The 72,089-nt window shown below is 42.2% G+C and overlaps 2 protein-coding genes across 2 annotated transcripts; one reads left to right on the top strand and one right to left on the bottom strand.

The window, feature by feature from the left end:
* Window positions 1–747: 747 nt before the first annotated feature.
* Window positions 748–21,063, bottom strand: LOC309385046 (vomeronasal type-2 receptor 26-like; the record flags this gene model as incomplete). The annotated part of the gene is made up of 8 exons (XM_081939118.1): window positions 748–1,652; window positions 2,241–2,370; window positions 2,874–3,092; window positions 5,336–5,627; window positions 8,613–8,719; window positions 14,580–14,798; window positions 19,734–20,019; window positions 20,831–21,063. 8 exons carry the CDS (start codon window positions 21,061–21,063, stop codon window positions 748–750), a joined length of 2,391 nt encoding a protein of 796 aa, XP_081795244.1.
* Window positions 21,064–22,933: 1,870 nt separating this feature from the next.
* Window positions 22,934–41,252, top strand: LOC309385049 (vomeronasal type-2 receptor 26-like; the record flags this gene model as incomplete). The annotated part of the gene is made up of 6 exons (XM_081939122.1): window positions 22,934–23,098; window positions 34,748–35,026; window positions 36,013–36,273; window positions 38,791–39,009; window positions 39,160–39,289; window positions 40,348–41,252. The coding sequence occupies 6 exons, from the start codon at window positions 22,934–22,936 to the stop codon at window positions 41,250–41,252; spliced, it is 1,959 nt and encodes a 652-aa protein (XP_081795248.1).
* Window positions 41,253–72,089: the final 30,837 nt, after the last annotated feature.

Genomic DNA, 72,089 nt, shown 5'->3' on the forward strand with positions numbered 1-72,089 from the left:
AAACGAGGAAGGTTTGTGAGGCCTTGTGAGGAAGAGGCTGAATAAACAGAGCCAAAGCTCAGGCATCAGAGAAAGAAGCAAACTAAAAGAAAGACTTCCTGATTAGAAGAAGCAACTGAAAAGGAGGCAGCAACCAAGTAAACCAAGGAGACAGAAACCAAGGAGACAGCAAATAACCATCAGGTCCTCTGTTCAGGTCAACAATGGAGGTTTTTTGAAAACCCTCTAATAGTCAATTGAAAGAAAATGTTAGTAGGGAATTCAGCAACACCTCAGGAATCAAGAAAGAGAGATGGAAAGAAATAGGCTTAAAACACTGATAGTGAAACAATGCCAACATATTCTTAAAAATCCCTTTGATTGAATAAAGTGGGAAACTGTGTTTTTGGAAACTAATATCTAAATATATAATATCAACATTTTTTTATCAAGTTGATCTTTGGATCTATGGGAGAGCTAGCATTAATTAAAAAAGTGAGTGATTATTGCAGATTAATAAATGTTCTGTGATTACTCATGCCACTTGGTTTCCAATTGGACAAGGCCATCTCTCATTTCTTAGTATTAAGATCAAATTGAAAAATGTTCCAAATCAAAATAAAACCTCTCAATACCTGCAAAAATGTGGGTGGAGTACGGCATTTTAATGGTTTTAATGTTGTGGTTTTTAATGTTGTAATCCAGTTGGAATTACCTGTGTATAAATTAGATGGTAATGGAAGTATTTCTCATAAACAAATAATATAATCAAAGATCCTTGGGCCTCATTATATTCCCTTTACAATTGAGATCAGGCCTCAGTAGAATAATGTAGCATTTGGGGAAAAAGATGCAAGCCAAGAGACCAGCCCCAGAGGCCAAAATAGAGAAGATCTCCACAGCCACCATGGACTTCCCTTTGGTGCTCAGGTAGGTGGGCAGGAAGGTGATCCAAACACTGCAAAAGACCAGCATGCTAAAAGTAATGAACTTGGCTTCATTAAAGCTGTCAGGCAATTTCCTAGCTAGAAATGCCACTGTGAAACTGATGAAGGCCAGGAAACCCAGGTAAGCGAGGACAGTGTAAAACATCGAAACTGATCCTTCATTACATTCCAAGATGGCCTCTCCTACCAAGGAGTGGAAGTCCAAGTTAGGAAATGGGGGAGAAGTCGCCAACCAAGTGGCACAAAGAACTGCTTGGACCATGGGGCAGGCTATGACAATGGAGTTGGTCATTGGTTTTCCTAAGAGTTTCCTTGTCCTGTTCCCTGGCTTAGTGGCCATGAAGGCTAGAACCACCATGATAGTTTTTGCCAACACAGAGGAAACTGCAAGGGCAAAGAGAATGGAAAAGGCAGATTGTCGGAACAGACAGGTGAGCTTCCTGGGTTGACCAATGAAGAGGAAGGAGCAGAGGAAGCAGAGAAGGAGAGAGACCAGAAGGATGTAGCTCTGATCTCTGTTGTTGGCCTTGACAATTGGTGTATCATGATGTTTATGAAAAATCACCAGAATTGAAGATGTGGTCACACAGAGAAAAAGCGCTAGAGAAGCCAAAGTATATCCCAGGGTGTCCTGATAGGTAAGGAAGTGGATCTTCTTGGCAATGCATTGGTCCTGGTCCTTGTTGGGATATTGGTCTTCGGGGCAGGGTTCACAATGAGCAGCATCTGAAATCAAGACTCGTTGTGAATTTCATGGTGAAGTAACAAAGGCAAATCATCCCATCCATATTGACAATGCTGGGAATATGTTAGCGAGAAAAACGAATCTGTTCTCTGGCTCATTATCTCTACTTTCTGCTTCAAATCCAGTCATTCAATATTTTTTTTTGCAGGGAAGGATTAGCAGACATGGATAGATGGATCTCCTGTTTCTCCAACTAGCCTTTGAATATCCTGGGAGATTGATAGTTCTGAAAGAAGAACTATCCTTCATCCTCATTAGAAATTAAAGCTGGAATCATACATCCCATTCTTTCACAAAAAGATTGAGAGCTGGTTTTCCTGATGGGATGTACAAGTAGGAGTAGAGAGTCTAGTTGGGATCCCCCTTGAATTGTGCCCTCAAACTAACATGTATTAAATTTCTAAGAACAAGAAATGTGGCCTGTAGAGATAATAGTTTAGATTCATGAATAAGAGGATTTGCTGAAAAATATGAATATATTGAAGTAAATAAATTCTAACACAAATGATAATAAAATTAATCACTTTTTCCCACTGAATGGCTGGAAGGTCAACATTTGAATGCCCTACCTGTCTGATTAGAAATGGTTACTTCTGGACAAGAGTCACATTGGTAGCAGCAAACCTGCTCTCCCTCTGGAACTCTTCTCCTCTCTCCTGCCTGGCACCTCTTCATGCCACACCTGGCAAAGGGCACCTTCTAAAAAAAAGAGAAGAGAAATACAGTAGGTGGCCCAAGCATCGAATGTGCTTAATTTATCTACTTCTACATTTCTGTTTTCATCTTTAGAATGTCTTCAAAAGAAATGGTTTACCAGGGCCTACCAGAGTGATAGGCTCCAGGGGAGATTCAGGCCACTGGCCATCCTGACCCATGAATGGATGTGGAGATCATGAGACCTCAAAATGCAAAGTGATATGGAGCTTTTTTGAAAGAAAGAATTGTGAGTCTCCAACTGAATGGAAACTGTCCATGGGAATCATTCTTGCCTGCTTTAATGGCATCCTGGGTTTCAAGCAGGAGGTCTTCCCAATCTTACCCCATCTTGGATATTTCAGAAGTCAAATCTGAAATGTGTTAAACTCAAAAGAGGTTTTTCATCAAATCCCTGAATTAAACTGTTTCCCAATGAAAAGGGTGCTATGCATCCCCTGAAGTGAATGAATCCTTTGCTGAATTTACAATTTTTCCTTCCAGCTCACCTTTGTGGCCCAGATGATCACATCGGAGTTAATGGTGAAATCTTGTCCCGGGGAAGCCGTGGAATCCATTTGCCCAACTTTCATGGGGCCAAAAGATTGATTGGGGAGGAAAAGCCAGTTGAGAAGATCATAACCAGAAGAAACTAATCCACTTTCTGAGAAGGAGACTTCCTCTCCAGCACTGTTGTTGAACTGGATGTTCCTCAGATGAGAAAGAATCTGAAAGAAAAAGCACCGGATTACCATATTTTTGGAGTATAAGACACACCAAGGTTTTGAAGAGGCAAATTAAAAAAAAGTAGGTAGGTAGATAGAGGGATAGACAGGGAGAGAAAGAGAGAGAAATACAGTAGGTAAGTAGGGAAAGAGAGAAAGAGTAGTTAGGTAGGTAGGTAGATAAAGAGAGAGAGAGAGAGAGAGAGAGAGAGAGAGAGAGAGAGAGAGAGAGAGAGAGAGAGAGAGAGAGAGAAATATAGAGATAGAGAAATATAGTAGGTAGGTAGGTAGGGAGAGTGTGTAGGTAGGTAGGTAGGTAGGTAGGTAGGTAGGTAGGTAGGTAGGTAGGTAGGTAGGTAGAAGGATAGAGAGATGGAAATAGAAAGAGAGAGAGAAGGGAGGGAGAGAGAAAGAGAGTAGGTAGGATGGTAGGTAGAGGGAGAGAGAGAGAGAGAGAAATACAGTAGATAGGGAGGGAGAGAGAGAGTAGTTATGTAGGTTGGTAAGTAGGTAGGTAGATAAAAGAATAGAGAGAGAGATAAATAGAGAGAGATAGAGAAATACAGTAGGCAGGTAGGTATGGAGAGAGAGAGAGAGAGAGAGAGAGAGACTGACTCAGATTAGGACTGTGTTGGGCTCTTTTGCATATGCTGAGGTTGACAGAAGCTTTACCCAACAAACAAAGCAGTACAAGAAATGGCATCTTCTCAGGCAACCATTTACATCCTTCCAGGAACTTCTAGGAAGATCTTTGCTCTTAGGAGCAATCAGTTTGGTTTAATTCTCTTTTTCCTCCATCTGTCCCTTTTCAACAAAAACCTCTCACTTAATTCAAATGACAGTTTTCAATAATTGCTATCTTAGATACACTTTACATATAGATATTTAATCAGTCAAACAAGAAATGCATTGTTTTTACCTAGACAACTACCTGCCATTAATCTGATCTGTGGATCAAATAAAAAGACCGAGATTACCTGCCATGACTGAATATTTGAGATCCTCTTTCCAAGCCTCATCCTGGCTGGTTGTGCTCCAGATCCATATATTGTTTGTAATGCATGTGCCACAGCATAAATGGCATTGTAGATATTGTAACTCTCACTTTCCATCCTTGTTTCAAAAATGTAAGAAGGTAGATTTTGTAAATTCTCCTTTCCTGTACATTTTTTCTCCCCCTTTGGAATGATCCTGCCTGGTTTGTCCATCATGCAGCCAAACAACCTTTCCCAACATAGCAGGAGAAAGACGTCCCCTTGTGGCTTCATGGGGTCTAAAGACAGGAGGAAATGACTGAATCCTGAGACATCCCCTATGTGGTGCCTAAAATGCAAAGCCCCATGGAAGGGCTTTACTACTTTCAAGATGTCTTGATTGCTCATCACCCTAAGTTTCCAATGAGAAGTTAAGACCCAGACTCTTTGAAAAGTTGTCTTTCTCAAATGTTCATGGACACACATTGCTGCCTGTACATTTGTAACACTATTGGGGTCTCCAAATAGAACAATCACTTCAGTTTTAGACCATGTCTCCAAAATATGTAGTATTTTCAACATTGGAGTAGTAAGAAAATTTGATTTCAACTTATCAGTGAAGGCCAGGCAGATCTCCTTCTCCTTGAGCATTGGTGTCAGAGATGAGATGAAATGTTCTCCACTGTCACCTTCAGGGGCCACCAGCCCAACCCAGTTCCACTGGAAATACAGGAGCAGCTGGACTAAACGCACATACTGAGCAAATTCACTGGGATTAATCCAGAAGAAGGAAGGATAAACCATTCTGTCTCCCTGAGTGAAGTCAAAGCCAATGCCTAGCTGGAGAAAGTGAGATTCTTGATAGAGTAAATTTTAAGGGTCACTATCATGTAGATTATCGCGCCACCTATTTGGCTGGATCACTTTGAGTGCCAAGCTTAATTTTCTGACCTTCTTAGGAAGAACAATTAGATATTAGGAAGAAGAGGTTATGTATTTTGTCTAGTATTGATGTGTCAAAAGCCAAAGGAATGTCAAATTAATACAGAAAATATACTAACTACACTACTTTTATGAAAAATAGATTAGGAATGAATTCCTCTTGGCAAGTACCAGATTTCAAAATTATCTCATTATATATCACTTTTGGCTTCTATAAAAACACATCTTGACACAAACAATCTAAATCTATCCCCCCCCCAACACCTTTGTTTCCCACCTTTGGCTTCTCTGTGTGCTTTGTTGTTACTCTATCCAAAGAGCCCCTCTTACCTGTGGGACCTTGTAGATGCTGAAGATGGAGGCCATCTGCCTTGAGGAACTGGGGTTGAGATCTCCAACGACAGAGAGCAGAGGGTGCTTTCTTTCACATTTGTAACCTGGAACCATTCGGCCTCGAGTGGAAAGCAGGGAGATGCTATTTGAAGAAATCTCCATCTCAGTCTGAGCATTGCTATAGATGTGGAAGCCAAGGGTGATGTTGGGGAGGAGAACCAGATCCATGTTGACCTCTGTGACTGCAAACACCAAGGCCATGAACTGCTGGTAATTCTTGGGTACGACTCTACAGTAAGAAAATCGTTCAGAAATTGTAAGGAAAGCTTGTGTGTGCTGGTGGAGTTTGTCATGTCTTTTTTAGAATGTCCTTTGTAGCAGAAAGTCCCAAATTCCATTGGGATTGTTTCATTGTAAAGCCTTATCCTTGATTAATGACCTTGACAGAAAGGAGAAAATCCTGTTTCTCCATATCACAAATCATTTTATCTCCCTCCATCATCCCTCCCTTCTTCATCTTGCTTCAGTAATCCTCCCCAATTGCTTCTCTTCTGCCCTAATTAATTTGTTTCCCTCTTGAAGAAGCCTCTTCGGGTCTGGAAGCCATTGTTGAGCACAAGACTACAATAAGGGGTGACGGCATACTTTTCCTGAAGCCCTTTATTGATTAGCAATTCTGATTCCAAAGCAGGTGGATATTTTACAACTCCTCCACACTGTAAATGGATTGACCTCATCTTTGAGTTTTGCATCAGGAGTTACTGTCCAAATTAATATTGTAAGCCAACTTCTTCACTAGGCCAGCATAGTTTCTAAGGTGTTGTCCTTCCTCACTTTTTTGCTGGTGTATTAGCTTCCTGATCAAGAGTTCTGGAAACATTGAGAATTCTACCATATTTTATGAGTTTGGTTCTTTACTGAGAAAAGCACAAAGAAATGAACTATGCTAGGGCATTGCAAGCATCACTAGAACAAATATTTCTGAAAAGAGTCCTTGAACAAATCAAATAATTATTTACTATGTTTCCCCTTTAGGTTGAAACTTACAAAATATTATCCAGAAATAAAGATGGGTCTTTTTTAAAGGATTTGAAGTGTAATCTATGTATAGTTCCCAGGGGAAAATTCGCACCAATAATGAAATCACCAGGCCTGTAAAAGTCTCTCGCAGTGTGTCCAGTCTTTGTCAACACACACCCAGTTTGCATCCTCTTAGCAGATGTTGGAGGCAAGAGCCAGAAAAGCAGCAGCAGCAGGAGAGGCAGCCCAGTCATTCTTCTTACCTTTCCTCCTGGATCAAAAATCAAAAGGCTCTTTTGTGTGTGCAGAAGATGAATGGCAGGGAGCCCTTGAAATCTCAGCAGAGCTTTAGCAAAAGAGAGATAGTATGTGCCCACCTGGATGGCCCCAAGGCAAATTCCTCTCACCTGGGTTTGGTTTATGATCAAAGAGGATACTAATGGCAGACAAGTCTCACCCAACCCTGAAGTTGGCTCTGCACAACACAAGGCAAGGTGACATGTCCTACCTCTACTGGGAGAACTCTGAGCATATTGCAAGTTTTATCTCCGAATAAGTTTATGGGTAGAAATCCATAGGGATATGTTTAAAATTACGGTTCTTCTGATAATTGCAAGGAAAAGCAATTTTCCTATTTACTGAGCAATACACCAGATAGAGAAAAATGAGTTTGTGTCTCTTATGATTATTCCACGGATGAGATGCACTTGATAATCAAGGTGAAGTTGGGTATTTCAGTTATGTGAAACTGAACATGTACACACAAGGTGAAGTTTGGCCTCTTCCATAGTTTCTTTGGATAGTGTAAGTTTTCATGGGACACGGTGACACTTGACAATCGGTTGTGCCATAGTAAATCTGGGCAATCATTCCAACGCTTGGATGTAATAAGTGGTTTACAGATACCAACATGGTGGGTGATGAAATTAGACACTAACTCTTCCCATAGAACTTAAAAGTTGGCACAAGAATCTCTCACTGTATTAGGCAAATTTAAACTCTATAGGAGAGCTTCCAAAATGAGTTGGAATCATAAAAGTTTGTCTCCTGTGTTTGTCTTGGGAAGCAGGTCTTCAGAATTGTGAACTGATGTGGGAAAGACACCATCACCAAATGACAAACCTCTCGATTGGCTGAGGTAATAGGAATGTGTACATGATGTTATGTGGTTCTACCCGTTCTCTGTAGCTCTTTCCGTTCAGTGTTAGTTGGAGGAGAGGCACTGACCCAAACCTCTGATTCTCAAGGTATCTCAGTGAGGACTTCTCATTTCAAGGTCAAGTGTCATCCTTACCCTCACATTATTCAACTATACAATAATTGGTTGACCAAGCAATGCTGTCAATCAATGCTGTCCTAGCATCTGAAGCCTATTGAATGGGGAGGAACAGTCACCATTTTAATCATTGGACCTTGGTGGGAACGCATACTTATAAATGAAACTTGAATGTGATGTGGGGGCCTGGACTGAATTATGCTCACACATCTGATAGAGGATCACCAGTAGATGACATAGCACAAAAGTTGATCAGAATACTGCACATGCTATTGCTGTTACTTGTTCATTCAACAATCCACATTGATGAGGGACAATAGCTGAATATCATGGGTAGAGGATTTAAACTCTTTCATTTCAAGAAAATTGAATAGTAGAGATTTCTACACAACCACAGGACTCTATGCTTATTTCAGGGCTCCCTCTGTCCATTTCCTAGGAAGGAAAAATTCTTCGCGCCATGGATTTAGAGTAAAGTACTTTTACTAGGAATAAAACTGAAAGCAAGCTCTGAGGCAAAGCATGGGAAAACAGCAACATGAAACAAACTGTACAGCCAAATCCCCCTTGTGGCACTGGTGGAATTCAGCAGGTTCTGACAGGTTCTGGAAAACTGGTAGCACAAATTTTGACTAGTTCAGAGAACTGGCAAATACCACCTCTGGCTGTCCCTAGAGTGGGGTGGGAATGGAGATTTTGCAATATCCTTCCCCTGCTGTGCCCACTAAGCCACGCCCACAGAACCAGTAGTACAAAAATTTGAATTTCACCACTGCCTAGGCAACCCAAGGCTATCATATACCAGAGCCAGCAAGAATGGCCTTGAAGAACAACATCCAGGCCGTAGTTATAAACCTGCAATTAAAAATTCCTCCCTGATCCCTTCCCTCTTTTCTACGGCAGCTAGCAGCAGGCTAGCTGACATTCCCCACCCCCCGCTAGCCATACAGAGGAAATCTATACAAAAACATACAGTACATCACATGAAGAACAGTGAGGGTTCTTCGGGGTTTGTAGGGGTATTTTCTTTGAAAAATCGGGAGGTCTTTAGGTGCCCGGACATATTTAGCATCCACCCATACAGACTGGGCAGGGGGAGAATGTTTCCAGGCAATGAGGTATTGGACTTTCCCTCTATGTTTCCTGGAATCTAAAATACCTTTAACTTCAAAATGCTGCTCCCTTTCAATCAGTGGGTATAGGAGGCGCATCATGTGCAGGGTGAAGGGATGACACAGTTTCCAATTTCAATAAACTGGTGAAACACGGGGTCACGGAAGGAAAATAAGAGGGTGTGGGCAGGAGGCTGCCCATGTTAGTAGTGAAGTTAGCTTCTTCGCATGAATGAGGTCATAATCAGGGGCTCTGCAGCATAGTAAGAAGCAACATGTAGTCTTTAAGGACAGATCACAGATGATAGTCTCTGGAAGAACAAGCTCCTGTGTAATTTGAATCTTTTTTAGATTTAGGGACTTTTTCTCTATGGATTTCATGATCTGACCGATAAACATGATAGACTCTTGTTGTGGTAATGGCGTCTGGGAAGGATGCATTCAACCACATCTCACACACAAATATAATGTCGAATGCAACCGTGTTTAGTAAGAGGAGGAATTTGTGCATTTTATTTGTGAGGCTTCTTGCATTAAGTAGTTTACGTTTAAGGTCTGGAGTAGTGGGTCTGGAGGAAGAAAGGGGCACACACACACACACACACACACACACTAGTTTCAGCACTCAATGCTGAAAAGGTTAGCCTTCACTGGACTATCACATACCAGAGCCAACAAGAATGGCCTAGAATCAGGGCCATAGTTGCAAACATGCAATGAAAAATCCCCCCTGATCCTTCCCCCCTTTTCTATGGCAGCTAGTAGCAGGCTAGCTGACAGGATATATACTCCAAACCCCTGAGAGTGAACCTAATGCTTTAAAACACTAACATGTTAAAAATTTCAATTAAAAGGAACAATATAATACAATACAATAGCAGAGTTGGAAGGGACCTTGGAGGTCTTCTAGTCCAACCCCCTGCCTAGGCAGGAAACCCTATACCGTTTCAGACAAATGTCTATCCAAGGTCTTCTTAAAGACTTCCAGTGTTTGGGGCATTCACAACTTCGGGAGGCAAGCTGTTCCACAAAATGAGAATATGTCCTCATTGAAATTATAAACATCTTTAACATCAGGCTTTATTTCCATAAAAGTCACTGAAACTTAGTGGGGATAACTGAGAGACATGGAAAACAAAAGGCTGGGTAACTGTTGCGGACAAGAGGTATATTGTGACTAGACAGAACATTTGATGGATAATTATAAAATGGAGAAAATCTTCCCTCATTTCACGATATTTTAGAAATGTTCTAAATATACACAAAAATATAAATGTGGCCTATGCGGCCCTGCATTAGTTTGAGATGTTTGTTTCTTAGAATATTTTCCCTACAATTAAGATGGGGCCGGAATAGGATAATATAGCATTTGGGAAAAAAGATGTAAGCCAAGAGACCAGCCCCAGAGGCTAAGATGGAGAAGATCTCCACGGCCACCATGGACTTCCCTTTGGTGCTCAGGTAGGTGGGGAGAAAGGTGATCCAAACACTGCAAAAGACCAGCATGCTAAAAGTAATGAATGTGGCTTCATTAATTTCAATTTCAATTTCAATTTATTTGATTTGTTAGCCGCTCCCTCTCCACAAGGGACTCGGGGCGGCGTTAAAGCTGTCAGGCAATTTCCTAGCCAAAAAATGCTTTAAAAATGGGGGGGGGGGAGGTCCGACAATAATTGCAAGGAAGAATAACATCCTACCCACTTAGCAATAGCATCTCTTCATACAACCAGAAGGAGAAAAACATGTTTGTTTCCTTTGTTGTTCACCAAAACAGAAGTTGGAGTTGGGGATCAGGGTGTAGTTAGTGTTCAGCCTACCTGAAAATGATCACCTGCACCCAAGATGGAGTCTTTACCATAGATTGTTCAACTAGAGGCAGGGGCAAGGTTCTAGTGATCAGTCGTAGCATCTAAGAGTGAGCAATAGTATAGGTGTTTGTGTGGAAGAACTGGTTCTGTCTAGCATGCAATGCTCAATGAAACACAAACTGAGATGGAGATTTTAAAAAGTTTTATTCTGCATGGGAGAAAAGACATAGAGGGATCATTCCCATTGGGCCTGTGCAAAGGGGTTCCTTCAACAGTACAGTGTTTATACATACTTCTCTGGAAGCCATCTTTTTGAGATCAACCTATGACTTTATCATTGTTTATTGATAATGCTTAGCTTGCATCTGCTTTGTCTAGCAGCAGTCAGCACATTTGCCTCTAAATTCCAGGAACAATTTGTACACTGTGCCATAATTACCTGTGTTTCCCCAAAAGTAAAACACGGTCTTGTATTAATTTTTTTCTCCAAAAGATGTATTAGGGCTTATTTTCTGATTAGGTCTTATTTTCAGAGAAATACAGTGCTAAATGCATCCATCTGGCTGAGGATCTTAACTGGGACTTATTTTGGGGGTAGGGCTTTTATTACAGGCATCCTGAAAAATCATGTTAAGGCTTATTTTCTGGTTGGGTCTTATTTGGGGGGAAACACAGTAATATAATGCCCCTAAAGTTCCTCTTTGGAGAGAGAGGACGGACCTGAGTGAAAACACTGTTGTATATAAATAGTAGTAGTAGTAGTAGTAGTAATAGTGGTGTAGTAGTAGTGATGGTGTAGCAATTATATACAAGTAATAGACATATTTTAACATAGAAATAATAGTAATATATATTATTCAATAGTGATAGAAATGTAAGAAAACATATTGACAATGTCTAAAGCATTTCCATGACTACTATCAACTTGAGAAGGGGGGAGGGGAATGCCATGCATACTTTTGGCCAGAGTAAAAAGTCTCATATTTCTGTAACTGGGATGTGAATGCACATGTCCAGAACCCTGCCGTAACATCCTGTTGGAGAATGTGATTGATGACTTCAGGCAGAGGGTAGGGGACACAGGGGTAAATTTCAGATGCCATTAAGTCGGATTTAGTTTCGGCTCCACAGAAGTATGTGCCAAGATGTTAGTCCTAATAAATGAATGTTTTGTTTTAACTTTGTCTCGAGGCTGGTAAATTAATTAGGTCAGCTCTTGGAAACTTCACACATACATAGAAAGAACTCACAGACTTAATCTTTCACTCTTGTATCTTAGATATTTTTTATCAAAATGAAACATCTCCCAACTCTTATACGAATTTATAAACGTCCACCAGTCCAGGGTCCAGTACTTTTGCTGATCACTTGAGTCCAGGACAATCTAATCAAATACAACTTAAAAGAGAGCTCATAACAAGCTCTACTGATGTTCTATCATAGGAAATAGTGTTTTATATTTAAATATTTTTATATACACTATTATATTTTACTGCAGACTTAATTTCTACACTACTTGAAGATATTCACAATTTACAATTACATTGACTCTTTTTTTAAAAATTAGCAATCAGTCCTTTTGTGATTAAAGTGGGAAACTTCCCTGCTGTAAATTGATGGGTTACGGGTTTTCTTTAATATCATGGATTTATTATATGATGGATTTTTACAAAATATTTTTTCAGCTGACCAGAGTCACCTGCATGTGAGTTGGGTGGCTAGACAAATTTGTTTAATTAATCAATATTCACATCTTTGATATCGATGTATATTACTCATATGATCATTGGGATCTTACTAGGGACAAGTGCAAAAATGCTCCAACAGAAGTAAAAATTTCCAATCCCAGGACAAATCAGAGATTCTTGTGCCTCATTATATTCTCTCTACAATTCAGATTGGGCCTCAGTAGGATAATGTAGCATTTGGGGAAAAAGATGCAAGCCAAGAGACCAGCCCCAGAGACCAAAATGGAGAAGATCTCCACAGCCACCATGGACTTTCCTTTGGTGCTTAGGTAGGTGGGGAGGAAGGTGATCCAAACACTGCAAAAGACCAGCATGCTAAATGTAATGAACTTGGCTTCATTAAAGCTATCAGGCAATTTCCTGGCCAGAAAGGCCACAGTGAAACTGATGAGGGCCAGGAAACCCAGATAGGCAAGAACAGCATAAAACATTGAAGCTGAACCTTCCTGACATTCCAAAATGATCTCTCCAGTCAAGGCTTGGAAGTCCAAGTTGGGGAAAGGAGGGGAGGTTACCAGCCAGGTAGCACAAAGAACTGCTTGAACCAGGGGACAGGAAGCAACAATGGAGTTGGCCAGGGGTTTTCCTAAGAATTTTCTTGCCCTGTTCCCTGGCTTGGTAGCCATGAAGGCTAGAACCACCATGACAGTTTTCGCCAACACAGAGGAAACCGCAAGGGAAAATAGAATGGCAAAGGCAGTTTGTCGGAAGAGACAGGTGAAGTTCCCAGGTCGTCCAATGAAAAGAAAGGAACAAAGGAAGCAGAGCAGGAGGGAGACCAGGAGGATGTAGGTGAGATCTCGGTTGTTGGCCTTGACAATCGGTGTATTGTGATGCTTAAGAAAAATTGCCAGAACTGCCAATGTGATCATGGAGAGAGAAAGTGTGAGAGAACATAAAGCATATCCCAGAGGGTCTTGATAGGCAAGGAAATGGAGCTTCTTGGCAATGCATTGGTCCTTGTCCATGTTGGGATATTGGTCTTCTGGGCAGGGATCACAGCTTGCAGAATCTGAAATCAAGAGTACTTTGCAATATTATGGAATATCAAAAAGAACAAATCATTCTTCAATATTGATTATTTTGGGAATACGTTAGTTTGAGACAAGGATGTTTCCACCTTTTTGGAATCAAGTTCTCTGTATTTTGCATCAACTCAGATATTTATTCATTTATTGCAGAGAAGGGCAGGAAGACTGAGTTAGATAGATCTCCCTCTTCCCCAACAGGTCTGTCGAGCTCTTGGGAGACTGATAGCCCTGATGGAAAAAACACCCTAAATAATGAAAATCAAAGGTTCAACCTCACATCCCACTGCTTCATGAAAAGTTTAGTATCTGGTTTTCCTGGATGTAGTTAGATGTAAGAGTAGGACTAGAAAATCTAGTAGGGAACTCATGAATTGTGTCCTGAAACTACCCTGCATTAAATTGCTGAGGAGCAGGAAAGGTGGCTTGACGATGGGAAAAGGCCAATTTAGATCCCTGAACAGAGGTTCTGTTGAAAAGCATGAATGTGTTGAAGAATGTTAATCTACTCAAAATGACCAAAATATGATATTTCTTTCTACTGAATGGCTTCCTCGATCCTGGAAGGTCTACAAAGAAAGTTTGCTCTACCTGTCTGATTAGAGATGGTCCCTTCTGGACAAGGGGCACATTGGTAGCAGCAAACCAGCTCTCCCTCTGGAACTCTTCTCCTCTCTCCTGGATGGCACCTCTTCATGCCACACCTAGCAAAGGGCACCTTCTAAAAAAGAAAAAAAAGAAATACTGTAGATGCCTTCATTAATACTTCACTTATTCATTCCTTTATATTTTTCTTTCCATCATTAGAATATCTTCAAAGGCAATGGTTAATCCAAGTGTAGCACAAACTAGGAAAAGCTCCCGGGGGATTAAGTCTAGTGCCATTCTTAACCACCAATGGATTCTGGAGATTGGAACTAGGGCTTGGCATGCAAAAGAAGGGTTGTGAATTGAGCTATAGCTTTTCTGAAGGAATCAATGATGGAGATCCAACTGAAGGGGAATGGTCCATGGAAACCACTCTTGGCTCATCCATCTGCATCCTGGGTTTCAAGCAGAATTTCCTCCTGATCTCCACCCTTTTTGATATGTCACAAATCATACCTCAAGTATGTTACAACCAAAATAGCTTTTCCATCAAATGGTTGCCAAATTTTTGATTCCGTAACCCATTCTCCAAAAGGGAGATGTTTTGAATCCCCAGAAGAGAATGACTGTTTTGCTGTATTTATTTTACCTTCCAGCTCACCTTTTTTGCCCAGACAATTGCATCCGAGTTAATGGTGAAATATTGTCCTGCAGGAGCCCTGGGATCTATTCGTCCAACTTTCACAGGGAAAAAAGATTCATTGGGGAAGAGAACCCAGTTGAAAAGATCATAACGAGAAGAACCCAGCCCATTTTCTGAGAAGTAGATTTCATCCCCAGCACTGTTGTTGAACTGAATGTTCCTCAAATAGGGAAGAAGCTGAATGAAAAGAAACTTTCAGAAATTGCTAATACTTTCCACACCTCTAAGAATTTGTTTTCCTTACAGTGCCTGCCCTGATTTGTGACTTCAGTGGTCATAGAGGTCCATTCTTTATGATTAGATGCAGAAAAAGAGACAATTTCATGATCTTTAGACCACATTTATTTGTATTAATTTATTCATGTCCATGTTTATATTTATACCTGCTATCTTGTACACATTTGACAAACTAACAAGTACAAATACATTGAGTCCTGTTCTGTGTGCTAAATTGACCAAGGCTGGTTTCACACAACAAGCAGTTCAGTGCAACAAATGGCAAACAAAACACGTGGGATGGGATCACACAGCATGCTAAGCCACAGTAACATAAATCAGGGTTTCAATCAATTCAGTCAAGTGTCTTTCTACAACTGGATTCAGGCTACAACACGAAGGAAATGGAGGTGGTTCTGCAAATATGTCTACTAGGACTTCAGTTGACCTGCTGAAGCATCTGGCAAAATTGTCATCTTGCTCTGGATCACTCTATGCAATGGCCACTCCATGAAAGTCACACAACCTTTGAATACTTCTGAAAACTTTTAGAAAGGTCATACATCCATGAATCTTAGCTACAATTAGTTTCTTTTATTTCTCCTTCCCCCTTCTACCCCTATTGAATCAAACACTATACTTAATCTGTGTTATTGTTGTTTTTAAAAATAGTTCTGCTTTAATCTTCTTTGAGATGCAGTGATAAAATGCCATACTGGTATTTAATCAGTAATTCAAGAGATACTTTTCCCTGAAAATACTTAGGGAAGAGAATAAATAAGAAACTATGGTCCACAGACCAAACAATCAACCTAGGCAGGTATGTTGTCTCCCTGGAGTAAAAATAAAGATACCACTGAGAACCTTGCTAAAATAATCAACCCCATGAACTACTACACAATTCTTCTCCTTCTTCTACATGCAGGGCACCAATAATACAACAATGAATCTAAAAACAATAATAGCTAGGGAAGCAAGTTAAGGAATCAGGAACACAAGTGGTGTTTTCATCTATACTTCCAACAAAAGACCAACATCCAATGAGGGAGCTAAGGTTTTTAGAAAGGATTAAAAACTTAAAACTGGTGTCATCAAGAAAATGGTTTCAGATACCATGGTCTGCATTACCTACATGAAAGGCTCCTGACAAGGGATGGACTGCACCTTATAAGAACTGGAAATAATATATCTGGAAAATGAGTGGTTCATTTTATCACAAGTGCTTTATACTAAAATTGAATGGGGAGTAGAGTGATTTTCACGACCTTTATAACTTAATTCCAAGCAAAACCCACTAGATATCCAATCATATAATGATGTAGGGAGTAAAGAGAAGAAAGAAAGAAAGAAAGAAAGAAAGAAAGAAAGAAAGAAAGAAAGAAAGAAAGAAAGAAAAAAAGAAAAGAAAAGAAAAACAGGGTGAACTTGAAATACTAGTACACAAGGTATACTTGGTGGGATGAAACTCATGACTGGAATATAGTGATGGAAGGATACAAACTATTCAAAAGAAACAGACCTAACAAAAGGAGAGTTGGAACTGCATTATACATATCTTAGAGATCACTTTCTCTGTTTCATCACAACCAAGGATGAAATCCTCCTAGAATGCTTATGGGTCAACATAAAAAAAAAAAGAATGACATTGTCATAGGCATATACTACAGGCCACCAAACACAACATTATCAAATCAATGTTTTAGACTTAAAAAGAGCTGATTTTAACAAACTCAAAGAGAGCATAGGAAGTATCCCATGGATGAAAGCCTTAAAGAGCAAATCAACTCACGAAGCCTGGGAAACTCTGAAAATTTCAGTTATAAATGCCCAATCTAGTTCAATACTACTAAAAAAGAAAACCAAGAAAAATCTAGCATGGTTGCACAAAGAACTCTCAGACTAACTGAAGTACAAAAAGGACAAATACAAAAAAAATGTAAAGAGGGAGACATAATTAAAGCAGAATACCCGAAATAGCTTGAACCAGCAAAGATGAAGTTAGGAAAGGTAAGGCTTTGAAAAAAGTATGACTTGCAACAAATGTCAAAAAAAGTATTTAAAAAGTTTATTTTATCACATAAAAAATAAGAAAAAAATTAAAGAAACAATTGGTCCACTAAAGGGAGAAGATGGCAAAGGGGTAACGAGCACAGGGAGAAAAAGAAGCATCCTCTTTACCAAAATATATATAATAATGTAACCTGACAGATGCTGTACGCTACTCACCTTACCAAAAACAGAACCATAAAGACAGATTAGGAATGCAAATTAAACTATGCAAAATAAGGTAACAGAACACCTGTCAGCTCTAAATTACATCCCAGAGTTCTGAAGGAACTGGCAGACATGACTTCAGAACTGTTGAAACTCATCTTTCAAGGTTCTTTGATCACCAGGGGGTGATCTCTCAGTCCTCGCTACCTGAGGATTGGAAAAGACTGATGAGGTCCCCATTTTTAGAAAAGCAGAGGGTCCCCCCCAACAGAACCTGGAAATTACAGACCAATCAGCCTGACATCAATACCTGAGAAGATCTTGGAAAAGATAATCAAGCAAGAAATCTGCGAACACCTAGAATGGACAAGGTTATAACCAGAAGCCAACATGGGTTTATAACAAAGAGATCATGGTGAACAAATTCTATTGCATTCTTTGACAAAGTGTTCAACTTAGTAGGTCAGCTAAATGCTGTAGATGTAGCATACTTTGATTTCAATAAAGCATTTGATAAATCAGAGCAAAGCCTATTTCTTGGAAAGCTAGCAATATGTGAGATAGACAGCACAACCACCAGGTAAGTTTTTATTGGCTGAGAAATCGTGTTCAACAAGTACTCCTCCACAGAACTACATCTACAGGGAGGGAACAACGTTGTGTGGCAGCAGCCAAAAAAAAAGTCAACTGAATCCTAGCCTGTATTAAAAGATGGATAGAATAAAAAACACTTGAAGTTCTAATACCACTTTACAAAACCTTAGTAAGGCTACATTTGGAATACTGCATCCAGTTCTGGTCATCACAATATTAAGAAGACTATAGAAAGATTGCAGAGAAGAGCAACAAAAATGATTAGGGGACTGGAGGCTAAGACATAAAAAGAATGGTTACAGGAATTTGGTATGTCTAGTCTAATGAAAAGCAGAACTATGGGTGACAAGATAGCAATGTTCCCATACTTGAAAGGTTCCTATAAAGATGAAGGGATCCAATTATTTTCCAAAGCTCCAAAAGGCAAGACAAGAAACAATGGTTGGAAATTAACCAAGGAGAGAAGGAACCTGGAAGTGAGGAGAATTTTCCTAACAGTGGGAGCAATCAACCAATGGAATGGCTTGCCTTCAGAAATTGTGAGTGTTCCATCACTGGAGACTTTCAAAAAGAGACTGGACAACCATTTGTCTGAAATGATATGGGGTCTCCTGGTTGAGCAAGAAGTTGGGTTAGAAGTCCTTCGAGGTCCCTTCCAACTATATTATTCTATGTTCTACACATGGGGAACTTCCTCTCTATGTTGGCTTTAAGGAACTGTGTACTAGATTAAAAAACAGAGATTACCTGCCATGAGTGGACATCTAAGATCCTCTTTCCAAGTCTCATCATATGTGGTCGTGCTCCTGATCCAGCATTTGTATGGAATGCATGTACCACAGCATAAATAGCATTGTAGATATTGTAACTTTCACCTGTCATGCTTGTTTCAAACAGGTAAGCTGGCAGACTCTGTAAATTCTCCTTTCCTGTACATGGTTTTTCATCCTTTCCAAGGATCTCTCCAGGTTTGAGAATCCTACAGGCAAAATTCATTCCCCACCATAGAGGGAGAAAGAAATTCCCTCGTGGGTTCAGAGGGTCTAAAGACAAGAGAAAATGGCTGAATTCTGGGACTTCTCTGGTGTGGTCCCTAAAATGCAAAGCCCCATGGTAGTGCTTTATAACAAGCAATATATATTCAGAGTTCATCACATTAAGTTTCCAATTGGATGTAAAGATCCAAACTTTCAGTAATGATGCAATTCTCTGTTTTTCATAAGCAAACAAAGCTAACTGTACATATGTAAAACTACTGTAGTCTCCAAAAAATATAATCACTTCACCTTTAGACAAAGTGTTGAAAATATGATATAAATTTGTATCTTCATCAGTGTAAAAATCAAATTTCATTATTTCAGTGAAGGCCAGACAGATCTCCTTCTCCTTGAGCACTGGCATCAGAGAAGAGACGAAATGTTCCCCACCATCATCTTTGTTGGCCACCAGCCCGACCCAGTTCCACTGGAAATATAGGAGCAGCTGGACTAGACCCTCATACTGAGCAGATTCCTTGGGATTAATCCGGAAGAAGGAAGGATAAACTCTTCTCTCTCCTTGAGTGAACTCAAAGCCAACACCAAGCTAGAGAAAGTGAGAATCTTCTTTCAAAAATAAAGTTAAGTTTTAGGATGACTTTAGCGTTCCCCATTGTGTAGTTAATGCCCCACCAGTCAGGCTGTCTCACAAGCTTCATCCTCCTCCCTTCTTAGGAAGAGTCACAAGTTACCTGTTTTGCCTGGTTGTCATAGATCAGACGTCAACGAAACCAAACATCTACCTGATATAGAGAATAAACTAGACTCAAAGGTGCAGAAAGATGATAAACTTTTATAAAAGTCAGGAAGTAATAAAGGCTCTTGGCAAATACAGATTTTAAAAATTACGTCAGTATCTTTTTGCAATTATATAAAATGTATCTTGATATACAACATAGAAAAATCAATTCAACTTTAGGATGGATTTCCTAAGTCATACACATACCCCTGGTGTATGCCTCCACCCCAACATCTTTGCTTACATCCTTGTCTTCAGTGTGTGCTTCTGCTGTTTGTGTACTCCCTACTGTATCTAGTGGAGTCCCCTTACCTGTGGGACTTTGGAGATGCTGAAGATGGAGGCCATCTGCCTTGAGAATTTAGAGTTGTGACCTCCAATGACAGAGAGCAGAGGTCTGTCACATTTGTAACCTGGGACCATTTGATTCCATGAGGAGAGCAGGGAGAGGCTGTATAAGAAAATCTTCTTCTCCATCTTCTGATTGTCATAGAGGTGGAAGCCACGTGTGATGTTGGGGAGGAGAACTAGATCCTTGTTCACCTCCATGACAGTAAACATGAAGGCCAGGAACTGATGGTAGTTTTTCTGTAGGGGTCTTCAGTGAGAAAAAGAGTGGAGAACATTATAAGAAAGATCTTGCGTGCTTGTGGAGTTGGCCTTGCCTTTTTGTGTGTGTTAAGTCACAAGTTCCATTGGGCTGCTTTGGCTTTTTAAAGGATGTTCCTTGGTTGTATTTGGATGGATTTCTGAGAAAGGAGAAAAGCCAGGCTGTCCATTTCCCACATCATTTTATACCCCTTATTCTCCCTCCTTCCTTCACTTTCCTCCCATGGCTGAAATCCTCCTCAATTGCTCCCCTTCCACCCTCATCACTTTGCTTTCCCCTTGGAGCAGCTCCTTCAGGTCTGAGCAAAAGACTCCAGAGAGGGTCCCAGTTCTGATTTACTCAGGGCCATTACTCATCAGCTCTGCTGATTCCAAAACTGAGGGATTTTGGGGGGGCAGTATCCACACTGGAGAAAGATTGACAAATTCTTTGAGTGTTTTTTTTCCCTGTGACTTTATGTCCAATCAATATCATGTCAACTTCTTCACTAAGTCCAGCACAGTTTGCATGGGGCTTCCCCTCCCTACTTTTTAATGGTTGATAATCATCCTGATGAAAACATCTGGAAAGACAGTCCTTCCCCTGCATACAATTTGTGTGTAAACTGTTGTTGTTCTCGGTCCTCAGGAACCGTTCTGGAAAGACAGGGAATTCTAGACCATTTCTTGAATTTTCCTCTTTATTAAGAAAAGGACAAAGATCTGAAGATCCCTAGAATGAGTATTTGTTTTTTTTTAAAGCCCTGAATTGAAAGGAAGAAAACAATCACCTACATTTTTCTCCTCCAAGTGAAACTTACGTGACGACATTCATAAGCTCCAATGGGACCCTTTGGAAATCTGGTGATTTGGACTCCACAGAAGTTGACAGGGGAAAATTCCCTCCAATGATCAGATCACCAGGCCTGTAAAATTCCCATTGATATTGATCCTCTACATGTTTTGGGAACTCACATACGGTTTGAATCTTCTTAGCAGTAACTGGGGGCAGGAGCCAGAAGAGCAGCAGCAGGAGGAGAGGCAGCCCAGCCATTCTTCTCACCTTCTCTCCTAGATGAGAAGTCAAGGTTTGTGCAGAAGCTGAATTGCAGGGAGTATTTGAAATACCATCCGAGCTTTAGCACAACAGGCAGCTTCTGTGCCTTCTGGATGGCCTCAGGGCAAATTTATCTGATGTCTCTTTGCATTTTGACAGGAACTGTCATTCCTGACAGTGGAACAGCTTGCCTCCAGAAGTTGTGAATGCCCCAACACTGGAAGTCTTTAAGAAGATGTTGGATAGCTATTTGTCTGAAACAGTATAGGGTTTCCTGCCTAGGCAGTGGGTTGGACTAGAAGTCCTCCAAGGTCCCTTCCAACTCTACTATTGTATTGTATTGTATTGTATTGTATTGACACATTTGAATGTTATTGCTTTATTTCTTCCTATCTGTCCTATTCTGAAATTAGACTATGTGATGTATTTTATTTTATAGAATAACAGAGTTCGAAGGGGCCTGGGAGGTCTTCTATTTAGGCAGGAAACTCTACACTACTTCAGTCAAATGTTTATCTAACATCTTCTTAAAAACTTCCAGTGTTGGAGCATTCACAACTTCTGGAGGCAACTTGTTCAAGTGATAAATTGTTCTAACTGTCTGGTATTTTCTCCTTAGTTCTAAGTTTCTTCTTTCCTTGATTAGTTTCCACCCATTGCTTCTTGTCCTGCCCTCAAGTGCTTTGGAGAATATCTTGACTCCCTCTTCTTTGTGGCAACCCCTGAGATAGTGGAACACTGTTATTGTGTCTCCCCTAGTCCTTTTCATCAGACTAGACATACTCAGTTCCTGCAACCGTTCTTTATATGAATTAAAAATTATTTCATTTTAATAAAGTCACACAACTAATCAATCAATAAACTACTACAATATCAATCATGCTTCTTCTTACCTGTATTTGGACTTTGACACAAAGGCCAGCAGAGTCTCATCAGATGTCACAGTTAGCTCTTTGGGAGACAAAGCAAAATCCTCCAACACTGGGAAAACTCAGAGAATATATTTTAAAGCAGGTTTAACCTAGGAAGATTTCTGCGGGTTGAAATCCACCAGGGATACTTTAAGAATTACTATTCTTCTAATAATTGGAGGGGAAAGCAATTGTCCTATCTGTTGGGCAATTGATGTTGTTTGCACACCAGATAGGGAAAAACATGTTTTGTGTCTCTTGTTGCTAATCCACAGAGCAGATGGATTTGGGAATAAAAGTGACGTTGACTTTTTGAACTACCTGAAAGTGAACACTTGCAGACAAGATGGAGTTTGGCCTGTGTCATAGTATGTTCAGATAGAATGGGTGCTAATGGGTAGTAGTAGTAGGCGTGGTAGTAGTGAGCTGTACCTTAGGAAGTATGAGCAATCATACCAATGTTTAGATGCAATAACTGCTTTAATTATTGTCGAGATTGTATTGCTACAATGCTTGTTAGCTTCAGCATCTTGCCAAAGAACAGGGGGGTGGGGGGAATCAAATGCCAAGAAGCCATTCACGGACCTCAGAAGCCTGCGCCAAAGCAAGGTCATTGATACAGGTGGTCGATGGAGAAGTGAACTGTTCCAAAACAAAAATAAATGTTACTGTTGGATAATGTGAACCCTCAGTGGGTGGGGGATTAAGAATCTAATATTTAACTAAGCAACTAAGCAGAATTGGTTTTGCTGGGACTTAATTGCCTTGAGGATTCCTTTTGTTGGGTTCACTATTCAGATTGTTGACATTAAACCAACTCTCCGTAACCTTCACATCATGAATGCAGACTATCTGGACACTTCTGAGAAAGTTTTAGCTTAGTGAGATGTCAGGAACCAAGAAAAAGTGGAGCCTGAAGGAGCAAAGTTGAGAAAGTGCAGTGGGTAAAGAAACCGATGAAGGTTGAACAGGTGACATCAGCTGGGAAAGTGAGAGTGGAGACAGTTAAAGCACTAGTGGAGATGGAGTTAGCCAAGCTGAGCATGCCAAAGGAATACCGAGATTTGGCAGAAGCATTTAGTGAGCTGGAGTTAGATGTGCTTCTCCCCTCACCGCCCCTTGTACTGTGCAATTGACTGCCTGGGGCAAAGCTTCCCAAATGAAACATATACTCCACAACCCCAAGGGAAATGGAAGAGCTCCAGAGGTTTGTGGATAAAAATTTGGCTAAGGGCTTTATTCAGCCAGCAAAGTCTAGGTGACAGTATCGGTGCTCTTCAAGGAGAAGAAAGATGAGTCTTTGAGATCGCATGTTGATTTTTGAGGGAATAATGGGATTTTCATGGGAAAACATGTGTGCAACTCTTACAAAACAGGGAATAAATGGATTGATTGATCAAATTTGTATGACCACCCATCTCATGCAAAGTAATTCTGGCCAGTGTACAACAAACCAATAAAAGCTGTAAATAAAGAAAACAATCCTGCTTTTAAAACTTTATGCAATAATTATTAAAAAGAATCAGAAATTATAACAGCAGAACCAAAACTGGAAAAGAGAAAAATATAGAAAAATATACAAAGGGATATGTGTCAGCCCTGGAGCCATTTCCCTTGGCACCTTGAGGGCTGCCACAGAAGAGATGAGTCAAGCTGTGAAGATGGGAAAGGGAGGCAGAGATAGTCAGGGGATTGTAGCTAAAAGAAAATTCCTTCCTCTGAGAACCAAGGACTCTCCCACAAGGTGCAAGCAGGTGGGGTCTGAAATCAAGTGACCCTTGGACTGTGACCTGTTTGGACCATGTGATGGATTGCATGGGCAGGGGAAATAAAACTTTACTTATAACTAGGGGAAAACCTGAGGGGGGAAGTTAGAGTTGGGTTTCCTCAGATGTGCCAATATGACATGCCTAATAAATCTATAACTTGAGGAAGATGCCTGCCTCCGAGTTTTGATTCTTATGGGTGTGTTACTTGGGACCCTGACAGAATGTTCATAATCATAAAGCCAACTCATGGGTTTACCTTGTTCCTGGGGTCCCCAGGTTTGCTTTCATAACAGTCTTGTGGGAACTTTAGAAGCTCAGGAGTGACGAGGCCAAACAATGCAGCTGGCAAAGCAGAGGGATAATATGCACTGTCACAAACCTCATAACTGCTCTTTCTACTGCCTGTTGCAACAGTTGAAGTTTCTATACACTCTTCAACTGAAACTATCAGCACTTTTCCAAGTGTGGTCTTACTAAGGATTTGTAAGGTGGTTAAAATAAAAAGGTTGGTGATTGTTGCTGATTAAAGTATAGTTTGTCATTGGTCGCTTCATTTGGTTTCCAATTATTTAATGGACAATCCCCTCTCATTTCATGAAATGTTAGAAATCAGATCAAATACAAAATGAAAGCCATAGTAGTCATGGAAATGCCCAATGACTGGAAAGGGGCTTTCTTTATACAGCAAACTGTCCCAGCAACATGTAGCTAAATCCATTTTAGTACCTAGCAAACCCACCCAGAGAGTCATCACGAATGAAGGATGATTTGCCATTTTTGACATCTGATTAAATGCTCTGTGAGTCATTGCATCATTGGACGCAGCAGAAAGAGCTTAGTCATGTTACTGCTGAGGGATGGATAATGCTCATGGCACATGACTATGGAAGACTTAACCAAATACTTTTATTTTCAGATGCAGCCCACTGTGATCCTTGCCCAGAAAACCAATTTCCCAACAAGGACAAGGACCTCTGCATTGCCAAGAAGGTTCACTTCCTTGCCTATCAAGACATCCTGGGATATGCTTTAACTTCTCTTACTCTTTCTCTCTCTGTGATAGCAATAGCAGTTCTGGCAATTTTCCTTAAGCATAGTGACACCCCAATTGTCAAGGCCAACAACCGAGATCTCACCTACATCCTCCTGGTCTCCCTCCTGCTTTGCTTCCTCTGCTCCTTCCTCTGCATTGGTCAACCTGGGAAGCTCACCTGTCTCTTACGACAAACTGCCTTTGCCATTCTCTTTTCCCTTGCAGTTTCCTCTGCCTTGGCAAAAACTGTCATGGCGTTTCTGGCCTTCATGGCTACCAAGCCAGGGAACAGGGCAAGGAAATACTTAGGAAAAGCACTGACCAACTCCATTATTGTATCCTGTCCCCTGGTCCAAGCAGTTCTTTGTGCCACCTGGCTGGCAACGTCTCCTCCATTTCTCAACATGGACTTCAACTCCTTAGTAGAAGAGACATCATAGAATGTAAGGAAGGATCAGTTTCAATGTTTTATGCTGTCCTTGCCTACCTTGGTTTCTTGGCCATTGTGAGTTTCACAATGGCATTTCTGACTAGGAAATCGCCTGATAGTTTTAATGAAGCCAAGTTCATTACTTTCAGCATGCTGGTCTTCTGCAGTGTTTGGATCACCTTCCTTCCTACCTACCTGAGCACCAAAGGGAAGTCCATGGTGGCTGTGGAGATCTTCTCCATCTTGGCCTCTGGGGACTGGTCTCCTGGCTTGTATCTTTTTCCCCAAATGCTTCATTATCCTGCTTAGGCCCCACCTTAATTGTAGAAATAATATAATAAGAAACAAGGATGTCTAACCAATGTAAGGATAGGCCATATTTACATTTGATAGTTCTTTATATGAATAACCTTTCTTAAAAATCTTTAAATAAATGAGGATCATTTAAAAATTGTTTATCGTGCAGTATCTAGTCACAATGTACCTCTTGTCAGCAACAAAGATCCACCCTTTTGTCTTCCATGTCCTCCAGTTATCCCTAGTTAGGTCCAATGCCTTACATGGAAACAAAGCCTGGTATTAAAGATCTCTATGTTGGTGTAAAATGGGTGAACCTACTAGTGTTGTCCCCAATTCAGGTCAGAGCCTGGTGCCAAAGCCAATGAGGGATGCTAGACATGAGGTGCAGGTTTTCTGATTGCTTTTTATTGGAGTATTCCAAGGAAAAAGGCTCCTGGCCAAAATGCCAACAACCAAGAACAAAGGATTAAGTAAGCTTTATACATTTTCACTAAAGGAGAAGGTAGGACAAGGCAAGATAATAAGAAATATCATCTAATAAAGATTTTAGTAATAAGTGTACAATTTGCTTTATTGTTTTATCTAGCTATCCCTATTCCTAAGCCTTGGCTAATGAATGCCCCAGGTGTTTTCTAATACACATTTCACTTGCTGCTGGCCATCTCCATTGCTAACTTTTAGCTGAGATCTGCAAGTTGTTTAACTCTTCTTACTTTTATCAGCTTTCTAACTACCCACAATTGCTACAAACTTTACACATGCATATTTCCTGTTGATAAGCATTCTGTGTTCTTGCCAGACAGACCCCACAATTATAGTCTTCCTGGTTTACTTTCAAGTGTGTGCCATGATTTATTTATTTATTTATTTATTATTAGCGTTTATATACCGTCCCCTCTCCCGAAAGGGACTCGGGGCGGTGTACAGTCCGTACCGAAATACAACAGATTAAAACGTAGAAATAACTATATAAATACATGTATAAGAGGAGGGTAAAATATGCCAAACTGTACAGCTAATAAATAAATCAATACAAAAGTTTAAAATATCAAGTTAAATTTAAAACAATACCCCTCTAAAAACCAGTAAGAATGTGTATGCTAGGAGGTAGACGTTAAAGTTATGCCAAACCAGCCAGTCGGAACAGGTGTGTTTTCAGTTTCTGTCGGAAGGAGCGGAGGTCAGTAGTGGTTCTAATATTGGGGGGGAGGTCATTCCAGAGGGTTGGGCCCATCACAGAGAAGGCCCTACTCCTTGGAGTCGCCCGTTGGCATTGCCTCGTGGACGGCACCAGGAGAAGGCCCTCCCTTTGAGAGCGGATTGGCCGCAGGGATGTATGTGGGAGGATGCGATCCCGCAGGTAACTAGGCCCTATGCCATGGAGCGCTTTAAAGATGGTGATCAAAACCTTGAAACGCACCCGAAAGACCACAGGCAGCCAGTGCAGCTCGCGCAGAAGAGGTGTTACGTGGGAGTACCTAGTACTCCCCATGACTACCTGCGCGGCTGCGTTCTGGACTAGCTGCAGTCTTCGGGCGCGTCCCAAGGGAAGCCCCATGTAGAGAGCGTTACAGTAGTCCAGGCGGGACGTCACCAGTGCATGAGTGACTGTGCGTAGGGCATCACGGTCCAGAAGGGGGTGCAATTGGCGCACCAGGCGAACCTGGTGGAACGCCCCCCTTGCCACGGCTGCCACATGATCATCCATTGACAGCCGGGCGTCTAGGAGGACGCCCAAATTGCGCGCCCGTTCCACAGGGGGCAATTGTTCGCCCCCTATGGCCAGTGATGGAATCAACTGGCTGAACCGAGGCGCCGGTAGCCACAGCCACTCAGTCTTGGAGGGGTTGAGTTTGAGTCTATTGTCCCCCATCCAGACCCCGACGGCTTCCAAACACCGGGACATCACTTCGACAGCCTCGTTGGGGTGGCTTGGGGTTGAGATGTACAACTGAGTATCATCAGCGTACAGATGGTACTCAACCCCAAAACCACGGATGATCTCACCCAGCGGCTTCACGTATGCGTTGAACAGAAGGGGCGAGAGGACCGACCCCTGCGGCACCCCACAAGAGAGTGGCCTCGGGGTTGACCTCTGCCCCCCAGTCAACACATATTGCATCCGGCCGGAGAGGTAGGAGCCGAACCACCGTAAAACGGTGCCTCCAACTCCCATCCCCTCCAGCCGGCGCAGTAGGATACCATGGTCGATGGTATCAAAAGCCGCTGAGAGATCTAATAGGACCAGGATAGAGGAGCAACCTCTATCTCTGGCCCTCCAGAGATCATCCACCAACGCGACCAAGGCTGTCTCGGTGCTGTGCCCGGGTCGGAAGCCGGACTGGCGTGGGTCTAGATATACGGATTCGTCGAGGAGACGTGGAAATTGCTGCGCCACCACATTCTCAACAACCTTTGCTAAAAAGGGGAGGTTGGAGACTGGACGATAATTAGCTAGCTCCGTTGGGTCAAGTGAAGGCCTATTGAGCAGGGGCCTCACCACCGCCTCTTTCAAGGCAGTCGGTAAGGAACCCTCGCTCAATGAGGCGTTCACCAGGCCCAGGAGCCAGCCTCGGGTCACCTCCCAGGATGCCAGTACCAACCAGGAGGGGCACGGGTCCATTGAACATGTGGTGGGTCGCAGCCGTCCACGCAACCCGTCTAAGTCCTCGGGGGCAACAGAGTCAAACTCCTCCCAGAATGGGCTCACAAGACTCACTGATGTCGGCTCGTCCGGTCCACTGAGGGGGGCCCATCCGCTCCGGATCTGAGCGACTTTGTCTTGCAGATATTCCCCAAATGATCTTGCTTTATCTTAGAAGACAGTCCATCACTAGTTCCCAACGCTTTGTGTGCCACTACATGTCAACCAATTACTACATTTGGACCAAATGTAGTTTCCGGGTGGTCTTCAAGAGCAGCTCATTGGGGAGAACAATACATTACTCCAAATGAGAAATGGCCAAGGCATGACTGACTCTGAGCCCAGACTGCAATGGATCCACAACATTGTGTGTCTCATCACACTTGGCAAAATCAAGTATTCCGTTCAGTTCAATTCCGTTCTATTCAAGTAGAGTCATGGCAACGGGACTTTTTTCTTTCTTTTCCTGTTTGTTCAAAATGTGTTGTTGCTTATCCAAGTATAGGATATAAATGTTCAAACTTTGGAGAACACACGTCTGAAGTGTTTTCCAAATATCTCTTTTAGCTTTTCCATGTATGGAATGACCAGGTTTTACTGTTGACTCTGAGTCTCAGTGTCAGGCCTGGAAGCCTGGAAACCAGAGGTGGTGAAGACTTTGATGTCAAAATAACATTCCTTTCTCTGATAGTCAAGGACATCTTGCCCTGCAGCTGTGATGGTATGACTGGGAGGCATCTCCAGTTTTGTATGGTGCCTGATTGGGCCATGTGATGGACATGTGGGTGCAGGGGAAGGAACTTGGGCTTTTCTTTGGGTGGGGAAAACCTGGAAGCTTTCAGATTTGGGTTTTCCCAGATGTGCCAATATGACATCTCTAATAAAATGGAACTTTGAGGAAACTCAAGCCTTGAAGTCTTCTTTCGTTGTGGCTCTTACTTGGAACCCTGCCACTCAGCTTTGTTTGCTGCTCCTTTGTTGGATCCAGATGCTGATTTGATAAAAGCCCAATTTCACAAGTTGACTGGGGGAGTTCACTTAATGACCCACCTAGGGGAAAGATTTAGGAATTGGAACATTTATACCCCAAATCTACTTAATCAACTAATGAGCCTATTCAGGATAAGTGCAAGGATCTGCCCCAGCTGGTCCCTCTTGACTCCATTGAATTGTATCAAAAGAACTTTTACTGATCAGAAGTGGTTGCAGTAAATTCAGGTGGAATCTGCAGGTCCCCTGCAAAGCACAGAGCAATTCTTCCAATTCCATAACACCCAACCCTCCTGACCAGTCCACAGGCAGCCAACGTGATGCCACAAGGACGTTTTGAGAATGATGAGGTGCTAGGCAGATAACAGGTCATTCTCAGGGGATGACAGCCTTGGAACCAGGCTGGAACTGACGGAGAGAGAATCTGCTCCATCTCTGAAGAAAATCCTCCTCCCTAGTTTCCAAGCAGTAACAGAAAAAGTGAAAGCATGCGAAAAATGCCAGCAAGCCTTCCTCCCCCACTCCAACGGAATGGCAGGACATGATGATGGACCTGACAGTAAAAGAGAAATGATACCATTCTGGAGGACATACAGTATATGGGATTCCCCTAACCTAGGGGTCCCCAACCTGAGGGCCACAGCCACTGCCATGTTGTAGCCTATTTGCAACAGGGCTGGGTGAGAGGTGGACTGGCATGCATGCAAGCATGAACAGCCCAACTCACACAAGTAGCGGGTGCAGCGTTTGCAGTCCCGCTGCAGAGATGGTCTTCTATTTGGTTCACTACCGGTTCAGTAGCGGGAATGCTGTACCTGTGCACTTTGTTTTTCTTGCCTAAGGTACTAGACTCTGGTGGGGAAGTAGAGAACTCATTGAAAAGGAAGGGTGATCAGTCTTGATGACTTAGTAGGAGTTGTGAAAGAGGGAAGAACAATAGTGAGTGAGGGGTGTGTTTCTTCCACTTGTAGTCAATGCAGAGACATCTGGTTGGGCATCCTGAAGGATCATGCTGAATTAAGATGCCTTGGCCATAACCAAGAGAGCTGTGATGGGTGCAAATTAAACATATTCATTCAAAAATGTCTTTTAATAGTTTAATTCAGTTTTATCAATGTCATCGTAGATTCTGATATCAAACAGAGAAGGCCTCACTGAGGCATCTTGAAAGTCAGGGGTTTTGGCTCAATCCATCTCCTTCAACCAACATTGACTGATGGTTGCTCAGTTTCATATAAGGTAAAGGTAAAGGTTCCCCTCGCACATATGTGCTAGTTGTTCCCAACTCTAGGGGGGGTGCTCTTCTCCGTTTCAAATCCACAGAGCTAGCGTTGTCAGAAGATGTGTCCATGGTCATGTCGAAGATGCATGGAACACGGTTACCTTCCCTCCAAAGGTGGTTCCTATTTTTCTACTTGCATTTTTAAAATGTTCTTTCAAACTGCTAGGTTGGCAAGAGCTGGGAAAAGTAATGGGAGCTCACTCTGTTATGCAGCACTAGGGATTCGAACCACTGAACTTCTGACCTTTCTGATCGACAAACTGAGCATCTCAGCCACTGAGTCACCGCATCCCCAATTTCATGTCCTATATGTCAAATACTCAACTCCACCTTAACTCTTAAGTCTATCTGCTCTGTGGGATACAAGAGATATAAACATGTTTCTCCCTTTCTGGTGCACAAACACAAGTTAATACTAAGTGGAACAGATGCTGCTTTTCCTTGCAATTATCAAAAGAACAGTAATTCTCAACGAATTCCCTCTGGATTTCAACCCACAAAAGTCTTACGAGATAAACCTGCTTTACAAAAAATATTCTTTGAGATTTCCTATTTGGGCAGGGATATTCCTGGGTTTGGAGAGCCTCAGTTTTCGCTTTGGTCAAAGATGAAACACAGGAAAGAGGAAACATGGTTGATATAAATCTGCCCCAAGACAATCAAGGTTGCATGACCTATCTTCATTGTTCTGAAGCTCTGCTGGGATTTCAACTGCTACCTGCAATTCACCCTCTGCACAAGCCTTGATTTCTGATCTAGGAGAGAAGGTGATAAGAATGGCTGGGCTGCCTCTCCTCCTCCTGCTGCTGCTCTTCTGGCTCCTGTCCCCAGCTCATGCTAAGAGGATGCCAAGCATAGGTGTGTTGGCAAACACTTTCCAGATTCAGCAAGAATATTTCAGGCCCGGTGATCTCATTATTGGTGGGAATTTTCTCCTGACAAGCATTCAATACTTCAACACCCCAGACTTTAGTAAAGACCCTTCCAAGATTTTTCATACACTGATGTAAGTTTCACCTGCAGCAGAAAGATGTAGATCAGCGGTTCTCAAATAGTGGGGCGCGCCCCCCTGGGGGGGTGCGAGGCTCCGTAAAGGGGGGCGCGAAGGCTCCCTTTCCATCTGGGTGCAACGGCGGCGGCGTAGGCGAGGCATAATATATCCCGGCTTGAAGTGGCAGCGCTGGGGACTGCTCAGAGACTCATCAGAGCCGCGGGCTGGATCTGTGCAAGAAGCCTGCTCGGGCGGGGGTGGGAGGGAGGGAAGCATGGCTGTCCCAGGCTTCCCTCCCTCCCCCCCCCAGCCCAAGCAGACTTTTTGCACAGCTCCAGCCCGCGGCTCTGATGAGTCTCTGAGCAGTCCCCAGCGCTGCCACTTCAAGCCGGGATATATTCTGCCATGCCCTCGGCGGCGTCTTTATGCAGGTAGCTCGCCTCCCCGCCAGCAGCTCCACCGCCAACATTCCGTCTGGAAGCGGAAGCGCAACAGCCGCTGTTGGGGAAGGGACAAAGGGGCGGCGGTCGCCCGATCTTGCCACCCCCACCCCTTCGTCCCTGGTAACGGCGACTGTTGTGCTGCTGCTTCCAGCTGGGATGCTGGAGGAGCTGCTGGCAGGGAGGGAGGGAAGAAAGGGAGGAGGGAGTAAGGATAGACAAGCAAGAGGGAAAGAGGAAAGAAGGCAAGTAGGCAGGAAGGAGGCAGAAGGAAGGAGGGAAGAATGGAACTGGAAGGGAGGCAGGGAAGGAGGGAGGGAGAAAGGAAGGATAGGAGGATAGGGAAAGAGGAAAGAAGGCAGGCAGGCAGGGGGAAAGAGGAAGGAGGGAACTGGAAGGGAGGCAGGAAGGAAGGGAAGGAGGAAGGGAGGGTGGAAGGAAGGATAGACAAGCAAGAGGGAAAGAGGAAAGAAGGCAAGCAGGCAGGAAGGAGGCAGAAGGAAGGAGGGAAGAATGGAACTGGAAGGGAGGCAGGGAAGGAGGGAGGGAGAAAGGAAGGATAGGAGGATAGGGAAAGAGGAAAGAAGGCAGGCAGGCAGGGGGAAAGAGGAAGGAGGGAACTGGAAGGGAGGCAGGAAGGAAGGGAAGGAGGAAGGGAGGGTGGAAGGAAGGATAGACAAGCAAGAGGGAAAGAGGAAAGAAGGCAAGCAGGCAGGAAGTAGGCAGAAGGAAGGAGGGAAGAATGGAACTGGAAGGGAGGCAGGGAAGGAGGGAGGGAGAAAGGAAGGATAGGAGGATAGGGAAAGAGGAAAGAAGGCAGGCAGGCAGGGGGAAAGAGGAAGGAGGGAACTGGAAGGGAGGCAGGAAGGAAGGGAAGGAGGAAGGGAGGGTGGAAGGAAGGATAGACAAGCAAGAGAGAAAGAGGAAAGAAGGCAAGCAGGCAGGAAGGAGGCAGAAGGAAGGAGGGAAGAATGGAACTGGAAGGGAGGCAGGGAAGGAGGGAGGGAGAAAGGAAGGATAGGAGGATAGGGAAAGAGGAAAGAAGGCAGGCAGGCAGGGGGAAAGAGGAAGGAGGGAACTGGAAGGGAGGCAGGAAGGAAGGGAAGGAGGAAGGGAGGGTGGAAGGAAGGATAGACAAGCAAGAGGGAAAGAGGAAAGAAGGCAAGCAGGCAGGAAGTAGGCAGAAGGAAGGAGGGAAGAATGGAACTGGAAGGGAGGCAGGGAAGGAGGGAGGGAGAAAGGAAGGATAGGAGGATAGGGAAAGAGGAAAGAAGGCAGGCAGGCAGGGGGAAAGAGGAAGGAGGGAACTGGAAGGGAGGCAGGAAGGAAGGGAAGGAGGAAGGGAGGATGGAAGGAAGGATAGACAAGTAAGAGGGAAAGAGGAAAGAAAGCATGTGACTACGGTGGGAGTCGAGGAAAGACCGGTGTGCTATGTTATGCAGAGGTGTACTTATAACAATTTTATAGACAAATTAGACTATTTACAGTCGCGCCGGGGGGGGGGCGCGAAATGTTTTCTTCTTCCTAGGGGGGGCATGACAGAAAATAATTGAGAAGCACTGATGTAGATGATTGTTTGCTTTGTTTTAGAGTCAAAGGCTCCTTTCAGAAACACTTGTCCTAGTACTCTTTGCACATCCTTGTGTAGCTCAAATCTTTGTACTTTTCTCAATGAAGCTCAAGCTCATAAAATATTATCTCTTAGATAGTCAATCAGAATAGAGATGGGAGGGACCTTGGAGGTCTTCTAGCCTAACCTCCTGCTCAAGCAGGAGACCCTATACAATTTGAAACAAGTGCCTAACTAGTCACTAGAGCCATGGTGGTGGTGCAGGGGTTAAAATGCAGTACTGCAGGCTAACTTACTCCTCACTCCAAGAGTTCGATTCTGAATGGCTCAAGGTTGACTCAGACTTTCATCCTTCCAAGGTTGGTAAAATAAGGACCCAGATTGTTGGGGGCAATATAGTAAATCTGTAAACCACTTAGACAGGGTTGTAAAGCACTATGAAGTGGTATATAAGTCTAAGTTTTTAAAGATCTCCAGTGATGAAGAACCTGCAAGCTGTCCAACTGGTTAATTGTCCTCACTCTTAGGAAGTTTCTACTTAGTTCCAGGTTGCTTCTTTCCTTGATTAGTTTCCATCCATTCTTTCTTCTTCTGCTATCTGGTGCTTTGGAAAATAAGTTTCCCCCCCTCCTCTTTGTGACAGTGAGGTGGACTTGAGTGAGATGGATGGCATGTTAATGTAGTCAATAAATAAAAAATGTTATAATTCTCAATCATTTTCAACTCATTGTCAGAAAGATGATAAACAACATAAAAGGTAAGGAGGGATAAGACATTAGAAATAGCCCTGGCCTGGGAAAGAAGTTGACTTATAATATTAATTTGGACCAAAAAATCATGGTGGAAAATTCAAACAAAAGCTCAGTCATTTTCCAATGTGGCATATTGAAAAAATAAATAAAACTCAGTTTTGGAATCAATGGTGCTCATCAATAATCTGGTGTAAATCTAAGGTGTGACCCTCAGTCTTGTGCTCAGCCATGATGACCAGACCGGAAGATGCTGCTCAAAGGGAGGACCAAATTGACTGGGGTTGTAGAAGAGCAATTGGGAAGGATTACAGCCACTGCAGGAAAGGGAAGAAGGGAGGGATGACAGAGCATAGAAAATAGTTCATTATATGGACAGATAGGCTTTTCTTCAATCTCACAAAGCCACCCAGGTTTAATCAAGGTCTTTCCTTTAAAAAACAAACACAAACACAATAAAACTTGGGACTTGCTACTCTGAGCAACACTAGTTTAAAGTCAATGCGAACTCCAAACAAAAGTTGCTATGCAATGTTTCTCAATGATTTTCTCATGATAGCCCTATCCCCAAGAACTACCAGCAGTTCCTGACCTTGAAGTTTGCAGTCTCAGAGGTGAACAGGAATCAGGTTCTCCTCCCCAACATCACCCTTGGCTTCCGCATCTATGACAATCATCAGATTGAGAGGAATAGCTCTTTAATCAGCCTCTCCCTGCTCTCCACACGAGGTCAAACGGTTCCAGGCTATAAATGTGGCAGGCAGGACCCTCTGCTCTCTGTCATTGGAAGTGGCAACCCCAAATCCTCAAGGCAGATGGCCTCCATCTTCAGCATCTTCAAGGTCCCACAGGTAAGGAGGCTCCACCGAAGAGAATAGGAGGCAAACAAAAGAATCACACAGAAGCCAAAGTCAAGTTATTTGGGGGGGGGGGGGGTGGATGGCATATCAAGGATATCTGAGCTAGAGAATCCATGCTTTAATTTTTTTAATATATTTTATGTGTCAAGATATATTTCTATATAGTCTAACTCCAAAGAGATAGGGAATGGGATAATTCACAAATGCTGTACTTGCCAAGAGGAATTCCTTCTTGACTTTCATAACAGTCCAGCCACTTTTTCAGTGCAATTTATTCTCTGTATCAGATTAATATGTTCTTTCCTTGTGTTCTGACCTGTCACAACCAGGCAAAATATGTAATAGCTGACTTATAACTTCCCTAAGAAGGGAAGGAGCTTTTGTTTGCAACTCAGTGAGAGCTACTCTAAGTGGTGGAGCAATAACCAAACAATTGTAATTATTTATTTATTATTATTTATTTGTCAAGAATATACAAGGTAACAGGTATAAATATAAATATGGACACGAACACAGGAAATGGGTATGAATAAATGGGGGCAGGAGGATAGGGACGGTAGGCATGCTTGGTGCATTTATGCATGCCCCTTACAGACCTCTTAGGAAAGGGTGACGTCCACGCAAAACAGTTTAAGGTTAAAGTTTTGGGGGTTTGAGGATGTAACAACACAGTCAGGTACTGCGTTCCAGGCATTGACCACTCTGATGCTATTTTCTGCGATAGAATTTGGAGCGGTTTACCTTGAGTTTGTATTTATTGTGTGCTTGTATTGCGGTTGAAGCTGAAGTAGTCATTGACAGGTAGGATGTTGTAGCAGACAATGTTATGCACTATGCTTAGGTCAGACCTTAGTCGACGTAGTTCTAGGTTTTCCAAGGTCTAGGTAGTCCAAGGTTGTCCAATCACAAGATTGTGGTCCCTAAAGTCTCCATAAAACTTTACTTTGTCTTTGAAAGAAGATTCTCACTTTCTCCAGCTCAGTGTTGGCTTTGACTTCTCTCAAGAAGACAGAAAAGATTACCCTTCCTTTTTCCGGATTAATCCCAATGAATTTTATCAATATGAGGGTTTAGTCCAGCTGCTCCTGTATTTCCAGTGGAACTGGATCGGGCTTATTCCCTCTGAAAGTGACAGTGGAAAATATTTCATCTCAACTCTGGTGCCAATGCTCAAGAAGAAGGAGATCTGCCTGGCCTTCCCTGAAATATTCAATTTTGATATTGTTGTTATTAAAGTGGTAGGACCACTTATTTTCAAGATGTTCCAGGAAACTGAAGTGATTACTCTGTTTGGAGACTCCATTATTATTTCTATGGTATTGCTCATCCTACTCGGTTATAGAGAATCCAAACCATTTCGGAAAGTTTGGCTCCTGCCTTCCTTTTGTGATTTTAGTGTGGTGGGATCTAAAGAAATACTGCAATTTAAAAAGTACTTCCATGGGGCTTTGCATTTTAGGGAACGCACCAGGGATTTCTCAGAATTCAACCATTTCCTCCTGTCTTTAGACCCTTTGAACCCAGAAGGAGATGACTTACTCCCACTGTGGTGGGAAGAAATGTTTGATTGTGTCATCCACAAACCAGGAGCAATCCCAAAAAAGTGGAAACAACAATGTACAGGAAAGGAGAATTTGCAGAATTTGCCATCTTATATATTTGAAACACGCATGACAAGTGAAAGTTACAATATCTACAATGCCGTTTATGCTGTGGCACATGCACTACATGTGATGTATGAATCCAGAGCCCGACCAACCATGATGGGTCTTGGAAAGAGGATCTCAAATGTCCAGTCATGGCAGGTAATCTATGTGACTTTTTACTCAGGCCACAAATGATTAGAGAGGGAGTTCCCATGTTCATTTCATCAATTACTGATTAAATAGCTACCGTATTTTTCAGGGTATAAGATACACTTTCCCCCCTTAAAAGAGGGTGAAAATTTGGGTGTCTTATACACCAAATGTAGCCAAAAATGTGAAGCATGGAGGAGGTCTGTGGCAATTCTTGCAGCCTGGAACAGGTGATTGGGGGTATTCCAGGAGGTCAATTCACCCACCAATCAGCTGCTTAGGCTGAATCAGGCTGCAATAATGTGCTGAAGCTCACCTGGCTGTTTGCTATTTGCTGCAAGGATGTGTCACAGTTTGCAGTAGCAATCACACACAAGTAACTGATTCAGCAGTATTCAATAACTTCTCTTTTATATATAATACAACACATTAAGAAAACAATAAATATACAATACCAAAAGCAGGTATTCCAACATGGTAGATCAGCAGAGGAGATAGGTTTCACTTTCAGTTTTAGTTTCAGATATCAGCACAGCATGCAGCTTTAGTCATGCTCAGGCTCCTTGCTGTCTCCTTCCTTGTTGCTCACACAGCAAATACTGTTTGTTTCCAAACATCCCTCAACTCTCTCACACACTGACAGGACGCTAGCCAGGTGAATACCATGGATGCTGGTAGGCAGAGGCAGAATATTTTTTTTCTTATTTTCCTCCCCAAAAGCTCAGGTGCGTTTTATACTCCAAAAATGTGGTATATGCTACTCTATCAATGAATGTCAAAGCATATTAAAACAGAAATAATTTAAAAACTGAATTAAATATAACAATTTCTTAAGAAGGGACAAAAGGGGGAAAGAGAAGTAAACCAAACTAGATGTCCATAAAATCCACAGAGGACAGACTTTCCTATAATGTTCTGAAATGTCTTCAGCTATTGCCAGAGTTTCAGAAAGTGACTATTTCAGGAAGAGCTTTCAGCCCAGAGCAAGATAGAAACCTGGATGTTTGTGAATGATGTTTCAATGATGGCATTTAACCAAGTCAGTTGAAATCCTAGTCAAAATTCATGCAGAAACAGCAAAGTTTCCCTTGGTAGGTACCCTAAATCCAACCTGGATGGAGACACTCAATTCATTTTAAGCTTGATTTGTGCTTCCTACGTGACCCCACTGCATCTGTTTAGTTTTTCATTTGTTGTATGGCTCAGGTTGTTGTGTGAAGGCAGCCTCTGTAATCTTCAGAACACACAGCAGTATGTCAAGTGATCCTAATGGGTTTTTGGTCTGAAATATATCAGAGTTTCAGCATCAGTGGCTAAATGTTGGACATTCAAGGAGAGTGGAGTGACAAACCAGGGCAGGTACTTCTTTACATATCATCATCATCATCTTTTAACGACCCCATAATTCCTTGCAAGGTGGAGTCTGGGCAACTTCCTGTTGCCAATGTGGAGTTTTGTTCAGCAGATATATTGTACCCAGAGAGAGAAATATCTGCTTCTACTTAGGATCGAACACACATCCTCCTGATTGTGAGGGAAGAGCTCCACCTCTAGGCCACCGCACCACTTGGCACTTCTTTCTATATGGCCCCATTTATTCTGACCCAGCTCCTGCATTCTATTCTCTTTGAATATCAGCCAGAGAAAGTGGAACTGGACACTATGGTGGTATGAATGATTTAATCATTCCTGAAATGCATATACAACACCTTGGGTCAAAGAGAACATTTAAAAATGTACATAGCCAGGTATCAAAGGAGCAAAACCAAACAATGAAATAGTCCAATATTTGGTGTTACTCTGCATTGCTCAGATCTCCACCTAGAAAACTCTTATAGCTTTTCATCCATATATTCTCTCTCTTAAGATGATGGTCATCGCGGTATGACAGAAGCCCTGATGTCTCATTTGCAGCTCTAAGTCAAGTATTCCAGTTTCTGAGTGTCTCTTTTATTTCAGCTTCTTGACTATTTGAGGAAGGTCCAGTTCAACAACAGTGCTGGAGAGGAAGTCTCCTTCTCAGAAGATGGACTGGGATCTGCTGGTTATGAACTTCTCAACTGGGTTCTCCTCCCCAATCGATCTTTTGTCCCCATGAAAGTTGGGCAGATAAATCCTGGGGCTCCCCAAGGCCAGGATTTCACCATTAATTCCACTGCAATCATCTGGGCCACAGAGGTGAGCTGGAAGGAAATTGTGTAAATTCGGGAAAAGATTCCTTCTCTCCTGGGATTTCTTTTGAAGACATTCTAAAGATCAAAATATGAATGGGGAAGTGAATAAATGAAACACTTAGGCCATCTCAATTATTTGTCTCTTCTCTTTCAGAAGGTGCCCTTTGCCAGGTGTGGCATGAAGAGGTGCCATGCAGGAGAGAGGAAAAGAGTTCCAGAGGGCGAGCAGATTTGCTGCTACCAATGTGACCCTTGTCCAGAAGGGACCATTTCTAATCAGACAGGTAGAACAAACCTGGGGAACCTCCTTTCATTGTAGATCTTCCTGGGATAAAGAAACTGTGACTATCAGACCTGGTAATCCCAGAGGATGTGTGAGGGCTCCCTTACTGTGGTGACCATCTTATTTATATTTATAGCTCATGGATGTCAAACTCATGGCCCGCAAGCCAGATTCATCCCAGGCTGGCCACTCCCACCATTTAGCGAAGGGGAGAAAAATCACAATATGTCACGTGATGATAATGTGATGCTGTGAGTTTGACACCCCTGTTATAACTTATTGTTTTTATAATTTTTAATAATAACAATCATTACTTAATATTATTGTATGTATTTATTTGTTTCTTTTTTAATTAAATGTTTGATGCACAGTACAATTGGATGGTATAGATGGGGCTATACAAATATGATAAAGAAAATAAAATAATAAAATAAAATAAAAAGGCTAAACTTCAGATCCTCCCTTACATTGTAAAACCTCTGAAGTAAAGGAAGCTGTCAGGGTTCCAAGTAACAACCCAGATGAAATAAAGACTCCAAGGCCCCAGGCTTCCTCAAAGTATAGATTTATTAGGTAAAGGTAAGGGTTCTCCTCTCACATATGTGCTAGTCGTTCCTGACTCTAGGGGGCAGTGCTCTTCTCTGTTTCAAATCCGAAGAGCTAGCATCATCTGAAGACATCTCCACAGTCATGTGAACCAGAAGCGAAGATAATAGGATTTCATGGCTTGCTGTTACCTTCCCACCAAAGGTGGTCCCTATTTTTCTACTTGAATTTTTACATGCTTTCAAACTGCTAGGTTGGCAGAAGTTAGGACAAGTTAGAACCTTAACAGCCAGCTTACAATGCCATTGAAACTCAATAGGTTCCTTTATATGAGCAACTTATCCCCTGGGTCATTTTGAACTAAGGAAGTTCTGCCCTTTCTGGTGGACCATGAGATATTATATTCTTTTCTTTTTGAGTTGTCCTGTAGACAGGAATCATATCTGTGGGAGACAGAGATCTTCATCATGGCAGGGGCAGCTGAAGAAACTAAACAAAGAATTTTGATTTCAGATGCAGCTCACTGTACTCCCTGCCCAGAAGACCAATATCCCAACATGGACAACAACCATTGCATTGCCAAGAAGATCCACTTCCTTTCCTATCAAGAGACCCTGGGATCCACTTTAGCATTTCTTGCTCTTTTTCTCTCTTTGATCACGTCTGCTGTCCTGGTGGTTTTTCTTAAACATCGTGACACACCAATAGTCAAGGCCAACAACCGAGATCTCACCTACATCCTCCTTGTCTCCCTCCTACTCTGCTTCTTCTGCTCCTTCCTCTTCATTGGTCGACCTAGGAAACTCACCTGTCTCTTCCGACGAACTGCCTTTGCCATTCTCTTTTCCCTTGCAGTGTCTTCTGTGTTGGCAAAAACTGTCATGGTGGTTCTGGCTTTCATGGCCACCAAACCAGGGAACAGGACAAGGAAACTCTTAGGAAAACCACTGACCAACTCCATTGTCTTAGCTTGTCCCCTGGTCCAAGCAGTTCTTTGTGCCACTTGGCTGATAACGTCTCCCCCATTTCCTAACTTGGATTTTCATTCACTGATTGGAGAGGCCATCTTGGAATGTAATGAAGGCTCAGCTTTAATGTTTTATGTTGTCCTTGCCTACCTAGGTTTCCTGGCTCTCATCAGTTTCACAGTGGCCTTCCTGGCTAGGAAATTGCCTGACAGCTTTAATGAAGCCAAGTTCATTACTTTTAGCATGCTGGTCTTTTGCAGTGTTTGGATCACCTTCCTTCCCACCTACCTGAGCACCAAAGGGAAGTCTATGGTAATTGTGGAGATTTTCTCCATCTTGACCTCTGGGACTGGTCTCTTGTTTTGTATCTTTTTCCCAAAATGCTACATTATCCTGCTTAGGCCCAATCTTAACTGTAGAGAAAATATGATAAGAAACAAGAATCTCTAACTAATGCTGGAACAGGCCACATTTTTTTATCTTTGAAACTTATTCAGTATGGGATGACATTTTTACAAAGTCATGAGATAAAAGAGGCATTTTTCCATTAATAATTTGCAAAGCATGTCACTGGTCACAGTACAACTGTTGTCATCCACAGGCACACAACATTATGTTTTCCATTTCTTCCATTTATAATAATAATAATAATAATAATAATAATAATAATAATAATAATAATAATAATAATAATAATAATAATAATAATAATAATAAATATTTATTTCTTAGCTGCACCCTCTCCCGAAGGACTCGGGGCGGGGTACAACAAAACATAGGAAATAAATATATCGACATACATATAACAAAACATATACCAAGACATATACACGACATATACAAGGAGGAGGTGAACTGATAGATAAAAACAAGTAAAAATACAATGTTTAAAAACCCCTAAATAAATTGAATGCAATTAAAATACCCCAAATAAAAAAACCCCATTAAGGTCCAGTTCCTGAATGGAAATAAAACTTGCAGTTAAAAATGTGTTTATTATTTTGTGGAGGACATTTTCTCATTTTGTTCCTTTTAATAGAACCTTTCAGCATGTCAGTGTTTTAGAGTGTTGGGTTTACTATCAAGGTTTTGCAACCTATTTGTGTCAGGATCTCCATCATCAGCCTGGCACCTTGCTGGCATCCTGCCATCAAAGGGGAAGGAGGGTGGAAGGCATTTGGGCAAGTTACACCTCCAGGAAATTGGGAGGGGGAGCTGACATGTTTGCACCAGTTATGCCAGTCTCCTTCAAGGCTGCTGGATGTGAGATCCCAGCAGTGCAAACAATCCATAATTTACCATAACATTGGATTGGGTAGCAATGGATTGGACATTGTGTGTGTGTGGTGGAGAGATGGAGAATGATTGGCTTGGCTCTTTGTATCAGTGATCAGGGTCTTTGGATTCTGCCCCACCTTCCTGCAACCGACATCTTTAGTAAAAGTTCTTTTCCTTTCAGTCAATTGGAGTCGAGAGTCTTCTTTCCTAAATGATTGTTTTAGGGCTGGTCTTACAATATACGCATGTAAGGCTACAAATTTGTGTTAGTGTCTCCTACTTCACCTGGGCAGCTGCTGTGCAATTCCCCAAGAGGACTGTCTGCAAGGAAGGAAAGATACGGAGAGCAGTACTGAGCTTAGCTGTCTTTCCTTGGTTCATTTGTAATACAAAACGTCATTCAGTGAATGTATAAACAATGAGAGGACCAATAAAATTGAGAACAAGAGTTCAGACACCAAATGCATCCAAGAATATTTATTTTTAAATCGATTGGGGCACACGGGAGTAGATCTAATATCGGATGGGAAATTATACAGACCCCAAAAGACCCCCCAGATAGTACAACCATCCCAGGTATGGCAGTACAATATCATGCAGAACACAAAATAAAAGTTCCAATCCTGGGAAGACCAATCATTCACAGCTGCTTAGTTTTGCTAGGATTCAAACTGAGACTGTTCCTCCCTATCCAACAGCCTCCAGGCACTAGGACCAATCAGCAGTCAATGGTTGTATAATTGAGTATTATCGGCATATGGTTGATACCTGATTTAGAACTGAGAAGACCTGATTGAGGTCTTCTCTTGGCAAAAAGAGGTTGGACTCACTTCATCATCTCCAACCAATACTGACTGGAACTAGATACAAAGCAGACAACCGCACAACATCATGCACCCCTTCTTATTACCTGAATGTCAACCCTAAAGCTGATGTGGCTGTGGCTTTCTCTAGTTTTTTTTTCTCTAAGGATTTTTCTTCACGTGGCTTCAGGCTTGACACAACCTGGAACTGAGGGGTGTGTGTGTAGAGATCGCTGGGGTTTTGTAGGCAAAACAAAATAGTTCTCTACTGATCCAAGGACATTCCAACTGCTGGCTGGCCAGAGGAGGAGGAGGAGAAAGGTAACCATGCAACCAGCCAGCACCCAGATTGGACAATGTGACTTAATGTTTGGGAGAACAGGAAACTTTCACTTTTGAATGAGGTGGAAAATGCGGGAACTCTCAGAGTTGGAATCCAGCCAGTCTGTGTCAAGATGGTATCTCCAAATAAAACTGTTCTTTGAGGAATCAAACTGCCTCGGAGTTCTGTTTGAAATGGGTGTATTACTTGGAACCCTGACACCGAGTTTATAATTTCATGCTCTGCCATGTGTGGATAAATAAACCAATTATTCCATCTAAGCATTGCTCACACTTACTAGGGTACAACTGATTTTCATGTACCACCATGGCCCATTAGCACTCATAGTATCTGAAAAAACTATGACACTAGTTTAACTCTATAATGAGGTCACAGAGATCAAATATCCAACTTCACCTTGACTCTCAACTCCATCTGATCTTTGGATGAACAACAAACATGTTTTCCCCTATTCAATGTGCAAACAACCTCTGTTGCTCAGTGGGCAGGGAAATTGTTTTTTATTGCAATTATCACAAGTACAGTCATTGCTAGTGTATCCCCTACGGATTTCTATCCCAAATACATCTTCCAAGATAAAACATGTTTTAAAAAACAATGCTCTGAATTCTCCAGATGGGAGTAAACCATGTCACCTTGTCTTGCAAAGAGCTAAGAGTTTGGGGAGACTGAGCTGGCTACTGGTTTCTCATAGGTCACAGCCCAAACACAGGTAAGAGGAAGCCTGGTTGATACCAGTTTGCACTGAGGCCAACCAGGTGGCATGGCCGGTCTCTATTGTGCTAAAGTTCTGATGAGAATTCAAATGATACCTGCAATTTAGCTTCTGCACAAACCTTGATTTCTGACCTAGGAGGGAAGGTGGCAAGAATGAACAAGATGCCTCTCCTCCTGCTACACTTCTGGCTGCTGCCTCCAGCTACTGCTAAGAGGATGCAAACGGTGTGTGTGATGAAAAACCCTTTCCGGATTCCAAGAGACTATTACAAGCCTGGTGATCTCATTATCGGTGGGAACCTGCTCCTGAAAACAATCATTTCCTCCAACTTCCCAGACTTTAAAAATCACCCATCCCTGCCTCCTATCTCTCTGTTGTAAGTTCTGACTGGAGGGAAAAGATGTAGATGATTGTTTGCTTTGTTTTTGGATTCAGGGACCATTTTCAGAAATGCTTCTTCTAGGGATGTTTGCGATGTCCTGGTGTAATTCAAATCTTTGTCCTTTTCTCAATAAAGAGCCAAGCTTATAAACTGAGTAGAATCCTAAATCTTAATCAGGAAGACAATAAACAACATATAGATGAGCAGGGACCACACCTTAGAAATTGATCTGGCTACTGAAAATAATATTTTATTACTTTAATTTGGAAAAAGTCAAGGTTGAAAACTCCAGTAAAAGCTCTGTTCTGTTCCAGGGGTGGCTCATGTTTTAAAAATGTCAGTTTTGGAATTAGCACTGCTCTTGCATAAGGGCCTTCGGTAAATCAATGCTGTGACCTTGCAGTCATTAGCAATGTTAAACAGACCTGCTGCAAGAGGGGCCCCAATTGATTAGGTGGAAGAGAGCCAGGACATACCAGGACTATCAACCTGAGAGAATCCACAACCATCCTTGTGAGGAGAGTGAATAGCTTGAGGGAGGAGGAAGTAAACCCTGAGCTGAAAAGACAGCTTGTATCTCTGCTCTAACCTACAATGACCACAAATCTTTGATTATAAAGGACAGTCCTTTACTTCCGAAATTCTTGAAAAGAATTTCATTCTTGTGAAAAATACGGAAATTGAATTTGATTTTAGGTATTTTTATTAGAATAAGCATTTTTTTAAAAAAGTATTTGTTGCTTTTACTTTGAATTTTCCTTTGTAAGTAAAATTATAAACAATCTTTTTTCATCCTTATGAACCTCTTTCAGATTTGCCCCTTTTACAGTTTGTCCTTTATTGTTTCCAAAAAAAATTATACCACAACCTTGTAAATACAGACATAACTATGAAGTGTTGCTCCGTCCCATTGTACAATGGAACATCATTTGCCCATCTTGGGATTGAACTTGATGTACTATGCAAAACCTAGAGAAATAGATCTGAGGAAGGGAGGCTCCCTCTTTCAGCCACTGGAGCAAAGTGAGGAAAGGAGGGACAATGGAAAAGTTCTTGATTTGAAGAAGTGAAGTGCTAATTCCACTTTATATTGCCTTGGTAAGGGCACACTTGGAATACAGCATCCAGTTTTGGTTACCACGATGTAAAAAGGATGTTGAGACTCTAGAGAGAGAGAGCAGAGAAGAGCAACAAAGATGATGAGGGGACTGGAGGCTAAAACATATGAAAAATGGTTGCAGGAAATAAGTATGTCTTGTTTAATGAAAAGAAGGACTAGGGGTGACATGATAGCAGTGTTCCAATATCTCACAGGCTGCCATAAAGAAGAGGGAGTCAACCTATTCTCCAAAACACCTGAGGGTAGGACAATAAACAATGGGTGGAAACTCATTAAGGAGAGAAGCAAGTTAGAACTAAGAAGAAATTTCCTGACAGTCAGAACAATTTATCAGTGGAACTGCTTGTCTCCAGAAATTGTAAATGCTGCAACACTGGAAGCTTTTAAGAAGATGTTGGATAACCCTTTGTCTGAACAGACAGATATTTCTCCTTTCTAACAAAGCCATCCAAGTTTAATCAAACAACATCCTTTTAAAAAAAAAATCCAATGAAACCTGGCACTTACTGCTTCAAAGCACAACACAAAAGGCAAGGCAATCTCCCACTACAGACACCAGCTTTCCTGAATGGTGGCACAGTGGTTAGAATGCACTATTGGAGGCTAGCTATGCCCAGTGCCAGGAGTTTGATCCTGACTTGCCCAAGGTTGACTTAGACTTCCATCCTTCCGAGGTCGGTAAAATTAGGACCCAGATTGTGTGGGGCAATAGGTTGTAAATGGCTTAGAGAGGACTGTAAAAGCACTGTAAAGCATTATATAACTGTAAGTGCTATTACTATTGCTATTACTATAGCCTCATACCCATGAAGTACCAGCAGTTCCAGGCCTTGATGTTTGCAGTCACAGAGGTCAACAAGGATCTGGTTCTCCTCCCCAACATCACCCTTGGCTTCCACATCTATGACAATCACCAGATTGAGATGAGGATTTATTTAACTGGTCTCGCCCTGCTCTCCACGCGAGGTCAAATGGTTCCAGGTTATAAATGCGACAGGCAGGACTCTCTGCTCTCTGTCATTGGAGGTCTCAATTCCAAATCCTCAAGGCAGATGGCCTCCATCTTCAGCATCTTCAAGGTCCCACAGGTAAGGGAATGTGGTATGTAACAGAGAAACAACAGAAGCAGAAGCCAAAGATGAAACTGGGGCTGGGGGAGAAGGTCAAATCAGGCGTATCATATAGAGCATCCATCCTGCAGTTGAATTCATTGTTAGGTCAAGATATGTTTTTAAATAACCCCAAAGCGATAAGTAATGAGATATTTCCTACATGCTGAACTTCTCAAGATCATGTCTTCCTTGTGTATTCTTCATAAAAGTGTTGCCACCTTTTCAGTGCATTAGAGTCTTTAAATCAGGTTGACGGCTTGTTCCCTTGACAAATCATGCAAACCACTGGTGGCTCTTCCTTAGAAGGGAAGAACTTAATCTTGCCACTCAGAGTGAATCAGGCTGGCTAGTGGGGCAATCAACCATACAACAGTGAACACTAAGGTCACCATAAAACTTTACTTTGTCTTTGAAAGAAGAATCTCACTTTCTCCAGCTCGGTGTTGGCTTTGAGTTCTCTCTGGGAGAGAAATCAGTTTATCCTTCCTTCTTCCGGATTAATCCCAGGGAATTTCCTCAGAATGTGGGCATAGTCCAACTGCTGCTGTATTTCCAGTGGAACTGGGTTGGGCTCTTGGTCTCTAAAGATGACAGTGGAGAACGCTTTATCTCATCTCTGATACCGATGCTGAAGGAAAAGGAGATCTGCCTGGCCTTCACTAAAAGGTTGAAATCGGACGATCTTTCAAATACAATGCTCAGATTCCTTTGGCTTTTGAAATCTTCCTTTAAAATTGAAGTGATCATCCTCTTTGGAGACTACAAAACTATTGCAACTTTGCAGGGAGCTCTGTATTCTTACGAACAATGGATAAAAACATCGTACGGCAAAGTCTGGATAATAACATCCCACTGTGAACTTAGTGGGATGGGATCGCTAGACACCCTGGAATATATGAAGCCCTTCCATGGGGCTTTGCATTTTAGGGATCACACCGGGGATGTCCCAGAATTCAGGCACTTCCTCCTGTCTTTAGATCCTTTCAACTCACAGGGCGACATCTTTCTTCTGCAATGGTGGGAAAGGGTCTTTGATTGCAAGTTCTACAAAGGAGGCAAAACCTCTAATGTGGAAGACAAAACATGCACAGGAAAGGAGAATTTACAGACTCTGCCAGCTTTCATATTTGAGACAAGCATGACAGGTGACAGTTACAATGTCTATAATGCCATTTATGCTCTGGCACATGCATTACATGCAATGTATAGATCAGGAATGAGACCAGCCATGAAGAGGCTTGGAAAGAGGATCTCAAATGTCCAATCATGGGAGGTAATCTCTGGGATTTTTTACCCAGTCCACAGATCTTTGGAGAAGTGTATCTGAATCCCCCAATTATTTCTTGAATTACTGATTAAATATTTCTATATTAATGGACCTCTGATCAGACTATGGATTGTTTCTTGGGTCCTCTCTGAGATTGTTAAAATCAGTTCTTTTAAAATTAATCTTAATTCGATCACTGGTGGGATTCAATTTTTTTTACTACCAGTTCTGTGGGCGTGGCTTGGTGGGTGTGGCTTGGTTTGGTGGGCATGGCTTGGTTGGCGTGGCAGGGAAAGAATGCTATAAAATCTCCATTCCCACCCTACTCCAGGGGAAGGTTACTGCAAAATCCCCATTCCCTTCCAATCAGCTGGGACCCAGGAGGCAGAGCATAGATAGGGGTGGGCCAGTCAGAGGTGGTATTTACCGGTTCTCTGAACTACTCAAAATTTCCGCTACAGGTTCTCCAGAACTGGTCAGAACCTGCTGAATACTACCACTGCATTGGATGGATTATATTCTATTGCTGGTTTATGTTATTTATATTATTAAGCAGGGCTAGGGTTGACATGTTAGCAGTATTCCAGTATTTGAGGGGCTGTCACAAAGAAGAGGGGTCAACTTATTTTCTAAAGCACCAGAAGGTGAGGCAAGAAACAATGGATGGAAACCAATCAAAGAAAGAAGCAACCTGGAATTAAGGAGAAACTTCCTGACAGTGAGGACAATTCACCAGTGGAACTGCTTGCCTTCAAAAGTTGCAAATGCTCCAACACTGGAAGTTTTTAAGAAGATATAGGACAGCCACCTGTCTGAAATTGTATAGGGTCTCCTGCTTGAGAAGGAGGACTAAAAGTCTGTCCATTCTGATTCTCTAGATTAAACAGCAATTACTAAAAAAAAATTAATATGGATTAAGCATAATATTTAAAAGGGTAGAATTGGGAAAGGAGAAATCAAACTAGTTCTCCATAAGAGCCATAGAGGAAAGATCTTCGTATAAAGTCCTGAAAGGTCTTTAGAGCTCGTCTGAATTTCACGGAGTAGCCACTTGAGGGAGGAGATGAAGCATAGAGCAAGATGACAATCTGGGTGCGTTTAGGCAAGATTCTTCAAAAGGTCAGTGGAAGTCCTAGGGGGCATATTTGCAAAATATGTTTATAAATAAACAAACAAACAAACAAATAAATAAATAAAGGACATTTTTAAATAAATTAATAAATCTTATGAATAAATACATTTTATTTTCTATTATATTTTCTCATACACAGAGTATAACAAAAGTCAGATGTATATAAATGATAATTTATATAATAAATTGACTTTTGTATAGACATGCACTATGTATACAGTACATTTGACTTTCCATCTTTCTATTCAACTGACCTTCTTCCTCTTAAGATATCGAATTTAATAACTGAAAGAGTAAAGTTTTTAAAGAGCCAGTATCACACAGTTTTAAATGATTGATTGGAGAGTGTGGGCTCCTGCATGAGGCAATCTAATTTATGATTGGTTGCTGGGTGAGAAAGGGGAGTTTCCTTTCCCCCCCCCCAACACCTTTTCTTCTGTGTGCTCTGTAGCCGTTTATCCTATTTTACATCAATGTCTGGAGATCTCTTTTTCTTTCAGATTCTTCCCTATTTGAGGATCGTCCACTTCAACAACAGTGCTGGAGATGAAGTCTCCTTCTCTGAAAAAGGACTGGGATCTGCTCGTTATGATCTTCTCAACTGGATTTTCTTCCCTAATCAATCTTTTGTCCCCATGAAAGTTGGGCAAATAGATCAAGGGGCTCCTCCAGGTCAGGACTTCATGATTAACTCTGATGCAATCGTTTGGGTCACAAAGGTGAGTTGAAAGGCAAAAGGTTGCAATTGAGGGTAAGATGCATTCCCTTCTAGGGATGCAAAACATCCCTCTGACTTGAAAAATTATCGATTGAGCCAGAAAATATAGCAGGCATTTGCTGAAAATGTCATGGCCCACCAACTGCCAGCAGAGCTGGTAGCAGACTCTGACGAGGAGGAGGTTAGGGAAGAACGTGAGCCAGTTCTGGAGCCTGGGGGAGGCTCTGATGGATGCTCAGTGTTGGACAGAGAGATAGAGCTGGGGCCGTCCGGCATTTCCCAGCCAGAGAGGCAGCTGCCTTTGGAGTGAGAGATGAGTGAGGAGGAGGAAAAGCTGGAGCCTGTTCCAGATGCACATATGCTCAGAGCGGATAGGAGAGGTGAACAACGGAGGACAATGAGCTGGCTCGGGAAGCAAAACAAATGTGGACATTGATTGGCCCCTCCCTGGCTGGAAAATAAATAGGAGGAAAAGGGAGTGGTTTGGTTGTCACAGACAATCATTCGCATTTCTGGAAAGTTTGCTCCTTGTGTGTTTTGTGCGACAAAGTCTGCCTTGCCAGAACTGAGGTTTGTCTATTTCTCTGACTTAATTTGCAGCCTTCTGGTGGCCTTGCACTTATCATAATGAGCTGATAAGGACTATTGTTTCTGTTAACTCCTTGCCTGGACTTTCTGTTGGTGAATGCAGTTAATTCCCAAGGTGTAAATAAAGAGGGGGCTTTATTTGCGGGGAGTCTGTTTCTTGCTTGTGTGAGGGCCGGTCAGAACCAACGTAAGGGTTTGCATGTGACACATTTGAGGTCTGATTTATGGCAGATCCACAAAAGGTTTGGATTGGGGAAAAATATTTGCTACCAACTCAGGATGCATTTGGAACAAGCAACAGTGAACCGTTCTCATGGACCATCACACAAACCTACGTAGGACTGTCAAAATCCCAGTTCCAATCTGCAGCATCCAGTGGTGTGTTGGGAATGCCACTGGACTGAATCCCCCAAGAGCTTTTCCTGCTTCTGGTAGACCCTGGCGAACAATTTCTTTAGAGACATACTGAATATGGAGAGAAGAATATGGAAAGGAACAAATGAAGCATGCCCATTGCTTAGGCCATCTCAAGCATTTCTCTTCCCTCTTTTAGAAGGTGCCCATTGCCAGGTGTGGCATGAAGAGGTGCCAGGCAGGAGAGAGGAGAAGTGTTCCAGAGGGTGAGCAGGTTTGCTGCTACCAATGTGCCCTTTGCCCAGAAGGAACCATTTCTAATCAGACAGGTAGAGCCTACTTAAAATATGGAACTTCCAGCATACAGAAAGCCATTCTGTAGATAAAAATGTTAATGTTCATCATTTTAATAGGATTGATGTCCTTAAAATATTCCTAGATCCTCTCAGTTCATGGATCTAAAATCCCAAAGGTGCTTTTTTTCAGGAGGCAACTGGATTTTCTTGATTTTTTTCTTTGAAGACATTTCCCTTCTCATCCAAGAAGTTTCTTCAGCTCTGACTGGATGTTGCGGAATGGAAGGATTTATATTCCTTGCTGACAGCTGTTCGTTCACATAGTTTTAGATTTGCAAGCTTCTTGGATGAGAAGCGAAACGTCTTCAAAGAAAAAACAAGGAAGTTCTGGTCAGGTGCAGAAGTGCAAAGACAAAGGATGACCTTGGCTTTCTAGAAAGAATTTTGTTATGGCTACATAGCATCACTCCTTACCATCCCCCCTCCCATTTTTCCACAATAGAAAATGCATAGTAGAATAATAGAAAGTGTGGCAGGACAAAGATCCAAAAGAAAAGATGGCTGCATATATATTGCTTCTGCCAGCACTATCAATCTCCCAGGAAACTGATTAACTTGCTCAGAAAAAATGTGAGATTCATTTATCTGTTTCTGCTCACTCTTTCCCGAAAGAAAACTTCTGAAGTAGCAGATCTAAAGTATATATCAGAGAGGTTGGACCAGTGGTGGGATTCAGTTAGTTCAGACCAGTTCAGGTGAATTGGATGCTAATTTTACATCTGGTTCACCGAACCAGTAGTTTCAAGGACTGCCTGGTACCAACCACCCCTCCCATCTTCTTCCAGGAGTCTCCACGTAATCCGTTTAGGATGCCAGGTAAGTTCAGGGCCCACACAGAGGCTCTGGGAAGATGAAAAATGGGCCTCCTGGAAGTTTCAGGAGTCTGGAAATGGGCTTCCGGGGGGCCTCCAGAGCCTGCAGGAGGACATTTTTGTCTTACCGGAACCCCTAGAAAAGCCTCGAGAGCCTGGGAGGGCAAAAAAACAGGTCTCTCGGGAGTTCTGGAAGTCCAGATGTAGGCCCGTTTTCAGCGTCCGGAGGCTTCGGAGCCTGGGGAGGCCCTATAAGCCATAGAAGTCATGGACACGCCCAGTGATTGGAGAGCCTCTTTTTCTCCCAGAGGAAACTTACTGCTTTAGCTGCAACTGAACAGATTACTTCTTTCTATTGAATGAAGGCAAGTATACATGTCCCAGGATAACATTGCAGGATCCAATCTGGGTCGGTCACCAGGACCAGAGGTTTCATCTTCTCAGCTTTTGGACTCGTGCTGGAGCCCATCTTCAGGGAACTTCTCTCTAGCTTGAGATAAGTTCCCTGAAATTAGGCTCCAGCACAAGTATGAATGGTCAGAAGAGAAAACCTCTGGTCCTGGTGGCCGACCCAGATTGGACCCTGGAACTTATCTCTGTGGTCATACTAAAAGAAGTATGGTTTGTCCATTTAGATCCAGTGTCAAATGCACAGTGAGTCATTCAATCATTCACTTTGTGTGTTTGCCACAGCAGAAATGGGACAGTCATTTCACATTAAGAGAGGGATAATACTCATGGTAGAAGGCCCTGAAATCCCTAGGCAAAAATTCTCTTTTAAATATAATGTTATTATCAAAGTATAAATGTGTTTAATATCTGTATTCGAAATTTCAAACCACTAAAATAAACAACAGGAGAGATAAAGCACAGTTAGAAGAATTAATCAGTGGAATGATTTGCCTCCAGAAGTTGTGGATGCTTCATCACTGGAGGTCTTTAAAAAGAGACTGGACAGCCACTAGTTTGAAATAGTATAGGATCTACTGCTTGAGCAGCGGGTTGGACTAGAAGATCTCCAAAGTGCCTTCCAACTCGTCTTGGGCCCTTTTGAATTTCACATGGTTTGTTGAATCTCCATTAAAAACAGTATTTGCTTGCTGTGATCTTAGACAAAGATTCTTGATTTCAGATGCAGCCCACTGTGACCCTTGTCCAGAAGACCAATACCCCTGCCAGGACAAGGACCATTGCATTGCCAAGAAGCTCCACTTCCTTCCCTATCAAGATACCCTGGGATACATTTTAGCTTCTTTAGCACTTTCTCTCTGTGTGATCAGTTTGGCAGTTCTGATGATTTTCCATAAACATCATGATACACCAATTGTGAAGGCCAACAACCGAGATCTCACCTACATCCTCCTGGTCTCCCTGCTGCTCTGCTTTCTTTGTTCCTTTCTCTTCATTGGTCGACCTGGGAAGTTCACTTGTCTTTTACAACAAACAGCCTTTGCCATTCTGTTTTCCCTTGCAGTTTCTTCTGTATTAGCAAACACTGTCATAGTGATTCTAGCCTTCATGGCCACCAAGCCAGGAAACAGGACAAGGAAACTCTTAGGAAAAGCCCTGACCAATTCCATAGTCTTCGGATGCCCCCTGGTGCAAGCAGTTCTTTGTGCCATATGGCTGATAACCTCTCCACCATTTCCCAACTTGGACTTTCACTCATTGATTGGAGAGATCATCTTAGAATGCAATGAAGGCTCAGCTTCAATGTTTTATGCTGTCCTCGCCTACCTGGGTTTCCTGGCCTTGGTCAGTTTCACAGTAGCCTTTCTGGCTAGGAAATTACCGGACAGTTTCAATGAAGCCAAGTTCATTACTTTCAGCATGCTGGTCTTTTGCAGTGTTTGGATCTCCTTCCTCCCCACCTACCTGAGCACCAAAGGAAAATCCATGGTGGCCGTGGAGATCTTCTCCATCTTGGCCTCTGGGGCTGGTCTCTTGGCTTGCATCTTTTTCCCCAAATGCTACATTATCCTACTGAGACCCAATCTGAATTGTAGAGAGAACATAATGAGGCAAAAGAAACTATGATTGATGCAGGGATTGGAAACTTTGATTTTGGGCCATTTTTATTTTTGATTCGAAATGAGAGCAGGACTTGTCCATCAAATAATGGGAAAAACTGTGATATGACTAATCACTTAATATTTATTAATAAATAACAATTGCCCAATCTTCTATCCTTCATTAAGATCAGTTGCCCCAGTGAGGATTCTATGACCAACTTGGAAATAAAAAAAAATATTTTATTTTAAAATAAAATAAAGATGTGGATATTAGTTTCCAACAGGAAGTTTCACACTTTATTTATTGTAATCAAAAGTGTTTCAATCTGGGTTCATGATCACTATGTTTCAGCATGTTCTTTGAGGCTTTTCTGAATTTCGTGCTTTGTCATTCAATTGACTTTTTAAAAAAATGCTTTAGAGAAGACTAATTTCTCAGGCTGTAATCAATTCATAGGCAACACTCCTGCAGAGTTTAAATTGGACTCAAATCTTGACTAACCCTCCTATTTTTAAGAGATTACAAATGAGTTCTAATTTCATTCCTTGACATGGAAGAATAAACCAGTTCTTCCAGATAAAAACTGACATTACTGATCACACTTATGAGGCTACAATTGATCAATATGCTAGCACCTTGGCCCTTAGCCTTCACTCATCTGAACAAACTATAGCACAATGGAATGGAATGGAATGGAATGGAATAGAATAGAATTGAATTGACTTGAATTGGAAGGGACCTTGGAGGTCTTCTAGTCCAACCGCCTGCTTAGGCAGGAAACCATATACCACTTCAGGCAAATGGTTATCCAACATCTTCTTTAAAACTTCCAGTGTTGGAACACTCACAACTTCTGGAGACAAGTTGTTCCACTGATTAATTGTTCTCACTGTCAGGAAATTTCTCCTCAGTTCTAAGTTGCTTCTTTCCTTGATTAGTTTCCACCCATTGCTTCTTGTCCTACCCTCAAGTTCTTTGGAGAATAGCCAGACTCCCTTTTCTGTGTGGCAATCCCTGAGATATTGGAAGACTGCTATCATGTCTCCCCTCATCCTTCTTTTCATTAAACTGGACATGCCCAGTTCCTGCAAATGTTCTTTATATATTTTAGCCTCCAGTCCCCTAATCACAAGTCAGGTGATGCTCAGTTTCAGGTAAGCTGAATACCACCTGCACGTTGACCCTCAAGTCCACCTGCTGAGACAAGACACACGGTCATGTTTTCCCTTTTCCGGTACATAATGAGAAGCTATTGCGAAGAGGGTAGGATGTTAGACTTCCTTGCAATTCAGAAGAACAGTAATTCTTAATGTATCTTCTATGGGTTTCTACTCACAAAACTTTTCCAAGGTAAAACCTGCTTAAAAGAAATAAGCGCTGTGAATCTCAAAGATGTGCATGTGTGTATGATTCTTTAGCTGAAGAAGCTTCATGGATAAGAAGCAAAATGTCTTCAAAGAAGAGGGAAAAGCAAGAAAGGCAAATTTGCCTCTTGAAAGAATACTTTTGCCTAATTTTAAGATTTATGGGGTAACTTAGTTTCTAATTTAATTACCTGCCATGCTGACATAAATAAACCAGATATTCCATCCAGACATTGGTATGATTACTAAAAACTTACTAGGGTACAACCTGATGTGCCATTATGCCTTACTACCAGAGGGGTCAATTTCCCAAAGCCCCTGAAGGCAGGAGAAGAAGCAACATATGGAAACCAATCAAGGAGAGAAGCAACCTGGAATTAAGGAGAAACTTCCTAACAGGGAGGACAATTCACCAGTGGAACAGAAGTTGCCTTCAGTCATTGTGGGTGCTTCAATCACTGGAGGTTTTTAAAGAGACTGGACAGTCACTTGTCTAAAATGGTACGGGGTCTCCTGCTTGAGCAAGGGACTGGACTAGAAGGCCTCCAATATCTTTTCCAGCTTCATTCTGATTGATTGAAATGCTATGAACATAGTATACTTAGCTTTCAGTAAGGCATTCAACAAAGTAGAATTTATGTGGAGATCGGGGACTTTGATTTTGGGATGTTTTTTGTATTTGACCTGATTTCTAAAATAACTCATGAAATGCAAGAAAATGTTGTTCACTAAATAATTGGAAATAATGTGATATGACTATGTCACGGCTGCCTTTTTCCCAACCCAAGCTTCACAAAGCCAACTGCCTGACATTAGAAACAGGGGAAGGGGAGATGATTGGAATGCAGGGATTAGAACCCGGCACACTCTAGATAAGGCAAAGAAGTGCAGAAATAGTCTGTCAACCCTGAAGCTGGCATGACTGAGGCCATTTTGAGTCTCCAGTGCTGACACACTGGAGAAGAGGGATAGGAAGGGAGGAATAGAGATAGTTGGGGGGTTGTAGTTAAAGCAAAATACTTTATCTTGAGAACCAAGGACATCCCAGCAGGTGCTCGGAAAGAGGGGACTGGAATCACTGAGCAACTGGACAGTATCCCGATTGGACCATGTGACTGGATCTTTTGAGAAAGTGACAAAACTTTAACTTTTAATTAGGTGGAAACCGTAGGAATATTCAGTCGGTTTTCACCAGTCTGTGCCAGTATGACATATCCAATAAACTCATTATTTGAGGAAATTGCCTGCCTCAGAGTTTGCTTGCTATGGGTATGTGACTTGGAACCCTGACTTAGTCATCCAGCTGAAATTGGAAAAAGTTCCAATGATATTCAAATTAGATGTTTCGGAAACTCCGTCCTTGATCAGCTGGTCTGTTCCAGATTGACCCCTGTGGTTCCTTTCACCCAGTGATATGCGGTGAGGTTTACGGCTGATGAGGCTGGTGACGTCATCAGGAAGGCGGGGAATGGGACCACGTGTGCTGGAGCCTGAGGCTGCCTCAGCCTCAAGCACACGTGACCCCATTACCCCGCCTTCCTCAGCGCGCTTCGCCGGCTAGCGTTCTGCGATCCCCAACAGCAGCTGCTTTTTTGTGCACCTGGCGTTTAGGACATCCGGCTATCTACCTAAATGCCAGACGCACAGAAAAGCACTGAAAAGCACTTTGCCTCCAAGCCACTTCATCTTGATGATGTCGCAGACGTCGCTGCTGGGCGCAGCCAGACGGAGGTAACCAGAGTGGCGCCGAGGGGTCTGGGTGGATGAAAGAGCAAGCGAGCGAGCAATGGAGGATCAGGCAGCTTGATCCTCGGTCGCTCGTCCGCTGGACTGCCTAGGCGCCACTCTCGCTACCTCCGTCCATCTGCGCATGGCAGCTGCGGCGATGTCAACAAGCCCCTGCCACTTCTGGATGTCTATTGCAGTTGCGAGGAGCGCGCAAAGTACAGCGGAGGCAGGAAGGTTATTGGCGCTTCCGAGAACCCTCCTGCCTCTGCCGGTTGCCCAGCTGGCACCGCCCCGCGCGTGCTCCTCCTCCTCCCTCCTCTTCCTCTTATATATATGAAACTCCCTTGTGGATATTATTATTATATATTAGTATTTCATGATGAGAGGTGAGGCTCTGCCTCCCCTGCCTCCAATGACCGCTCGTCCCTGCTTTCACCATATCATTCCACCCTTTACTTCCCTAATCTCCTCCACTCCCTGTGTTAATACAATACAATACAATACAATACAATACAATACAATACAATACAATACAATACAATACAATACAATACAATACAATACAATAGTAGAGTTGGAAGGGACCTTGGAGGCCTTCTAGTCAACCCCCTGCCTAGGCAGGAAACCCTATACCGTTTCAGACAGATGGCTATCCAACATCTTTCTGAAATGGTATAGGGTGTTGTTGTTGTTGTTTTTGAAGTATGCCAGCAAAATGAAATAAACTGAAGATTGCAGGCCTGAGAGAGAGTATCTTTCGCACAACAATGAAGGAAACAAACTTCACAAGAAAAACACAGCACACAAACTGCTCGGGTTCTAACTAGTTTTTTAGGCAACTCTCCTGTAGAATTTAAGACAGCCTAAAACCCTGACAAAGTCTCCTGGCTATGTTAAGAACCCCTGAAGAAGTTGGAAACTAAACTTTTATCCTTGCCATGTGGGCACTGAATATAGAAACTACGCATTCCATCCAAACATTGGTTTGATTAATCGTACTTACTAAAGTACGATGGATTGTCATGTGCCCCCGTGCTCCATTAGCACTCATAGTCCCTGAACAAACTATGGAACAGGCCAAACTCCACCTGGGGTGCAGGTGCTCAGTTTCATTTAAGTGAATTACTCTCTTCACTTTGACTTTCAACTTCAGCTGCTCTGTGGATAGGCAACAAGAGACACAAACGTGTTTTTTTCTCTCTCTCTTTCCGGTGCACAAACAAAATGGGATGCTAAGTGGGCGGGACTATTGATTTTCCTTGCAATTATCAGAAGAAGAATAGTTGTTAAGATATTCTAGGGGATTTCAAGGCACAAACATCTTCCAAGATAAAACCTGCTTTAAAAATAAGCCCGGAGTTCTCCAGGTGGGGGCAGTTAATGCCACCTCACCTTTTCTTGCAAAGTGCTAATTCCTGGGTTCGAAGAGACTCGGCTGCCCTTTCCCTTTGGCCACATCCGAAATACAGGTCAGAGGAAGCATATCTGACATACTTTCCCGGAATCCATCCAAGTGCCGTGCCCTGAGTCTATCCTGTTGAAGCCCCGGTGATGCCTGCAATTGCACTTCTGCACAATCTTGGTTTCTGATCTAGGAGGGAAAGTGACAAGAATGATTTGGTTGCCTTTCCTGCTGCTGCTGCTCTTCTGGCTCCTTCCTCCAATCATTGCTAAGAGGATGCAAAGGCTTTGTGTGCTGCCACAACAGTACAAGGTTGAGGAACAGTATTACAGGCCTGGTGATCTCATTATTGGTGGGAATCTGCACTTGGGGAACTATTGGGACCCTTATTTAGACTTTAACAAAGACCCATACCCATTTTCTCTTCCACATGTGTAAGTTTTATCTGGAGCACAAATATCTAGATCATTATTTGCTGTGTTTGCTCAGAAATATTTATTCTTGTGCTATTTGAGCTTCCCAGTATAGTCAGCATCTTTGTGCTTTTCTCTACAAACAGCCAAACTGCTTAAATAGGCTAGATTTTTGATCTTTCCAAAACTCTTCATCAGGAAGACAATAAAGTGTGACAATAGACAACAACTTAAGAAACCCTTTGTGTGCTGCCACAACCTTACAAGATTCAGGAACGCTATCACAGGTGTGGTGATGTCTCTATTGATGAAAATTTGCATTTGGGGAACTTAATTAACACAGACCCAAATCTGTTTTATTCTCCTATATTTGTAAGTGTTACATGGAGGACAAATAACTTAACAGAATAAAGTTAGTTTCGTTTACTAGAGAAGAAATTGGATAGGATTACAAACACTAAAGCAAAATGAAGAAGTGGGTGATGATAGAGGGATATAAAATGGTCTATAATATGGATAGAAAGCCTTTTCTCTTTTCTTACAAAGTTATCCAAGTTTAATCAAGAAACATCTTTTTAAAAAACCCACAAATAGAATAGAATAACAGACTTGGAAGGGACCTTGGAGGTCTTCTAGTCCAACCCCCTGCCTAGGCAAGAAAACGTACACCACTTCAGACAAATGGTTATCCAACATCCCTTTAAAACCTTCCAGTGTTGGAGCATTCACAACTTCTGGAGGAAAGTTGTTCCACTGATTAATTGTTCTAATTGTCAGGAAATTTCTACTCAGTTCTAAGTTGCTTCTCTCCTTGATTAGTTTCCACCCGTTGCTTCTTGTTCTGCCCTCAGATGCCTTGGAGAATAGTTTGACTCCCTTTTCTTTGTGGCAGCCCCTGAGATATTGGAATACTGCTATCATGTTTCTTTTAGTCCTTCTTTTCATTAAACTAGACATATCCATTAATATTTGAGACTTTCTGCTCCAAAGAAAACCGCACAAAGAAAGAAGACAAGGCAAAACCTACTATCACACACAAGCTTTGGTGTAATGTTTTTCACAATGCTTCTCTCACTGTAGACCCACACCCATCAACTACCAGCAGTTCATGTCCCTGGTGTTTGCAGTGAGAGAGATCAACAAGGATCTGGCTCTCCTCCCCAACATCTCTCTGGGTTTCAACATGTATGACAATGCCAATTGGAACAAGAGAGTTTCTTTGATCAGCCTCTTTCTGCTCTCCACACGAGATCAAATGGTTCCAGGTTACAAATGTGACCAGCGGGACACTCTCTTCTCTGTCATTGGAGGTGATGACCCCAAATACTCAATGCCAATGGCCTCCATCCTCAGCATCTTCAAGGTCCCACAGGTAAAGGGGATTTTTTAGATACAGTAATGGAGTAGACAATCTATGGAAGTGAACAGAGAAGTCAAAGATGACACCAAAAGGAGTGGAGATATCAATAGCACAGGATGTAGAGAATTGATCCTGTCGTTGGATACCTTGGATATTTTATGTGTTAAGATATATTTACATAATATATGAGATATATAATGTAATATTTCAAGAGGAATTTATTCCTTATATAACAGTAATAGCAGTTACTCTCTCGTTGCATTTTATTCCCTATACGAAATGTGAAGGTACGAGGGTTTTTCCCTTGTATTTTGAAATATCAAACCAGTGAAAATATATTAATTTGTGGCTCTTTCTAAGAAAGGAAGAAGCTTGTCTCTCAAAATGACTCAGCTTGACTGATGGGGTGAATAAACCAGACAACGGTGATCCCTGAAGTCACCATCAATTGTTACTTTTGTCTTTTAAAGAAGATTCTCACTTTTTTCAGCTCAGTGTTGGCTTTGAGTTCATGCAGGGAGACCAAAGACTTTATCCTTCCTCCTTCCGGATTAATCCCAAGGAATTGCCTCTATTTGTGGGTTTAGTCTGGCTGCTCCTGTATTTCCAGTGGAACTGGGTTGGGTTTATTGCCTGTGATAGTGACAACGGAGAACGATTCATCTCGACTCTGAGGCCATTGCTCTTGGAGAAGGAGATCTGCCTAGCCTTCACCCAATTGGTGAAACACGATGCTTCTCCTTTGGAAATCCAGAAATTCCCTTCACATTCCAAAATGATGGCTAATGTTGAAGTTATTCTTTCCTTTGCAGACCCTGACATTGTTGAAAGATTTCTTTTGACTCTGAACTTACTTGATAAAAGTCCATGTCCAAAAGTTTGGATCTTAACTTCCTTTTGGAAACCTCATATAAACCACCTTCAAGACAGTTGGAATGTTTTAAAGCATTTCCATGGGTCCCTGCATTTTAGGGAACAGACTGTTGATGTTTCAGAGTTCAGCAATTCCCTCCTCTCTTTGGATCCTTTGAACTCACAAGGAGATACGATTCTCCGATTGTGGTGGGAGCAGGTCTTTGACTGTAAATTCTACAAACCAAGTCACGCTTTTATGAAATGGGAGACATACTGTACAGGAAAAGAGAAGTTATGGAATTTGCCATCCTACGTGTTCCAAACAAGCATGACAGGTGAAAGTTACAATATCTACAATGCTGTTTATGCTGTGGCACATGGACTACATGCACTGCATGCATCAGGAGTGAGATCAGCCATAATGAATCTTGGAAAAAGGATTTCAAATTTTAAGTCATGGCAGGTAATTCCTGTCACTTTTTATTTAGTCCATACACAACTTCTGGAAGCAAATTGTTCCACTGATTAATTGTTCTAACTGTCAGGAAATTTCTCCTTAGTTCTAAGTTGCTTCTCTCCTTGATTAGTTTCCACCCATTGCTTCTTGTTCTACCCTCGGGTGCTTTGGAGAATAGTTTGACTCCCTCTTCTTTGGGGCATCCCCTGAGATATTGGAACAATGTTATCATGTCTCCCCTAGTCCTTCTTTTCATTAAACTAGACATACCCAGTTTTAGCAACTGTTCTTTCTATGTTTTAGCCTCCAGTCCCCTAACCATTTTTGTTGCTCTTCTCTTTCCAAAGTCTCAACATCTTTTTAACATTGTGGCAACCAAAACTGGAAGCAGTATTCCAAGTGTGGCCTTACCAAGGCAATATAAAGTAGTATTAACAGTTCACTTAATCTTAATTCTGTCAGACCTGGTTCCTGCATTCTAGTCCTTTTTCAATGAGATAGACAAAGTCCATGGAATTCTGCACTGTTGTGAAAGGAATTATGTAAGCATTCTATTACATTTAAAATAAGTATTTAAAAATGTATATAGAGAGAGGAAGAAAACCATACAATAAAAATTGGAGTGTGGAATTAATATCTTTGTATGTAGATATCAACCTGGAGTTGAATAAACCATGGTATAAATGTCCAATGATAAAGGGGAACTTGTAGTAGTGGGGAAGTAGTCCAGTATTAATGTTACTCCTGGTTGCTCATTACTCCACCAAAGGAAAACCCCTATCTTGTCAGACATACACCTATCTCCTAAGTTGATGGCCATCACAGAATAAAGAGTGGAAAGAACTTTGGAGACTTCCTCATCCAACCCCCTTGTTCAATCAGGAAACTCTCTACCATTTCCGACAAATGGTTCCCCAGTCTCTTAGTTAAGTATCTGTGTATATATTTAACTATATCTCAGTTAAGGGACTAGCAAAAAGTTCATCTATTTCCTCTGTTTGATTTGATGACTGGTAGTATACGCTTACGGTAATGTCATTCTTATTTTACATTGACCCAAATGCATCCAGGATGGTTTTCATCATTCTCTTGCTATATTTCTGCAGAGATTTAGTTATTCCTTATATGTAGCGCAATTCCACCTTCTCTTTTATTAGTTCTGTTTCTTAAATCCCTCTAGTTATGCATTCCATGCATGGGTTTCATTCCACCAAATTTCTGTAATGACAAAAGTATCATATGTGCCTCCATGTTGTTGGATTTCTTGTTCAACTTGTTTATCCCTCATATTTTGTGCATTTGCTGTTCAGGCTTTTGAATTTTTTTTGACCTACCCTATGTTTGTTTTCTACATAACCTGTTTTGTGTCTGAGAAGCAGCAAAATGATAGAAGCCATGATGCCTTATGTGTGCCTTTCAGTCCTTTATTCCAATTCCTGAACATCTCTTTTGTTTCAGCTTCTTCCTTATTTGGTGAATGTCCAGTTCAACAACAGTGTTGGAGAGGAAGTCTCCTTCTCAGAAAAAGGACTGGGAACTGTTGGTTACGACCTTCTCAATTGGATTCTCCTCCCCAATCGATCAATTGTCCTTCTGAAAGTTGGGCAAATAAATCCCGGGGCTCCCACAGGCCAGGATGTCACTATGCGCTCCGATGCAATTGTCTGGCCTATAAAGGTGAGCTTGAAAATTCACTCTCTCCTGGGGTTGCAGAACTTCCCAATGAAATTACGGAATCAGGAAATACGACAGCATGACATTTGGTGAAAAACCTGCTTTTAATATAAGACATTTGAGGTCTGATTTGTGTCAGGATTGGAAAGAACTTGTAACTGAATTGGCCATTAGAGCAGGCAACAGTGATTTCGAAGGACCATTCCCATTGTAGAATCCACACTCAAAATCAATAAATGAGGCTGAATGCAGTGCAATAAATATTTTTTTAATTATTTATTTGATCTTGTGCATTGGAGAAATGTCCTCTAGGAAGTAATAAGGTAGACTCATCTTTAAAATTTTCAAGACAGATGGAGTTCTAAATGATACAGTTACACCTATGGACAGGTCATAGAAGATGTAAGCATAGATATTCATCATTGGTAAAATCAAGCTTATTCCCAGCCCATCTACTGTTATTATTTGTTGTTGTTAGTCACAGTTGAGTCTGACCCATTGCGACCCCATGGACAATGTTACTATAATTGTTACTATACTCATTAAAATTGTATTGTATTGATAAAAACGTTGTGCAACAGAAACATTGCTAAATTATACTGAGAATAAAGATCTTCACAGTATGCCTGGATTACCAGAAATGTCTTCTATGTTCCTATTTTGCTAACGCATTCCAATTCTTCCAAGAACTTCTTTCCTTCACCCTCTTCACCCTCCTTCAGAAGGTACCCTTTGCCAGGTGTAGCATGAAGAGGTCCCTTTAGCCAAGTAATAGAAGATGTCACCACAGATATTCATAATTGGTACAGCTCAAGTTACTTCCCAGCTATTCTACTTATCTTACTATCCTCAGAAAAAAAATCTTAATTAAAAAATAGATCAGTTATATTCAACTTAAACATTGATAAAGCATACTGGGAACCAAGTTCTTTAAGGCTGCCTCAGTTAGCACACATTTCTTTTATGTTTCTCTTTTGCTAACCCACTCTGACTTCCCCAACAACTTGATTTCCTCACAATGTTTCCTTGGATCCTGATCTTTCATTGTTTTGTAAAAGCTACAGCTCAGTGTCATGAGTCTTCTTTTCCATGCCAATGTCCTCTGGTGGTATTCAGCCGGTTCGGGCAAACTGGTAGTGGCCACCTGTGGGTGGGTCCCTAACCCTAACCCTTACCCTAACCCTTACCCTAACCCTTACCCTTACTCTAACCCTAACCCTTACCCTAACCCTTACCCTTACCCTAACCCTAACCCTTACCCTTACCCTTACCCTTACCCTTACCCTTACCTTTACCCTTACCCTAACCCTCCCCACCCACTCACCCCGGTTCTATGCTGTCCTATTTAGCCACATTTTCTAAACTGTGTGCATGTGTGCAAGCCACACATGCGATCAAAGTGCATGCACAAAAGACATGCACGCTCACGAAGCAAGCATGCATGTGTGTGTGATCACAATTTCGGTTTGTGGCAAACTAGTGGTAAAATTGTGTGAAACCCACCACTGCCAATGTCCTAGTTTCAATCTCCAGCATCCACTGCTGGATCAGGAATGCCACTGAACTGAATCCCCCAGGAGCTGTTCTTGGTTTATGACAGACCACGTCTGAAGATGGGCACAGAATGTGGAAATGGATAAAAGAATCATATTCAATACTTTAGCTGTCTACAGTATTTCTGTTTTCTAATTTAGAAAGCATCCTTTGGCAGGTGTGGAAGGAAGAGATGCCATGCAGGAGAGAGGAGGAGTGTCCAAGAGGGCGAGCAGGTTTGCTGCTACCAATGCTCCACTTGTCCAGATGGGAGCGTTTCTGATCAGACAGGTAAAATATACTTCAAATATAGATCTCCCAGATTAAGTGAATCATTCCCTGAATCAAAATATTGATTTATTTTAAAATCATTGTTCATATAATTGATCATCTTCAAATTTTCAGGATACATCTTATGGATTCTCCCTGTAGATCACTTTTTTCACTTTTCAAAATACTTGGTGCATAACCTCTCTCCCTAACCAATTTCTCTATAAATCACTTTGGATCAGAGAAATAGAGCATTCCCTCTCATGATATTCAGTGCACCTATTTATGTCTTCCTCTGTCGAACTGTGAACATTCTCAGCAGACATAAAATGATAAAGTACAGAGACACAAAAAGAGCAAAATTTCTGGACCCAAGATATAACAGTCTTTTTCTGGTTCTAGTATGAAGTGAGGGAAACCATCACTCTGACATTGAAAGCCACAATAGTCATGGAAGTGCACAGTGAATGGAACACACTTTTTTTCCGCAGCAAACTGATCAGGCCAGGTAGAGATAAACAGATGCAAGTTGTTGTCAAACGTATCCCGGGATCATGAATAATGAAGGATTGGACTTTTTTGATCCACCATGAAATGCACAGTGGTTAATTCCATCACTTCCATGGGGGGGGGGGGGGGGTAGCCATAGCATAAAGGGGACAGTCATGTCACCTCTGAAAGTGAGATAATACTCACGGCTGATGACTCTTAAATGCTTACATAAAAACTCTTGATTTCAGATGCAGCTGAATGTGACCCTTGCCCAGAAGACCAATACCCCAACAAGGATAAGGTGCACTGCATTGCCAAGAAGATCCACTTCCTCTCCTATCAAGACCCCCTGGGATATGCTTTATCCTCTTTAGCTCTTTTCTTTTCTCTGCTCACAATTGCTATCTTGGTGATTTTCCGTGAACATCATGACACACCAATTGTCAAGGCCAACAACCGGGATCTCACCTACATCCTCCTGGTCTCCCTCCTGCTCTGTTTCCTCTGCTCCTTCCTCTTCATTGGTCGACCCAGGAAGCTCACCTGTCTCTTCCAACAATCTGCCTTTGCTATTCTCTTTTCCGTTGCAGTTTCCTCTGTCTTGGCAAAAACTGTCATGGTGGTTCTTGCTTTCATGGCCACCAAGCCAGGGAACAAGACAAGGAAACTCTTAGGAAAACCACTGACCATCTCCATTGTCTTAGTCTGTCCCCTTGTCCAAGGAGTTCTTTGTATCATATGGCTGGCAATTTCTCCCCCATTTCTCAACATGGACTTCCACTCCTTGGTAGGAGAGGCCATCTTGGAATGTAATGAAGGTTCAGATTTAATGTTTTATGCTGTCCTTGCCTATCTAGCTTTTTTGGCCCTCATCAGTTTCACAGTGGCCTTTTTGGCTAGGAAATTGCCTGACAGCTTTAATGAAGCCAAGTTCATTACTTTTAGCATGCTAATCTTTTGCAGTGTTTGGCTCACCTTCCTCCCTGCCTACCTAAGCACCAAAGGGAAGTCCATGGTGGCCGTGGAGATCTTCTCCATCTTGGCCTCTGGGGCTGGTCTCTTGGCTTGCATCTTTTTCCCTAAATGCTACATTATCCTATTAAAACCCAATCTGAATCGTAGAGAGAATATCATGAGACTGAAGAATTTCTGATTTATGTGGGGATTGGATGCTGTGATTTTGGGTTATTTTTATATTCAATCTGCTTTCTAAAATAAATCATTTAATGCAAGAAAATATCCATTAAGTAATTGGAAATAATGTTTTGTGACTAATCACGAAATAGTCAACAGTCACCCATCCTTTTTTCTTCATTCTTTCTTGCTGTTCCCAGTGAGCCCCCAGTAATCAAGATAGAAGTAAACTTTAGTATTAAACACATAGATATAAGTTCCCAATAATACAGTTTGCTTCATTTATTTTCTTCCGAAGAGTCTTTACATTTTTTCTGGTTGGGATCATTATCCATATTGATAAGTATGTTCTGAATAAGACACTGGAGTGAATGAATGAATGACTGCAGAAAGGAAGGAAATGGAAAGGTTGAATGGAAAGGAGAAACAGGAAGGAAGGAAGGAAGGAAGGAAGGAAGGAAGGAAGGAAGGAAGGAAGGAGAGGGAGGACGAAGGGAAAGATACAAAGATCAATTTAGAGGAAACGAAAAGGGTAGAATATTTGGAAACTTTTATTTATTTATTTATTTATTTATTAGATTTGTTAGCCGCTCCCTCTCCATGAAGGGACTCGGGGCGACGTACAATAAATAAAAAGCACATATTATACAATTAAAAATTACATGGAGGAGGTATAAAAATCACACAACAATCATTACAATACATAGAAATAGTAATAATAAGATTAAAAATTAAAATACCCCAATATAAAATTACAAGTTTAAAAGATTGCCAGGAGGATTAAAATGGAACTATGGTTGAGCCAGGCCAGCTAGTTGAAAAAGGTGGGTCTTGAGTTTTGAACGGAAGGAGCGGAGGTCGGTAGCAATCCTAATGTCGGGGGGGAGGTCATTCCAGAGGGCTGGGCCCATCACAGAGAAGGCCCTGCTCCTGGGTGCCACCCTCTGGCACTGCTTAGTGGACGGCACCCGGAGAAGTCCCTCTCTGTGAGAGCGAATTGGTCGTAGGGATGTATGGGGCAGGATGCGATCCCGCAGGTAGCTAGGTCCTGTGCCATGGAGCACTTTGAAGATGGTGATCAACACCTTGAAACGCACGCGATAGACCACAGGGAGCCAGTGCAGCTCGCACAGGAGAGGTGTTATATGGGAGTATCTCGTACTCCCCATAATCACCCGCGCAGCCGCATTTTGGACCAGCTGTAGTCTTCGGGTGCATCTCAAGGGAAGCCCCATGTAGAGAGCATTGCAGTAGTCTAGGCGGGACATCACCAGTGCATGAGTGACTGTGTGAAGGGCATCATGGTCCAATAGGGGCGCATTTGGCGCACCAGGCGAACCTGGTGGAACGCCCCCCTCGCCACGGCTGCTACATGGTCATCCATGGACTGCCGGGCATCCAGGAGGACACCCAAATTGCGCGCCCGCTCCATGGGGGCCAGTTGCTCGCCCCCAATGGCCAGCGATGGAATCAGCTGGTTGAACCGGGGGGCCGGAAGCCACAGCCACTCCGTCTTGGAGGGGTTGAGCTTGAGTCTGTTGTCACCCATCCAGACCCGTATGGCTTCCAAACACAGGGACATCATTTCGACGGCCTCTTTGGGGTGGTTCGGGGTGGAGATGTACAGCTGCATATCATCAGCGTACAGATGATATCCCACCCCAAAATCACGAATGATCTCACCCAGCGGCTTCATATATGTGTTGAACAGGAGAGGCGAGAGGACCGACCCCTGCGGCACCCCACAAGTGAGAGGCCTCAGGGTCGACCTCTGCTCCCCTGCCAACACGCGTTGTGTCCGGTCGGAGAGGTAGGAGCAGAACCACCATAAAACGGTGCCCCTTACCCCCAGCCCCTCCAGCCGGTGCAATAGGATACCATGGTCGATGGTATCAAAAGCCGCTGAGAGATCTAATAGGACCAGGATAGAGGAACAACCCCTATCCCTGGCCCTCCAGAGATCATCTACCAACGCGACCAAGGCCGTCTCTGTGCTGTGCCCGGGTCGGAAGCCGGACTGGTGCGGGTCTAGATAATCATTTTCCTCCAGGTGACGTGGGAACTGTTGGGCCACCACACTCTCTACAACCTTCGCTAAAAAGGGAAGGTTGGAGACAGGACGATAATTGGCTCAATGTTAACAAAGAAAGGATGATAATTTACTCAATGTTAACAAAGAAAACATTTAAATGTTGCCATTTGAGCAAAATAAAATCCAAATTATTTTATTTTGTATTTTATTTTCTCATATACAGAATATACCAAAAATCGATTCCCCTTATAAATTGTGTCATGTAATTTACATAAGAAATTATCTATGGGTCCTGACTTTGGCAGTGCACATAAATAGACACATAGAAACACCCACACATAACACTCACTGTACACGCGGGTATTCCATAATTCTATTCTGCTTATATGGTTACCTTCATCTAAGTATTTACTTATCTCATAAAGTTTTGAAACTCATCTGCAGCTTCCCCACAAAAACTGAATTATTAGCCTCCCCACTGAAGTTGCAACACATCCCCCTCCTATGGCAGACAGAACAGGTAAACCTTTTGCACTTTCCTGAAGCTCAAAAGGAACTAATCTGACTGAATCTCTGTTAGGACATGGAGGCAAAGAGTGGCCACTGAAATTGTAAAAAGGTCATTTATTTCTTCTGCTTGGTTGGTGGCCTCCAGTATAGGCCTATGGCAATGTCATACTTTTTTTCCCCTTTCACATTGACCCATACGAATTCTAGGAGGTTTTCATCCTTCGTTCTGTGCATTGCTTTAGAGATGTAGTGATCTTTTACAGATAATGCAACTCCATCTCCTCTTCTGTTAGGTCCGTTTCTTTTGAATTGTTTGTATCCTTCCATCGCTACCTGCCAGTCATGAGTTTCGTCCCACCAAGTTTCAGTAATGACAAATATATCATAACTGCCTTCATATTCAAACAAACATGCTCACCTTGTTTGTTCTCTATACTTTGAACATTAGAGTGTAAGAATTTGAGTCCTTTATGGCTGATTCTACGCATGCTTCCTATGCAGGGATGGGTTCCAGACGGCACCATTGAGAGTTTGCTTGTTTGCACGTGTGCATGCACAGGGCAATTAAAATTGTTTTGTGCATGTGCAGAACTGAAAAAAAAGATGGTGGTGCTGTCGGCACTGACCAGGGAACCAGTTGAGGGGTGTGGTAGGAATAGTTTGCTGCCGGTTCCAGCGACCCAGACTGCCAAACCACTACTGGCTTGGCTGAACTGGGCCGAATTGGTAGGAACCCACCACTGTTCCTATGTCTCCTCCTTTATATCTGGATTCTCCCCATCAATTTCTATCTCATTTGAATGGATGTTTTGGGCCTTGTGCTTGGAATTAAGTCCTCAAGGTCCTCATGGTTGACCATCCTTCTCCTTCCTTTTTAGTTTAAAGCCCTCCTGATAAGTTGAGCCAGTCATTCTCTGCATACATTCTGCCTGGTTCTTGTAATGTGCAGCACAACCTTGGTCAAAATCTCCTCCTGTAGACAATGCAGACCGTTTCCACTTTCCTGAAGCTCAAGAGAGATACACATGACTGAATCTCTGATACAGGCCAAGAATGGCCACTGAAATTGTGCATCTCCTATGTGCAAAAAATCCGTTCCAACTTGAGTGCAATCAATCAAATCAAAGTGAAAGGTAGAGACATAATGCGTCAGACTATTATTTTAGTACAATAGTCCCATGGATATGCAATTGATTTTTTTAAAACAACTTTTGGTATCTGGCACTCTCCTTCCTCCCCTTGATTTATGGAAGATGATATTTCTCCCAACCCTACATTTTCTTGCTTTATTCCTCACTTTGGGTTTCTGAAGGAAAACTGGCACAGGAAGTAAATTGAAATCCCTTACTTACAGTAACTCAAAATCCCTGACTGAATAACGTGTATCCTTACATCTTCTGTTGCTTATGCATTAGTCTCCTCTGCCTTTCTTAGATGTATAAATATGAGGGTATCCTTTAGTTGCGTGGAATCTCTAAATATTTGGAGGGAGTCCTTCCAGCACAGCCTCATTAATTAACATTTGATCATTTGCTATTTGATTGCACCCCATGCATCTATTCTTGTTACACCATCCAGTCAAGAGGTTTATGATGAGTGATGGTATATTTCCCACAACAGTCAACAATGAAGAAAACCCACTTCACAAGAAAAATGCAGCAGACAAACTTTTCTGGCTCTGACTAGCTTTTAGATAGCACTCCTGTGGAGTTTAAGGGAGTCTAACATCTTGAGAAATCCCCCTGCCTCTTGTTAAGAACTATGCGAGAAGTTGGAACCTATGTTTTTATGTCCTGCCATGTGGCAGCTTTTCCATTCAAACATTGATTTGATTCCTCACACTTGCAAGAGTACAACTGACTGTCATGTGCCACCATGACCCATTGGCACTCATACTACCTGAACACACTATGGAACAGGCCAAACTCCACCTCGTATACAAGTGTTTGGTTTCATGTAGGCCAATTCTCCAACTTCACCTTGACTCCCAAGTCCAGCTGCTCTGTGGATTAGAACCAAGAGACACAAACGTGTTTTTCTCTTTCTGGTGCACAAACAAAATGGATTGATAAGTGGGTGGGACTATGGCTTTTCCTTGCAATTATCAAAAGAATAGTAGTGGTTGATGTATCCCCAGTGGACTTTAAGGTACAAAAATCTTCCAAGAGAAAACCTACTTTAAAAAATATGCTTGGAGCTCCCCAGTTGGGGGAAGAACAGGCCACTCCAGCTTGTCCTGCAAAGAGCTCACTCTTTGGCCACAGCCCAAACACAGGTAGGAGGAAGCATATTTGATATATTTGAGACCATCCAGGTAGTACGCCCTGTGTTCATCCTGTTAAAGCTCTGGGAAAATTTAAAGTGATGCCAGCAGTTCAGGTTCTTCACAATCTTGATTTCTGATCTAGGAGGGAAGGTGACAAGAATGACTAGGCTGCCTCTCCTGCTGCTGCTCTTCTGGCTCCTTCCTCCAATTATTGCTAAGGGGAAGCAAACCCTTTGTGTGTTGCCACAACCTTACAAGATTCAGGAAAATTATTACAGCCCTGGCGATCTGATTATTGGTGGGAATTTGCACTTGGGACTCTATTGGGAACTTTACTTACACTTTAACAAAGACCCTTATATGTTTTCTCTCCCATATTTGTAAGTTTTGCCTGGAGGACAAATATCTAGGTGATTCTTTGCTCTGTTTGCTCAGAAGCATTTCTTCTTATGGTATTTCAATTTCCCAGTGGAGTTCAAATATTTGTGCTTTCCTCAATAAAACTGATTAAAGACTTGATTAAGTAGGCTAATTTCTTTCTAAAACTCTTCATCAGGACAATGATAAACCACATAAATATTGAGGAGGGACAACACCTTAGGAATTTTAATAGCCTAGGGAAGAAGTTGACTTACAATGTTAATTTGGACAGAATGATGGAAAAAGAGCAACAATCAAGGAAAGGAGCAACAATTTTCCAGTGTGGGGTACTGCAAGAAACACAAAACTCAATTTTTGAATCAGCAGTGGTTGTGAATAATGGCCCTCACTATTGTGTAAAAACAAAAAATTGTGGTTGTA

Source organism: Natrix helvetica (genome assembly GCF_964273705.1).
Source record: "Natrix helvetica genome assembly, chromosome: 1".
NCBI lineage: Eukaryota > Metazoa > Chordata > Lepidosauria > Squamata > Natricidae > Natrix > Natrix helvetica.